Source organism: Protopterus annectens, chromosome 17.part0 (assembly GCF_019279795.1).
Source record: "Protopterus annectens isolate FY-2018-M chromosome 17.part0, PAN1.0, whole genome shotgun sequence".
NCBI lineage: Eukaryota > Metazoa > Chordata > Ceratodontiformes > Protopteridae > Protopterus > Protopterus annectens.
Genome location: NC_056751.1, coordinates 196,796,063 through 196,868,151, shown reverse-complemented (window position 1 = coordinate 196,868,151; position 72,089 = coordinate 196,796,063).

Here is a 72,089-nt window from a genome sequence, read left to right as displayed (position 1 = left end):
CTGGTGGATAGAATCACATTAGAGAACCACGACAGATTGCTGCTCGCTATATTTTTATCTGTGGCTGCATAACTGTCTGGGGTTTTGTTTTCTAATGTTCTTCCAATTGGCTCAGTATCTGCATATACTAAGTAGTGGTTCAGGACATTGTCCTGCATGTGGTAGCTATTTGCTCAGTGTGTTTTTTATAATCTTTATAATATATATTTACCATCTCAAAAGTGCTTACTCCTCTCTGTACTCTTCTTTTCTAGACCTAACACCACTCTTAAGTATTCAACTGTGGTACCACCTTTAACATTCTTATAAGAAAAGCAGTCCGGGTCTGAACTGTCTGCAAACAGCTACAGTTAACTTTGAGTATGTGTCTACCTGTTTGAGCCAATCTTCATTTTCCCCTGGAGTGCACTGTGCTTTGGCTGTAAGCAGCCCCCCCACCACCACACACATCTTCCACTTTCTCTTATTCCCTTCTGTTAGCAAATAGTATCCATAACTGTTCTATACTGTGTGTTTGTTAATTTAAACTATGACCACAGTAGCTTACTGATACAAGGTTATCCTGTTTTTCCACCTGAGAAATTAAAGACTTACAGTTTCAGAGCAGTCCTTGGTCAATTGTGATTGTTTCTTAACACATACTTGTCTTGCTTTGTGATTGTTTCCAGCCCCTCATACAAGAACCTAACAAGGTCTCTACCCGCTTCACTCCCCACCCTGCCCCCTATTCCCACCCGCCCCCAGTGGTCCCACCTTTATTGCACTCAAACCCCTCCCATCTTTCCAATAGCCAACCACAGCGCTAACCCAACACTACCTCCTCCATATTCCCTCTACTATCACACCTCCTCAACTGACATGTACAAGCATACCTTTCCTTTGCTCACTGCATGCACTCTCCTTGCATATCTTACATCCTACCAAAGCTCCATCATTCCCCCACTCAACCACTACCACTGTACTACTACTCACACCACCATCCATGTCTCACCCATACTCAGCTCCCCTCCCACCAGCTCAAGAACCATCACTATGCACCCCCCACATATTCTACCAACTATATTACTCAAACGGAAAGCATCCCTACAACTTAACATAGTAACCCTCCCACCATACCTATTACCCACAGAGCACAATCATAAAGTTTCCCTTATAAACAAACACATTCAAAAACTGAGAAAACTAATAATCTCATACTTATCAAAACTAGCCCTAAGTGGAGACATCCACCCCAACCCTGGCCCTACCATCTCCAACCCCAATCCTCATAATCAGACTAGAAACCACAACTTCTCCCATATTACAGCCAATAGATAGCCAAGTGACTTCCTTCTACTAAGCCTAAATATTAGAAGAATATTAGAAGTATATCCAACAAAGACCATGAACTCCATGCCACCATAGACTTATACTGCCCAGATATACTCATCCTGACAGAAACCTGGCTAAAACCTCACATTACCAGTGAGCAAATACTCCCTAGAGGTTATGGCATACTAAGAGTAGACCGGCTAAACAAAAAAGGAGGTGGTGTAGCTATAATATTTAAACAGCATCTAAACATCCAGATCTTAAAATCATCAGCTCCACAAATAGGCAATGAAGAAATAATATATACCAACCTCAAAATTAACCAAAACAAAACCATCAACATAATTGGATGCTACTTCCCACCTGGCCAAAACATCCCTCCACTAGAAAACCTTCTCAGCTGGTCTACCCACCATCTCCCCCAAGAAACTATCATCTTAGGTGATTTCAATATTGACTGGCAATCCTGTTCTGGCAACAATCCAACCCATCATGTACACCTTCATGGCTTCACCCAACTAGTCCAGTCACCAACAAGGATAAATAAAAACTCCAGCAAGCACACTACCCTGGATTGGATACTAGTCAGTAAGAGCCCCCAGACTTATATAACAGGCTGCTTATCAGATAGCCTCAGTGATCACTCCCCAACATTCCTACTCAAAAAATACCTGTACCAAGCTAAACCTGTCATCTATCGTCAAATACGTAAAAAAATAAACTTTAACCCACTCACATTCATCTCATCCCTCAAAGAATGTAACTGGCATGCTCTAAAGTACCTCAGTATAGATGACGCAGCTGAATTTTTTAATACTACCTTCCTGAACATCCTTAATTACCATGCCCCCATAAGATTTTCCAGAACCAAAGCACAACCCTCCCCATGGCTACAGAAAACCACTAAGTCAGAAATGAAAAACAGGGATAAAGCCTGGGAGCACTGGCGCAAAACCAAAACCCCCACAGCTAGACAGAAATTCCTAGAACTACGCAATAGAGTCAAAAAGCTAATAAAACGGGACAAATTCCAATACTACCAGTCTGCCCTAGACTCCTCACAACACAGCCCCAAACAATTCTGTTCCTCCATAAACTCCATCCTCCACCCAGGTAAAGTCAGTACCCCTCCTCCTAACATCCCTCACTCCTCAGAAAATATTGCTACCTCATTCAACATACACTTCACCCAAACCATACTATCACTAGCTAAACAACACAACCCCCCTCACCTCCAACCCACACCTTCAACTAGTAATCTCCCCACTGTCTTCTCTTTTTCTCCTGTACCTACCTCCAACATAAAAAAACTCTTAACTAAACTTAAACCCACCAAATTAGCAGCAGACAACCTCCCAAATGAATACCTACAAATCGCAGCTGATGCTCTGGCCTACCCAGTATCCATCTTGATTAACCAATCTCTGTCAGAAAGTTACGTTCCCACATTGTGGAAAGTCTCACATATAATTCCCCTCCACAATGGTGGAACCTCTGCAGAACTAACCAATTACCACCCCATAGCTATTCTCTCTCCACTCTCCAAAATACTAGAGAGATGCATACACTCTCAGGTCTCACACTACCTCCTTACTAACAACCTCCTTTCCAGTACTCAGCATGGTTTCCGACCAAACCATAGCACCACCACTGCCTTACTCTCCTTTATTAACACTATCCTTCAGCATAAAAACAATGGCCATCTCTCCTCTGCTACTTTCCTAGACCTATCTAAAGCATTTGACATGGTCCCACACAAACATCTTATCTCTGTCCTCAATAACCTATCCTTCTCACAATCAGTCACCAACTGGTTTCAGAGTTACCTGTCTGACCGCCAACAATCCGTTGTATGGCAGAACGACATATCTCCCCAACTACCTGTCTCCATAAGGGTTCCCCAAGGATCCATCCTTGGACCCCTACTTTTCTCTGTTTACACCAATAATCTAGCCTTTGCCACCAAACATGGCACACTCATCCAATATGCAGATGACTCGACCATCATCTGCTCAGCCCAGTCCCTACCCAAACTGCAAAAAGTCACACAGGAAGCCTTTTCCTCTGTTGAAACATGGTTATCCAATGCCCAATTAATACTCAACCCAAACAAAACTAAACTACTCATCTTCCAACCCACCAAACATACTCAAAACAACTCTCACTTTAACATCACAGCAAAAGACAACACCACTATATACCCAACTGAACACACCAAATTGCTAGGAGTGGAAATAGACAATAAACTAAAATTTGACATTCACATATCCATGATCATAAAAAAAGTCCACAAAAAACTAGGAGCATTATACAGAAATAAACAATTTCTCACCAAAGCAGCAAAGATTTCAATAGCAAATTCCCACCTTATCTCCACCCTACTTTATGCCTCTCCAGTATATACCAACCTAAGGCAATGTGATCTAATCAAGCTAGAGACCTGCTACAACAAAATCACCAAATTCGCCACAGGGGCATCCTACCATAGTCACCACTGTCTCTCACTTGCTGAACTGGGCTGGCTTGAACTCCCTCACCTCCTTCAGTGGTATCAACTCTCACTCGCCCACAAACTAGTAAACCATCCACTAAATGTCCCATCCCTCCAGAATCTACTCCAACCCTATCGCACCACCAGACCAGCAACAAAAATCACTTGCAGATCACTAAAGCCAGTAACTCTCCTGGTGAAGCACTATTCTCTTGCGCCATAGCCAAATTATGGAACTCACTCCCACCCACAATTACCTCCGTACCATCATGCACCAACTTCAAAACTTTATTAAAAGCGCTCCTAAAAACATGCTGGCTATGCCCTTGCAACTCCCACTCTAATATCATCCACCCCATCCAACTACTACCTTTCTTTCACCTCCACTAACTACCTTGATGATAGCAAGCTCAGATGCTCATAAGCCTAGTACTTATTATACAGCAGGAACTTCTCATTGTTACATTTGTTAATGCCTGTTATGTACTTCACAGATAAAGATTCTAGTTGTCTACTGATGTACTATGTTCTTCATCTGTAAATATGTTGTAAGTAATTTCTATGTTAAATTGTTAATCGCTATGTAATCCAATGTAACTACTGTCTGTTTATTTTACTGTGGAGCTTTTCTCCCCGGGCTTCTGCTGAAAATGAACCCACGTCCAGTCGGACACTCCTGGTCAACAAATTTAAATAAACAAATAAATAAATAAATAAGGTATAGATGGACAATGCCCTCTATTATGCATGTGTACTGGGAATGTCCATGAACATTGCTCTTTTGGGATTAGTGTATTTCATTTGCACAGAATTTTTACAGGAACTTTTCTGCCATTGAATGAATTCTTGCTTTTTTTTAGCTACCAAGATAAAGCTCCCTTGCATCTCTACTTTTCTCTGGAACTTTAGAACAGTGATATCCTCTGTGCCAATGTTTTTAGTCATGCATATCTGGAAAATTTCTTCCATCAAATGACGTAATGAAAATGAAAGTTTTCTGTGTCTTACTTAAATAAGTATGGAATGCAAAAGCCCTGAGACCCTGAGAAACTCTCTTCCTAGCCAGGACTGAGTGGATAAAGTCACAAATGGTGCTGACAATGATACCATTTCTGGGGAAGTCCCAAATGGAAGCCTCTGCTTTAAATTTCCTTGAATGGTACAGTTCCATGATTAAGTTCCCAAGATAGAAGTGATTGACACAGAGGTACAATCACAAAAATATGAGCTATCAAGCACATACGGATACTCAAAACGTATGCAAAAAAAAGTCTAAATCCATTTTTGTGGGGGTGGTGTATGTGGTGGGGCATCACCCATCTGTATTCCTGAGACAGAAAAGGACTGTACCCGAAAAAAAGGAAATTCTCTGAGATGACACAAGTTCAAATTTAGTCTGCATATTTTATTACTCATAGATTTGTTCAATAGTGAAGAAAGATAAAATTTGCATTTGTACTGATTTACAAAATCTGAAAAAAGTGACAAAAAGAAACCATTATTCATTGCTTTCTGTTGAAGAAGTGGTTTAATCAGTGCTACATTGTAAGTTCTTTTAAGGACCAGATATAAATTATGGACTCTTGTAAATAAAGCTAGATTAAAACTATAGATTATGTACATTTAATATGCTGCAAGGAGACACAGATTCCATAGACTTCATTTTACTAATCATCAGTCATAGAAATAGTTTAAAAAATGTTATACAGAAAGCTGAAGGTTTAAAAGGTGCCCTGTTTGTAATTTATTATGTATTAGTGTGGAGTCAGACATGTAAAGAGCATAAAAAGGAATTAATACAGCTACAGAACAAATTAAAGCAGTAAACCTTCAAGTTAAATTTTGGGAAATGTAAAGCAAGAGTGTCAATCTGGAATACATGATCATAAAGTAATATCGAAATACAACCTGATATAGTAAAAAGAGTTGATGTACAAATGAAAAGCCAGAACACAAGCATGCCTTTCAGACAGTTCTAGGAGAGCTGCAGTATTTTTTGTAAAGGTTGTTCCTAATATATCTGAAATAATTATGCTTCAAATAAAGTTGTTAGAGCAAAATGCAGCCAGGCATTAAATCTGTGAAAAAAAAAGAGTTTTGAAGGCTATCCTATGTTGGGATGAGTGCAACTGAATTGAACATGTTTTCATTGTATTTTTATCAAGGGTGTTTGAAACCACATTGACTTGCAGTGTTTAGAACTGTGATGGGTTGTAGTGATTTTCATTTTTTTCACTGCTGTGTGATTATGGAATTGGATTAAGTGCACACACACACATACACACACACACACACACACACACACACACACACACACACACACATTTATTCATTTTATTTAACATTTGTTTATCAAGAAACTCTGACTTGGAACAAAGCTAATTTTCAGCAGAGGCCTGTGGAGAAACACTCCAGATGCATGTCTTTGAAACATGGAAGGAAACTGGACCACCCAGAGGAAACACACACAAACACAGGGAGGATGTGCAGACTCTGCACAGAAGGCACTCCAGCTGAGAATTGAACTGGAGAACCTGTTGCTGTGAGGCAACAATGCTACTGCTGCACCACTGTGCCATGCTTAGCATATTAGATATTTAAATATAGACATAATTATTATTCAAATATCTAGTGCATATCTGACTGAAAAGTTTGTGTGTGCATAAAAAAAGACTAATTGCTCATTTATATAGCGTAAGAAAGAAGGAATGTACAGGAAGTGAATGTTTGATTGAAAGAGCTATAGCAGTTAGTGCATATCTGTCAGTGTTAGCGGCTTAGGATTAGAGCCAAAGTCAGGTAAGAGGACAGATTTACTGTTTTGCATGCCCAGTGTTGTGTGTGTGTCTGTTCTTGTATTCTTTTATCTTGGTCTTGTATAGCAATACTGTGAAGGAAAGGGAATTTAACAATCTAATGTTTAGGTTTAACCAACTCAAGTCAATTCTGATATTCACTTTGTATATAATACAAAGTATGCATGTATTGCATTTTGTCATTCAGTCTGTATATTGTGTCATGTATCTATTGTGTTTACTCCAGGCTGAGACTGAAATAGGTCCAGTGGGATCAATGATTTACCCTGGAAACAAATTCAAAATAAATAAAAAAACAGATTTTAGGTTAGGTTAGGCATAACACATGTGGAAGATGGTGCAGGGGACAAAGCCTTCCTGCTCACCTTCCTCATGTGTGCTAACCTTAACCACTCCCCTTCCCTAACCCCACACATTATGTCACTAAAACCCCTTTTCCTGACCAATACTTAATATTAATACTGAATATCTTAAGTACCAAGATACAGTTGCTCATGATTTTATAGCTGGAGTTTACTATATAGGGCATTTTTACTCAGAATTATTCTATGGTCTCTGATTGATATTAGCAATAGTCAGTGTTTTGTGTAGTCAGTCTTTTTTTATAATTTTTAGTGATTTTAGCATTAGGCAAGTCATGATTGTGTGTTTGTGCGTGTGTGTGTGTGTGTGTGTGTGTGTGTGTGTGTGTGTGTGTGTGTGTTTGTAAAGATTTGGGTTTGCTGCTGTAAGTCAACAGCTGTGCGAGATCAACAATTCCCCATGTTGAGGGTTGTGTCCTTTTCCCAGGAATTGTGTAATCTTGTAGTTGGAATAAGTTGGATGACTTAAGAAACTAGGTAGAGATGCATCTACGTTACAGAACTGTACAAATAAGCTGTTTTTATTAAGCAGACATTGGGCAGGGTACTATAGAATGTATTATCCTACAAGGGAAAAGACCAACTGCTGATGGGTTAAAAAGCCTTTACAAATATACAGAATAGAAATAATCACATACAAAAAAGAACTGTTATGATGAGTATTAATGTGACAAACACCATGAACATGTCTATGCAATTAACAATTTGCTAATGCACAAGTATCTTGTACAGTGTATTAAATGCTATGCATATTTAAAGGTTAACAGCTAACACTGGTGATCTGTGTTCCTCATGTCAAAAGTTGGATGATTTGTTTACCATTGTTAGAAGTAAATCTAGACTTAATTATAATGATTGCACTTGTGCAATTGGCATGGCTTGGAGAACTGTTGTTTCATATATCAATGACTGGGCTGATGAACTAAATAATGTTAGGCATAGAACAAACAGAACAGATTTAATAAATGATGAATCTATTTTCTACAAGGAACATTCAACCCCTATGAAATAAGATGATGCCCCTGAGAACTATGGAATTCTGGTTGCAAGTACTCAGCAACTTGAGGGTCCAGTTTGTTTAGAAGTAAACAAAAATGAAAGAAAAGAAGAAGGTCGCAACAAATAACAAGGAAGAAAAAGAAACTGATTAATGAATGTAAAGGAAAGACAATACGTAGTAAAAAGGATTCTGCTTTGTTATGTAACACACAACAGGAAATCGTGATATTTTTCTATCAGAAAACCTTCAGTCTACAGAAAAAGGCATCATCTTTCCAACGGAGAAGGTAGAAAAAAGAGGCAAGGGGCAGAAGAAAAGGAAGAAATAAGAATTGAACATGGAAGGATTGAAGAACATTACTGTAAGGAAAAAAAAGAGGAGGAAGACAGATGTTGACTTCATGACTCAAGCTGTGGATTTACAATACCAGCTGGATGAGAATTTAATACACAATCAAAACAGTGGGATTTACAAGACTAATAGTGATGAAGTTCTATCCTTCATAACAACTGATAGAGCAGATATTACTGTATAAGAAGCTAAAGATTCTTCAGAGCTGGCCAGCAAAGATATTCTTGTAATTGGAGATTCAATTATTAGAGGAAGTGATACGTATATTTGCAGAGATGATAATGAACATCAAATAGTGTTATGCTTGCCAGGATTGAAAATAGAAGATGGGAGAGAAGCCTTGGAATGCCTTAATGTAAGAGGAAGTGTGGCTCTGTTTTTATTCATGTTGGTACAAATGATGTCACCCGCAAGGATTCTCTGACTGTTAGTAGGGAACTGACAGCCCTCTTAGATAGTATTGCTTGTACTGGTGTTAGGATGTATTTTTCACAAATCACCTATAAAAAGGATAGTCAGGTCACTGTGAATGAAAATATTTTTTTGTGTTAATACCAACATGGAAAAATGTCCTGTTTTAAAAAATGGAAATGTGTAGAGCATCTAAGCCTTCTTTTGGGCACACATGTATTCAGACAGGATGGCGTGCATTTGTCTAGATCAGGGAAGAGAATATTTGCAGCAGATATTTTGCAATATTTAACAAATACTAGGCAGGACTTTTGCCATGTCGAAAATTTAACAGCCCACAGATAGCAACATGTGATGCTTCTCTGATGGTTGTTAATGCTAGGAGCATTAATAATGAAGTTTGTTTATTGGAAAATTTGCTATGTTCCCACAAGATTGATGTTGTTTTGTTTGTGAAACATGTTTAAAGAACAATGACTGGAAACCAGTTCTGTCAGGATATAAATGTTTTTACTGTAACAGATAACAGAGGTGTTATGATAGGTATTAAAGATAGCTATGAGACCTGTGATTATTACATGTTCAATAATAAGACCAGCACTATAGTCTGTGTAACTGTGACAATAAAGACAACCTTGGAACATATAAGAATTGTTGGAGTGTATAGACCACCAAAGTCAAGTGCAGACAACCTAGAAGAATTTGTACATTTCTTGCATGAAACACAAGAGAGAAGAATAATATTAGCTGGGGACTTAAATTTATCAGGAACAGACTGGAATAATATTGATTCTACAACATTAATAAGGAACTTATTCACAGCGTATATTCAGGAACAACAATTACTTCAGATTGTCAAAAAAAACTACCTGGGGATGGAACATACTAGACATTGTCTGTGTTCCCAATGAAATTACTGTAACTTCAAGTCAAGTTTTACTACCATTGATGTGCAGTGATCATGAAGTTATAAAGGTTAATTTGTTGCTAGATAATTCTGCCAAACTGAAATCTAAGCCAATGCACAGAAGGTTAATTACAGATTAGATGGAAGCAAAACAGTCACTATGTAAAACTAACTGGAGTTGGTGTTCTGTGGAAAAACTGCAGATAGAATGTGGAAAATTTTGAAAGAGAATTTGCTTGAGTGCAAAAAAAAAAAAAATGTTTAACATCAGGATCCAGGCATACAACATCAGGTGGATATAAGAACAAGATATTTGATTAAGGTAATATGGAAGAGAGGTTGAACTACAACTTTGAAAATTGAAATAAACAAGCTGAACAGATTAAGCATAGTATGAGACAAGAACAAGAACATTTTGAGGAAAGTTTATATAAAGATATTGAGCATAATAGGACACTTTTTTATAGGTACATAAGATGTGGAAGAAGTAAACACACACAAATTGATAAACTGTGTACAAATTCTAAAATGTATTCTCAGATACAACAGATTATAGATATGTTGAGAAAATTGTATGCAAAACAGCGTGGCTCCACAAAAGGGGTGACAACTTGTTCTAGTTACATCCAGGTAACCCTAGATACTGGAATCAAATTAGATTATATTGAGAAAGAACTGCATGCACTGGATCCAAGCAAAGCACAGGGAGGAGACGGAATTAGTAACAATGATCTGAAAACACTTCAGCAAGAACTTACAGTACCATTATATCTATTATTCACTAGGTCATATAAATATAGGGAGATTCCTCAAGATTGGAGACATGTGCTTATTAAACTTGTTTTTAAGGGGAAGGGGAATAGGGCAAACCCAGAATCGTATAGACCCTTAAGTCTACTTTCATGTTGTGGAAAAATAATGGAGAAGGTAATATTGGATAAGTTATTGCCAGAACTGGATAGGTTGGGACTTGTAACCATATATCAGCATGTATATGTTGAAAACAGGTCTATTACCACTTGCAACATGATGTTCTATAACAATATAATAACAGCTATGAATGACAAATTGTGCAGTGATAAAATTTATATAATTTAACTTCAGCATTTGACAGGGTCAAACACATAACACTGATCAGTAAATTAGTAAAACTAGGTATTGATGTACTCTTGATAAGATGGATAGCTGCATGGCTTACAAATAGGACATGGCAAGTATCATACAGCAAGTGGACAGGCAAACTCCTTGGTTGCAGTCAGTGTGTCCCACAGGGCTTTATCCTAGGCCCTTACTTGTTTAGATTGTATCTTTCAGACCTAACCTTTTCATCTGAGGTGTTCTACAGTCTATATGCAGACGACCAGAAATCGGGTTAACTGATTACTTGTGGTACACATAAGGCATGTCTGCAAAATAACTTGATTAAATTGACCATTTGGGCACAGGAGAATAATATGCTGATAAATACATCAAAAACTAATGAGATTTCGTAGTCATAAATTGAAAGGTGAATATTTAAGACAGCATACAGTGATTGAAACTGTAGACTCATTTAAGGACCTGGGTATATGGATAGATTCAGCTATGAGTTTTTCTAATCATATCAACCAATTGGTTAATGATAGTTATATAATTATAAGTTGTATAACAAGATTTGTAATGTCTAGGAAATCAAAAATAATGAAGTCATTGTTTGTTAGTTACATTAGACCCAGACTTGAGTATGTAATAACAATATGGAAACCCTACAAGAAAACAAGCATGAGTAAACTGGAAAGAGTGCAAAGGAAATATACCAAGGGTATCCATGGATGTGAAAATTTAATTTATTATGAAAGACTAAAATATCTGAACTTGTACAGTGTCTCTTACAGATATTTAAGAGGATATCTTATTCAGGTATATAGGGCATTTAGGGACAACTACCTCTGGGAATGTTTGGGGTTAACAAAAAGCACTAGAGAATCATCAGACATCCTATGTAGGAGATTCTATAGGAATGAGGAGTGTACTAATTGGTTCTCTGACAGAGTAGCTGATGCATGGAATAGATTACCAAATTACATTAAAGCAAGTACTAGTTTAGATATTTTTAAGAACTGCCTGGATACTTATTATGGGAACAAGTGTTTTGGTATATTGACAAGCTAGAAGGGCAATAATGCCCGTGCTTGAAATATTTTATGAATGTATGTATGTATGTACTTGGTAAAGAAGTTAAAGATGGAACAGACCACTTTCTGATTAACTTATTTTCTCCTTTATATTATAGTTAGGATGATGGAGGCTGTCTCTGCATCACATGGGTATAAGGAATTGATTATTGCTCTGAACAGGATTCTGGTGTGCTACACAATTATGTATTCATTTCTTTTCACCAGAAACAACACCAAACATCTCATATAAGCCTACACTCTATGGTCTCATAAGAGCAAAGATAATAAAGTAGGCATGTATTTTGCCTAATCTACTTTTCATTGGAGGGTCCATTGCGCGTCACACATATGCCTCTACTCACCAAGTTAGGCAAAGACAAGATAATGGTTAGTTGCCTATCTGAAGCCAGGATCTGCAATATCATGCACACACTCAAGTGGGTCTATATTATAACATCGAAGTATTTAAACTTTGAATGTTATAATATTGAACCCTATGCACCGAATGCTGAAAATAGCGAAGCTGCAGAATATCGAATACTTTCCTAGGAAAAGTATTCTGTGGGCCGTTTCTGCAACTTTGCTATTTCCTTGACTGTGGAGCGAAGGTTATGGACCGGGTTAAGGTAAGTGTGCTAACAGATCGGGTTAAAGTGAGTGTGCGATAGGGACCTTGGGATTAGGGAGCGGGTAAGGTGAGTGTGCGATAGGGAGTTTAGGGTTAGGAAGCAGGTAAGGTGAGTGTGCAATAGGGACTTTAGGGTTAAGCAGTGGGTAAGGTGAGTGTGCGGTAGTTACAGACCTTAGAGTTAGGGTTGGGTTAAGGTAAGTGGATAGCTAGTAGTGTATGTATGGTTTAGTGTAGGGTTTTGTGAAGTGTACTTGTGTGGATTATTTATTTTGGTGTGCTTGTGTTGTGTGTATGTTTGTCGGAACAGCAATTTTTTTCCCTGGAAAAAAATTGCTATTCTGAGTGTTCGATGTTATAGTCTTTTGATCGAAATGGTTCAATATTATAACATTCGGAGTTTTAAGACTTCGATTTTATAATACAGACCACACTCAAGTTAATGCACCCAGGTACTATGATTCTATCTTAGTCCATGTGGGTATAAATTACCTGAGACACACCTCAATGGACTATATGAAAAGAGACATAATGGATCTCATGGAATACATGTCAAAGACCAGTATGAGTCTTACATGGAGCAGCATTCTTCCTTCACCAAGAATGACAGCATATCAGGAACATAAAATGGTTGATTTTAATAATTGTGTTAGTTTCAGTAACCATGTGAATGCTGGGACCTGCTAGAGAGAGTCCTGAAATGAAGAGACTGGCCAAAAGAATGGATTTGCATATACCAAGTCCAAAATGTCATACCTCTGATTATTCCATTTTCTTTGAGGTATGGCAATCTTGGAGTTCATATATGTAAGTTTGTGGGATGTATGGGGCATGCCCCCACATAGGGGTTATAGGGGGCCCACTGCAAAATGAAGTTTTAAATAGAAGAGTGATTTTCAAGATTTGCTCTTCTGTGGGTTCTGTCTTTCTTTTTCAGATATTTGGCATTTTGTCTGCTGACATTTCAATAGAGAGATGATAGTTTCTCATGTTACTCTAGGGGCATCCAATATCTGTCAGCATGGGAGGACATGGTAAAAAGAATACATTGCTTTGCCAAGAATGGTCTCCACCTGTCTTCGCAGGCATTCAGCTATTGACTAAAGCTTTATCCACCCCCTTAGAGCCTATTTTAGGCAATGCTAAAAAGGCAAAATTGCCAATAGAGTGAGAAAGTCTACAAGCAGCCTAAAATTGATACTTCCCAATTCTTGGAGCCTAAACAAAAAAACTCCATGCCCTTCTAGCCCTCCTTACTGTGACTTCCACAATTTCCAACCAACAACAGCACAGACTGAGGTCAAAGGTGGAGGTGTCATGATCTACTTTAGCAGCAAATATACCTCCAGTTTGGTTACGCAGAATGATACCATGGTGCTCATCCATGTGCAACTCACCATAAATAACTTCCCTCAACGTATCATGGCTATATACAGGTCACCATCTATCCCTCTATAGTACAATGACTCTTAACTAAGCCCACAAGAGGTGCTCACCACCCAACAAAACATCACATTCATGGGTGACTTTAACTACCCCTCTGTAGACTGGAAAATAAGCACTGCCTCAAAACTCACAGGTACAACACTTCATGTACTTTATAGGTTCATAGGTTCATAGGTAGGTACTAGGCTATTGGCCCTAGGGTCTATACAAGCCTAGCCATAATGATTCCCTGGTTATTGCTTTCCACAAATATTTACTTTCCTGGCCCTGTCTAGCAGGGCTACTGATGTGATCCCTGGGGGTGAATTTCCTATCTTCCATCCAATCATCAAGTTTCCTGTTGAAGAGAGCCATTGTGGCGCTCTACCTGACATGTATTGGTAGCCTATTCCAGAGTATGGGGAGTCTCAGGGTCAGGAACCTATCCCCCCAGCATGTTCTATTCATCGTGATGACAAGGTTAAGATCCCTGGAGCATGTGGCTCAGAGGGATTGGGATTTTTTTAAGTGTAGAATGTCCAACAACTCTGAGTTTGACATGGCCTTGTATGTTAGGCAGAGATCACCTCTGAGTAGGCGATATGTGACAGAGTATAGCTGGAGTTTCTTTAGACGGTCAGCATAAGGCATCTGCTTTAGGCCTGTGATTCTTTTTGTGAGGTATTTCTGCTGCCTTTCTAGTTGTTGCAGATGTCTTGTGAGGTACATACCAAATGGGGCATTGTATTCTATAATGGGTCTAATGAGGGATGAGTACAGAGGGATAATGACCTCCTTTTTTCTGGATGAAAAGCCCTCTGTGATGAGGTGTGCCATGTAGAATGATTTTCTAACTGTTGTGGCTATGTGGTTATCAAAAGTGAGACCACTGTCCACCTGTGTCCCTAGGTCTCTTATCACACTTTTGGGGTTTAGTGTACTGCCACCTATATGGTAGTTCACAGGAATGATGTTTTTCCCAAAGGGGACAACTATACATTTTTTGGCATTTAGCTTGAGCCCATGGCTCTGGCACCAGGCATCTGTTTCGTTAAGGCCCTTTTGTACTATATCCACATCATTTGGGGATTCAATAATGGCTCCCAGCTTGCAGTCATCTGCAAACTTTGTAAGCCAGAGTCCCTCAGTGTTGGCCTGTACTTCAGAGAAGTAGATGCCAAACAAGAGTGGTCCCAGGACAGAACCCTGCAGTACACCACTTTTCACTTGTCTTGAGCTGGATTTGGAGTCAGCTACTTTTACAGTGTGTGTTCTATCAGTAAGCCAGTTTGCAACCCATCGAGTGACATAGGGATTAATGCCCAGCTTAATAAGTTTATCTATGATTCCAGAGTGGGAGATAATGTCGAAAGCCTTGGCAAGGTCCAAATAGGCTGTGTGAACCACCTTACCCTTGTCCACGGCTCTAAAGACAGATTCAAAGAAGTCGATCAGGTTCAGGAGGCAAGATCGACCCTTCACAAACCCAAACTAGGTGGAGTCCAGTGTTTGAAGGCTGCCAATGTCTTTGTTTATAAGTTCCATGATAACACGTTCCATGGCCTTGCAGATCAGGCTCGTCAGACTGATGGGACAGTAGTTCCCGGGATCCAAAGTGGATGCCCCCCTTTGTGTAGTGGGATGACTGTTGCTGTGCCTCACTCTGTGGGCACAAAGCCCAAGGTAAGGCTATGATTAAACATGACACATAGGTGAGGTGCCAGTTCATTTTGTAGTTCATGCAGTACACAGCCCGGGATGTCGTCTGGTCCCTTGGATGCTGTTTTCTTGGCTTTAGAGAGTGAGGTTTTTACCTGAGTGGTCGTGATTACCAGAATTTGGCATTCTGTTGGTATTGAGATGGGCCTTTAGGTGGTGAGAGGGGGGAGAAGTTGGCACTGAATCTATCTGCCAGGATATTGGCAATATCCTTGGGATCAGTATATCTAGTGCCATTCTGCTGTAGCTCAGAGCAGATCTGAGTATTGCTATTTAGATTCTTGACATAGCTATAGAATGCCTTGTGGTTGTCTTTGGAATCTTTGGCAATTTTGTTTTCATAACTAGGGATCTCAGCTTTCTACTGAGGCTGGTGAGGGAGTTTTTTGAATCCTGGGTTCTTCCTCTTTTCTGCAGCAGTTTCTTCCTTCTGTTGTACAGCTTGTTTATGGTAGGGGACCACCAGATTGGCTTCCTTTTTTTAGAGGACAGTTACTTGGTGCTATTTGGGATGGCTCGGTCCAAGCACAAGTGAATGTGCTTGTACAACACCTTAGTGTAGGATTCAGCAGTTCAACGTCCAGTTCCCATCTGCATGGGTGTCATGAAGTTTGTTACTTCTGACTTGAGAAGCATGAAGTTGGCCTTGGAAAAGTTTTTTATGTAGATTTCCTTAAAGGTGGGTGGGGGTGGTATGTGTATGTCAAGAATGATTAGCTTATGGTCTGATCTGATCAATGAGGGGGTGACCACTGATGTGGAGCATTGATCTCCCATGTTGGTAATGATCAGGTCTAGAATATTGGTACCCCTGCTGGGACTAGGAATTAGTTGCTCTAGGGTGTTGGAATTTCTAAATTCTAAGAACCATATAGCAACGATTTTGGCACAGAAGTAGCTTTCCCAGTTAATGGCAGGGTAGTTTAAATCACCCAGTATTAGGGTGTTTGGTTGTATCATAATATTTTCCAGTATGTTTAGAAAGGTGTAGTGAGAATCTTGGAGCATGGCGGAGGACCTGTAGCAAGCTACAATTTGTATTGCTGTCTTACCTAGTGTTAGTTGCACCAGGAGAATTTCAGATGCATTGTGTTGGGCAACCAGCCTGGAGGTCTGAATATCCTTGGTGAATATGGACACTCCTCCACCTTTACTGTTTCGGTCCTGGTTTGATTACCAAAAAGTGTGGTATGAGTTGTAGCCTGGTATTGCAGGGGTGCTCTCTGGAGCTTTGAACCAGGTCTCAATTACTGCACAGATATTGATGTTCTCCATTTTTAAGAGAGCCTCGAGAGAGTCCATCTTGCGGTTTAGACTTCTAGCATTGAGTAGCATTACCTTCAGATTTTGCTTGCTTGTACCCTTACGGTGGTAGTTTTGTCCTTTGAACCTTGCCTAAAAAAGGCACTATAGGGGTGGCAAGAGCCTTAGCCAGTAACCTGAATCCCAGGGGCAAAAGGTGCAAATCATCTCTTGCAAAGCATCGTGGTTTGTTGATCATGTCATCCCAGACAGACAGATACTGGATCCCTTTTGAATGACACCAGAAGCTTAGCCAATTATTGAAGTCAATCATTTTGTCCTTATACTGTGGTATCATTCTGGCAATGGCAGGATGCTACTCAGGGCTAGGGTCATACCTGCCTAGGCTACATGATCCGAGAGCTCTTCCATGTCTCTTTTCATGTAGTGCAGGGAGGCACGTCCCAAGTCATTCCCTCTAACATGGACAATGACAGAGTCATATTTGTACCTGTTGTGGAGTGACTTGAGTGCATGCATTATGTAGCAGATCCTGGCACCCGACAGGCAACTAACTGTAATTTTGTCTTTGTTTAGCCTGATGAGTGGGAAATCAGTGTGCCTGACTATAGAGTCACCTATGACTAAATTGTTGGGTATGTTGTCTTGCCTTAGGGGCTGCTGTTGGGTTGCACACTGGTGTTGTGAGCTATGTGATGCGTTGGTTGAATTTGGGGGTGGTGTTTGTTTGCATTTCAACTTTGGAGGTCCTTGTTGCTTGGGCAGGTCAGTATTAATAGCCTCTACATATGTGGGTTTTATTACTACAAAGACCCTTGAACAGATAGTGCATGAGGATCATGCAGTATACTGCTCATGGGCTATACTGCTCAGACAAGCTCCACGTGGGTTTACAGAGTGGTCCTAGCAGCAAGGAACTCGAAAAAGCGACTACTTTCTGGATTTAAGTATCTTTGCTTTTTTTTCACTGAAAATAGCTTCTGCTGCTTACTTTAAACTAGCCTGAGCTGTTTTTTTACTGATTACTGCATTTATTTTAAAAATTGCACTTAAAGTTACATTTAGTCGAATTTAGTCGAAAGTTTGCTTGTTTGTTTGTTTAATTGAACTGTGGAGGCTGCCCACTAAAGTGTGCTAGCCTGTGTAACTAATTTATCACTGTCTCTGCATTTTCTGTGTATTTCTGCAAAAAAAACAAAAAAAATCCTTGTTTTCCCGCCTTTTTTGACTAGTTTAGACCAGTATACAGGCATTGCTGTATTCTGGGCTGTGGTGTAGTTCCTGTGTTGTCCATTACCTTACTTGGATAAAAGGAAGTTTGTTTGCTCACCAGTGGGAGTGGGGAGCCTTGAGCAGCCTACCTATCCTTGGGGGAAGTGACCTCAGCACAAGAAGCTGTTAGTAATTGGTTGTTTGGGACCATTCCTAGCTCTTTTGTAGTTCACTGCTTAAAATCCACCTCTGGGTGTTTTTTTCTGGCTATACTGCTCAGACAAGCTCCACATGGGTTTACAGAGTGGTCCTAGCAGCAAGGAACTCGAAAAAGAGACTACTTTCTGGATTTAAGTATCTTTGCTTTTTTTCACTGAAAATAGCTTCTGCTGCTTACTTTAAACTAGCCTGAACTGTTTTTTACTGATTACTGCATTTATTTTAAAAATTGCACTTAAAGTTACATTTAGTCGAATTTAGTCGAAAGTTTGCTTGTTTGTTTGTTTAATTGAACTGTGGAGGCTGCCCACTAAAGTGTGCTAGCCTGTGTAACTAATTTATCCCTGTCTCCACATTTTCTGTGTATTTCTGCAAAAAAACAAAAAAACAAAAAAATAATCCTTGTTTTCCCGCCTTTTTCGACTAGTTTAGACCAGTATACAGGCATTGCTGTATTCTGGGCTGTGGTGTAGTTCCTGTGTTGTCCATTACCTCACTTGGATAAAAGGAAGTTTCTTTGCTCACCAGTGGGAGTGGGGAGCCTTGAGCAGCCTACCTATCCTTGGGGGAAGTGACCTCAGCACAAGAAGCTGTTAGTAATTGGTTGTTTGGGACCATTCCTAGCTCTTTTGTAGTTCACTGCTTAAAATCTGCCTCTGGGCATTTTTTTCTGGCTATACTGCTCAGACAAGCTCCACGTGGGTTTACAGAGTGGTCCTAGTAGCAAGGAACTCGAAAAAGCGACTACTTTCTGGATTTAAGTATCTTTGCTTTTTTCACTGAAAATAGCTTCTGCTGCTTACTTTAAACTAGTCTGAACTGTTTTTTACTGATTACTGCATTTATTTTAAAAATTGCACTTAAAGTTACATTTAGTCGAATTTAGTCGAAAGTTTGCTTGTTTGTTTGTTTAATTGAACTGTGGAGGCTGCCCACTAAAGTGTGCTAGCCTGTGTAACTAATTTATCACTGTGTCTGCATTTTCTGTGTATTTCTGCAAAAAAAACAAAAAAACAAAAAAAATCCTTGTTTTCCCGCCTTTTTCGACTAGTTTAGACCAGTATACAGGCATTGCTGTATTCTGGGCTGTGGTGTAGTTCCTGTGTTGTCCATTACCTTACTTGGATAAAAGGAAGTTTGTTTGCTCACCAGTGAGAGTGGGGAGCCTTGAGCAGCCTACCTATCCTTGGGGGAAGTGACCTCAGCACAAGAAGCTGTTAGTAATTGGTTGTTTGGGACCATTCCTAGCTCTTTTGTATTTCACTGCTTAAAATCCGCCTCTGGGCATTTTTTTCTGGCTATACCGATCAGACAAGCTCCACGTGGGTTTACAGAGTGGTCCTAGCAGCAAGGAACTCGAAAAAGAGACTACTTTCTGGATTTAAGTACCTTTGCTTTTTTTCCACTGAAAATAGCTTCTGCTGCTTACTTTAAACTAGCCTGAACTGTTTTTTACTGATTACTACATTTATTTTAAAAATTGCACTTAAAGTTACATTTAGTCGAATTTAGTCGAAAGTTTGCTTGTTTGTTTGTTTAATTGAACTGTGGAGGCTGCCCACTAAAGTGTGCTAGCCTGTGTAACTAATTTATCACTGTCTCCGTATTTTCTGTGTATTTATGCAAAAAAAACAAAAAAACAATAAAATAATCCTTGTTTTCCCGCCTTTTTCGACTAGTTTAGACCAGTATACAGACATTGCTGTATTCTGGGCTGCGGTGTAGTTCCTGTGTTGTCCATTACCTTACTTGGATAAAAGGAAGTTTCTTTGCTCACCAGTGGGAGTGAGGAGCCTTGAGCAGCCTACCTATCCTTGGGGGAAGTGACCTCAGCACAAGAAGCTGTTAGTAATTGGTTGTTTGGGACCATTCCTAGCTCTTTTGTAGTTCACTGCTTAAAATCTGCCTCTGGGCGTTTTTTTCTGGCTATACTGCTCAGACAAGCTCCACGTGGGTTTACAGAGTGGTCCTAGCAGCAAGGAACTCGAAAAAGCGACTACTTTCTGGATTTAAGTATCTTTGCTTTTTTTTTCACTGAAAATAGCTTCTGCTGCTTACTTTAAACTAGCCTGAACTGTTTTTTTACTGATTACTGCATTTATTTTAAAAATTGCACTTAAAGTTACATTTAGTCGAATTTAGTCGAAAGTTTGCTTGTTTGTTTGTTTAATTGAACTGTGGAGGCTGCCCACTAAAGTGTGCTAGCCTGTGTAACTAATTTATCACTGTCTCTGCATTTTCTGTGTATTTCTGCAAAAAAAACAAAAAAACAGAAAAATAATCCTTGTTTTCCCGCCTTTTTCGACTAGTTTAGACCACTATACAGGCATTGCTGTATTCTGGGCTGTGGTGTAGTTCCTGTGTTGTCTATTACCTTACTTGGATAAAAGGAAGTTTCTTTGCTCACCAGTGGGAGTGGGGAGCCTTGAGCAGCCTACCTATCCTTGGGGGAAGTGACCTCAGCACAAGAAGCTGTTAGTAATTGGTTGTTTGGGACCATTCCTAGCTCTTTTGTAGTTCACTGCTTAAAATCCGCCTTTGCACGGCTTTGCGCGGTCGTGCGCATAGCTCAGCACCGGTTAAACAAGGTTAAACTTGGTTAAACAAGGTTAAACTTTTTCTGGCTCCGCCAAGTCTGCTCTTCAATTTTTCCCTTAGAACTGTTCTACTTGCAATCTAAACAGCCTATACTCTATCTGAAAAGCTCAGCACTTGCTCCTAAAGCATTTTGTATACAGGTAAAGCACTCTTAAACAAACGAAAAGTACTTCATTCACCTAAATTCTGTTGAGTACCCATTTCCCTATAGGTCCTTTCTGACTCAGTTGCACAGCAATCTTTTTCACTATTTCTAGCATGTCGAAGGGTCAGTTGCTAGCATCCTCTCCTGTTCAGCTGGTGAATCTGGGAATCTTGAGGCAATGTTACAATTGCCTCATGTACACAGACAACCCTCTCCTCCTCCCAACAAATACAAATATATGCGAGAGATGCAACTATATAGCCAAACTGGAGGCTGAGCTCTCTCAATTCAGTACTGGCAAGACCAGTCAGGAGGGGAAGGTAACCACACACACCACAAACCCAGTCTCACATAGAACTATCACAACTGCAAACCAAACACATAAACACACAAAAACATACTCGGCGGCGCTGATTAAAAATCTACTAAAACAACAGAGGCCTCCAAAGCAGACACCCAAGCAACCACCACCTCAAGACATAGCAAATGCAACACATAGTTCACAAAGTCAGTGTGCTAAACAGTCACAGCCCTTAAGGCCAAACAACATGCCAGACACACTTGTAATAGTTGACTCCATAGTCAGGCACACTGACGTCCCGCTCACCAGACTGAACAAGGAGAGGGTCACAGTAAGCTGCCTGTTGGGAGCTAGAATCCGCCACATAACACAAGCACTCAGGTCACTCCACAGCAAGTACAAATATGACTCAGTCATTGTACATGCAGGTGTAAACGACCTGAGATGTACCTCACTGGACTACATGAAAAGAGACATAGAGGAGCTCTCTGATTATGTAGCCCAGGCCAGTATGACCCTGACCCTGAGCAGCATCTTACCCTCACCAAGAATGATGCCACGGTACAAAGACAAAATGATCAGTTTTAACAATTGGCTTAATTACTGGTGTCATTCTAAGGGGATCCAGTGTCTGTCTGCTTGGGATAACATGCTTGACAAGCCACGCTGCTTCGCAGGGGATGGTTTGCACCTGTCACCCCTGGGCGTCCGGATATTGGCCAAGGCTCTTGCCACCCCCATAGTGCCTTTTTTAGGCAAGGCTCAAATGACAAACCTACCTCCCTAGAAAACACAAGTGGAAAAAAACTAAGGGTAATGCTGCTCAATGCCAGAAGTCTAAACCTCAAGATGCATGCCCTCGAAGCCCTTCTCAGTATGGAGAACATCGATGTCTGTGCAGTGACTGAAACCTGGTTCAAGGCTCCTGAGAGCACCCCAGCACTATCAGGTTTTACCTCATATCATGCTTTCCGGCCCCAAAACTTGGACAGAACCACAAAATGAGGGGGAGTATCCATTTTCATCAAGGATACCCACACCTCCAGGTTAGTGGCAACGCAAGAAGCATCGGAGACTATCCAGGTGCAACTAACCATAGGCAAAACTACCTTACAGTTTGTAGCATGCTACAGACCACCCTCTCAAACTCAGGAACTCCACACAGCCTTCCTGAAGACACTGGAGAGTATGAATGTCTCTCCAAATACCATCATTTTGGGAGACTTCAACTACCCAAACATAGACTGGGAACATTACTCAAGCCCCAACACTCTAGCCCAAAGGTTCTTAGAATTCATAAACTCAAATGCAATGGAACAACTAGTCACCATTCCCACAAGAGGAGACAATATACTAGACCTGATCATCACAAACATGGGGACAAAATGCTCCACACCGAAGTACATCCCTCTTTGGTAAGATCAGACCATAAATTAATCTCACTGGAAATCCACATCCGCCCCCACCCCTGCACAAAAGACCACAGTGAAGAACTTCTCAAAAGCAAACTTCACACTTCTTAAGACTGAAGTGGTATCTTTCAAGGCCCCTGGGCCAGTGGAAACCACAACCCACACTGCTGAATCCCTTGCAAATGCCTTCTATGGGCACCTTCAAGAATGCATGGATCATGCAATCCCAAATAAAACCAAGACCCATTCCCCCAAAGGCAGGCGACCGGTCTGGTGGACCCCAGCCATAAACAAACTTTACAACAGAAGGAGGAAGCTACTACATGACAGAGCAAAATCCCTAAAAGGAAAGGCATCTCTGATCAGTACTAGCAAAAAACTACGATCACTCATAAAATCATCCAAGGCCAACTTTGAGAGAAAAATCGCAAATGACACAAAGGACAATCACAAGACCTTCTTTAGCTATGTTAGAAACCTGGGTGGAAACTCCCAGATATGCTCAGAGTTAGTCCAAAATGACACAAAATACACTGAACCCACTGACATTGCCAACATTCTGGCAGACAGGTTCAGTGCAAATTTCTCCTCCCCCTCCCCCCAAAAGGAGAAATAACTATCCCAGCAGAGTGTAGCCTCCCTAACATCTCAGATGCCCAGGTGAGAGCCGCCCTCTCTAAAGCTAAAAACACAGCATCAATGGGACCGGATGGTGTCCCGGGCTGTGTGCTACATGAACTCCAAGAGGAACTAAACCCACACATAAGGCTGCTGTTTAATCTTAGCCTTACCACAGGACACGTACCCAAAGAGTGGCGTATGGCAACAGTGGTCCCACTTCACAAAGGCGGTGCTTCTACGGACCCTGGAAATTACCGCCCTATAAGCCTGACGAGCCTGGTCTGCAAAGCTATGGAGAGGATCATTATGGAACTCATAAACAAAGACATTGGGGACCTACAGACATTGGATCCTACCCAATTTGGCTTTGTCAAGGGCAGATCCTGCCTTCTGAACTTGGTCGACTTTTTTGAAACAGTCACTAAGGCCATTGATGAGGGTAAGGCAGTTCACACAGCCTACCTTGACCTTGCAAAAGCCTTTGACACAATACCCCACTCGGGCATCATAGACGAACTCACCAGCTTAAATGTAAACCCATATGTCACAAGATGGGTTGCAAACTGGCTCAAGGACAGAACCCACAGGGTCAGAGTTGCTGGAGCTATGTCAGACTCTAAGCCAGTCACAAGTGGTGTCCCACAGGGCTCAGTGCTGGGACCCCTCTTGTTCGGCATTTATTTTTCCGAGGTACAGGCAAACATAGGAGGATTGTGGCTGACAAAGTTCGCAGATGACTTCAAACTGGGCGCCATAATTGATACTCCAGCGGACACAAACATCCTTCAGAGAGGCCTCATAGAAATGGATAATTGGTGCCAGAGCCATGGCCTTAAGCTAAACGCCAAAAAATGTATAGTCATACCCTTTGGGAAAAACAAGGTACCGACAAATTACCGCATAGGCGGTAATCCATTAAGTCGGAAGAGGTAATCAGGGACCTAGGGACCCAGGTTGACAGTAACCTCTCATTTGACACTCACATTGCCAAAGTGGTTAGGAAGACCTTCTATATTGCCCACCTTATCATGAAGGGTTTCACATCTAGATCAAGAGAGGTCATTGTGCCCCTGTACTCTTCTCTTATCAGGCCAATGATTGAGTACAATGCCCCATTTGGGATGTATCTCACCCGACACCTGCAGCAGTTGGAAAGACCCCAAAAGTTCCTCACCAAGAGGATAAAGGGTCTTAAACATATGTCATATGCTGCCCGACTGAAAAAACTCCAGCTCTATTCAGTCGCATACCGGCTACTCAGAGGTGATCTGTGCCTGATGTACAAGGCCATGTCCAATCCTGAATTAATGGACATGCTCCACCTCAAAAAATCCAAATCCATCAGAGCCACAAGAACAAGTGACTTAAACCTCAACACAGAAATATATAGAACGTGCTGGAGGGACAGATTCATAACCCAGAGGCTCCCTACACTCTGGAACAGAATCCCAGTCCATGTTAGGCAGAGCCCCTCACTGACTCTATTCAAGAGAAATCTCGACGAGTGGATGGGAGATCGTAGGTTTACCCCGGGGGTCATCTCTTTGTCACTACTAGACAGAGGCATAGTAAACTAAACCCTAAAAGGGTGTAGTATTCTCATCCTAAGGGGTGGTGTAAGCCACATACACTCTGGCTAGGCTTATAAATGCCCTAGGGCAGATAGCCTAGTACGAACCTATGAACCTATGAACATATTTGATCCGGTGCTCACCAATGTGGGAAATTGTTGCCCCCCCCACCCCATGTCACATCCTCATTAGTGAGGTCAGATCACATAGCTACCTCATTTGAAATAAAAATCAACCCAGGAAATCCAGCTAAACTAGTAACAATTAGGAACTCTTCAAAGGGAAACTACATCCTGTTAAGTGAGAGCATGTCAAAATCCAAGGCCTCTCCAACCTCAGTATCACAGCTATGTATGCAGAATTATTCCCAGAGTCCTTATACAAATATGTGATTCGTTACATAGAGGCTGCCATATCAACCATGAAATAAACCCAAAACAAACACTAAAAACAAACCCCACTGGTGGAATTCTCACCTAAACAGGGTATATAATAATAAAAGAAAACTTGCAACCAAAATCAGGGAGAGTAACTCCCTTAAAAACAAGTGGACTCTTATACAATTAAATAAGACTCTAAGAGGTCTAATTAACTCCAACAAGGCAAACTAAGAGGTCAAAATAGTCTCACAGGCTAAGGGCAATCATAAGGTCTTCTTCAGCTTTGTACAGAACTGTGACAAGCACTCTTCTTCATCACAGAGCAGTAACTAAGGAGTTTCTATCCTCACCACTGTATCTAGTAAGGGAGTGCCACTAAAAACAGGGATAGAAATACACTATTTCCCCTACGAGTATACTGGGAACAGGTTCCATACCTGAAACTGAACTGTATGCTTCTCTCCAGGTCTGCAGATGAGTCTCCACACTAACCACTGCAGAGCACTGTATCCCATTTCTCTGTATCTGACACACTCACTCTTAAATGTCTGATATTCACACATACACACACTCTTGGGAAAGGGTGACACAGATTTACCTGCTATGTTTCTTTGCCCAAATTACAAGGTAATGGCTGTCACCAGTCAAATACCACAATGCCCTTCAAGTGTGGGTTTCAATTATATTGGGTAAAATAGATATTGAAACAAATGGTAGCATGTGTCCCAAGCAGTAAGGCTTTTCGGAGTGGCCCTGCTGTTATCACAATAAGCATAAACACTCTCAAGTTATTAAAAATATTCACTAAATAACTAGCCACAATGAGAGGTACTAAAAAATTTTAATAATAAAAAAAAAATCATTTAAAACATGTAAATATTGAATAACCGATTCCAATAAACATTAGAGTTTCACACAAAGGGATTATGAAAATAATACTGTAGGACAGATCTCACATTGATTTTAAAAACCACTAAGTAAATAGCTTTATTTCCCTGACTATCTGAAGATTAACTGTTCCTGTCTAATCTAAATAACTCAGCAAGGCAAGATTGTACTCTTACTTCTGCAAAGCAAGATGAGGAATTATGTCCACACTCCATGCTGTTTTATGTCCTCAGAAACTAGAATAACTGCTCTGGAAATAATTGAATTACTACTACTGAGCAGCTCTGGAAAACAACTGAACAACTGACTCAGAACCTGCTTTCATAGCAGATTTTTTATAAAGTAACAGGAAGCTTCTATGTGCATTCTAGTCTCTTATATCAGACTTTGAAAAGTAAATAAATAACTGCAGTGAAGATTATATTCTCCCAGCCCTGACTAACAACAGCATCACCTCTAGGTCAGCTGACTCTGGCATAACATGCATTCAGAATTCACTTTAAAAAACATGTACATTTGGTCAGCCAGAAGAACACTGTTTGACATTCAAATATCTTGCATAAATCAGAGTGATAATCAAAAGACATAAACTTATATACAAAATTATAGCTAGTCATGCTGGCATATGTAATGCAGGGTAATTTACAATTATTTACAATTATTTATAAAACTTAAGCCAGTCATGCTAGCACAGATAACAATATCTGCTATCCTCACCCAAACCTTAGAGGTAAATCACAGCAGTGTGCTGAACTGGTGATGAACAGTACCACCTTTACCAATCTGGGTGACATAATAAATCTACTGGCTGTTAAATTCAGCTCAAACTTCAACCCACTGCCCCCCAGCTCCACTGGATGAAATACCCTATACCATATTTCCCCCAGCTATCACCAAGGGCCAGGTGCTGGCAGCAATCACTAAAGCCCAGAACACTACCTCCATGGGTCTGACAACATCACCAGTTGTCTACTGGGAAGTCTAAAACATGACCTGTCAGGACCACTTGAGGCACTCTTCAACTAGAGTCTTGAAACAGGCCACATTCCAAGTGAATGGAGAACTGCAACAGTCATTCTCCTCCATAAGGGATAACTATCAACTGACCGAGGGAACTACAGACCCAATTGGTCTAACAAGCCTATTATGCAAAGGCATGGAATGAGTTATCATGGAAATGATAACCAAGGGTACTGGTAACTTACAGATACTGGGCCCATCCCATTTTGGCTTTATTAAGGGAAGGTCATGTCTACTTTACCTGATTCAATTCTTTGAGAGGGTTAGCAAGGCAATGGATGCAGGTAAAACAGCACGTATCCATGCTGGTACAGCGGTAGCATTATTACCTCACAGCAAGAGTTTCTCCCATTCGATTCTCGGCTTGGCTTGGGAGTGCCTTCTGTGTGGAGTCTGCATGGCCTCCCCACGGTTGGGTAGCGTTTGAAAGACATGCGTGTGTAAATGGGCGTTCCTTTGTTGAAGGTTGGGTGTTGAGCTGGCACCTCGGTGTTTCATAAAAATCTACTGCCAATCATTAGCAGACTGGAGTTCCACTGTGGTGACCCCTTACCGGGAAAAAGCTGAAAGACAAACAACAACTTGGCTAAGGAATTTGATACAATACCCCACTTAGACATTGTTAACAAGATCTCTGAGCTAGGTATAAATCCTTACATAAATTGCTGGATTTCCAACTGGCTCACAGACAGGGCCCGAGATGTCAGGATCAGTGAGACCACCTCCACCAAGAGACTGGTGATCAGCAGAGTACCCCAGGGCTTCATGCTTGGCCCACTCATGTTTGCTATCTACTTCTTGGATGTCAAGGCTAATGTTCAAGACCTCTGGCTTACCAAGTTCACAGATGACTAAATTGGGAGCTATTACAGATTCTCCCAAGACACCAACATCTTGCGAGTAGGTTTAATACAGACAAATTACTCATGCCAAGCCATGGCCTAAAACTCAATGCCAAAAAATGCAGAATAATGCCCTTTGTAAAACTGCCAAACAAAGTAAATTACTCTATTGATAAAACTCCCTTAAGAGTCGACCAAGAAGTAAGGGATCTGGGAAATTTTGACAGCAATTTGACCTTTGACAAGCATGTAGCTTAGATAATAAGAAAAGCATTCTATGTCACCCAACTTATAGGTAAGGGTATGTCATCATTATCCAAGGAAGTTACAGTGCCACTCTATCCAGCACTTATCAGACCTATCATTGAATACAATGTCCCCTTTGGCATGTATCTAATCAGACATTTGCAACAGTTGGAAATCCCACATAGGTTTCTCACAGGAGAATTTGGGGAATGAATACCCTGTTTTACACTGATAATGTAAAAGCTCTGTTACTGTATTCAGTCTCCTACAGGCTGCTGAGAGGAGATCTTTGACTGGATCATAGAGCTTCCTCAGACCCTGACAACATGGATCTGTTATACATGTGCAAAACAAACACCACCAGAAGCATTACATCCAGGGAACTGAACGTCATTTGTGACATAAACAGAATGTGCTGGAGAGACAGATAGGTGTCCCAAAGGATCCCCACACTATAAAATGGGCTCCACATCCATGTAAAACAGAATTCCTCTCTGACCCTATTCAAATATAATCTTGGCAATTGTATGGGCTGTCAATAATAAAAGTATTATCCTAACTAACGCTGCCCCCTAAAAATCCTTAGTTACCTCCCTACTAGCATTCTCATAGAAGCCCAGTCATACATGATATTTGGGATCCAAATGGTCTGGGGTGCTCAGCTAGGCTGAAAAGTGTCCTAGCAGCTATTAGCCTATTAACAACTTATGAACAAATGTACCTGTCTGTTTACTGGTAAAGTCTGATGGACAGTTGCACATTTCAGTAAAGGCCCAGGGAGATAAGATCCATTAACAATCATCTTTTCATCATCATCTTTCGGCTTTTCCCATTAGGGGTTGCCACAGCAGATCATCTCTTTCCATTTCTTCCTTTCCTCTGCATCTTGCTCTGTCACACCAACCGCCTGCATGTCCTCTCTCACCACATCCATAAACCTTATCTTAGGCCCTCCTCTTTTCCTCTTACCTGGCAGCAACGTCCTTAGCATCTTTTTCCCAATATACCCATCATCCCTCCTCAGCACATGTCCAAACCAACGCAATCTCGTCTCTCTTGCTTTGTCTCCAAACTGTCCAACATGAGCTGACCCTCTAATATACTGATTCCTAATCCTATCCATCCTAGTCACACCGAGTGCAAAGCATAACATCTTTAACTCTGCCACATCCAGCTCTGACTCCTGCCTCTTTGTCAATGCCACTGTCTCCAACCCATATAACATAGCTGGTCTCACTACCCTCTTGCAGACCTTCCCTTTCACTCTTACTGGTACCCGTCTGTCACAAATCACTCCTGACACTCTTCTCCACCCATTCCACCCTGCCTGTACTCTCTTCTTCACCTCTCTTCCACATTCACCATTACTCTGAACTGTTGATCCCAAGTACTTAAACTCGTCCACCTTTACCAACTCTACTCCCTGCATCCTCACCATTCCTCTACCCTCCCTCTCATTTACACGCATATATTCTGTCTTAGCCCTGCTGACCTTCATTCCTCTGCTCTCTAGAGCATATCTCTACCTCTCCAGAGTCTCCTCAACATGATTCCTACTCTCACTACAGATCACAATGTCATCGGCAAACATCATAGTCCACGGGGCCTCCTGTCTGATCTCATCTGTCAACCTGTCTATCACCACTGCAAATAAGAAAGGACTCAGAGCTGATCCTTGATGTAATCCCACCTCCACCTTAAATGGATCTGTCACTCCCACTGCAGTCCTCATCACTGTCACACTACCCTCCTACATATCCTGTACCACTCTTACATACTTCTCTGCCACTCCTGACTTCCTCATACAATACCACAACTCTTCTCTAGGCACCCTGTCATATGCTTTCTCTAAGTCTACAAAGACACAATGCAACTCCTTCTGACCTTCTCTGTATTTCTCCAATAACACTCTCAGAGCAAACATTGCATCTGTAGTGCTCTTTCCTGGCATGAAACCATACTGCTGATCACTAATCATCACCTCCCTTCTTAACCTAGCTTCTACTACTCTTTCCCATAACTTCAAGCTGTGACTGATCAATTGTATCCCTCTGTAGTTACTGCAGCTCTGTACATCACCCTTATTCTTAAAGATAGGTACCACAACACTTTTTCTCCACTCCTCAGGCATCCTCTGACGTTCCAAAATGTCATTAAACAATCTAGTTAAAAATTCAACTGCCATTTCTCCTAAGCACCTCCATGCTTCCATTGGTATGTCATCTGGGCCAATAGCCTTTCCATTCTTCATTATCTTCATAGCTGTCCTTACTTCCTCCTTGCTAATCTGTTTCACTTCCTGATTCACTATCCCCACATCATCCAACCTTCTCTCTCTCTCATTCTCTTCATTCATCAGCCTCTCAAAATACTCTTTCCATCTACTCAACACACTCTCCTCTCTTGTGAGTACCTTTCCCTCACTATCCTTTATCACCTTTACTTGCTGCACATCTTTCCCAGCTCTGTCCCTCTGTCTAGCCAATTGGTACAGGTCCTTTTCTCCCTCTTTAGTGTCCAATCTCTCATACAACTCTCCATACACCTTTTCCCTATCTTTCGCCACCTCTCTCTTTGCCATGCGCCTCATCTCCTTGTACTCATGTCTACTTTCTTCATCTCTTTGACAATCCCACTTCTTCTTCGCCAGCCTCTTCCTCTGTATACTCTCCTTTACTTCCTCATTCCACCACCAGGTCTCGTTGTCCTCCTTCCTCTGTCCAGATGTCACACCAAGCACCTTTCTAGCAGTCTCCCTTACTAGTTCTGCTGTAGTTACCCAGCTATTTGGTAACTCTCCACTGCCTCCCAGTGCCTGTTTTAACTCTTCCCTAAACTCCACTTCACAATCACCCTTTTTTAACTTCCACCATTTAATCCTTGGTACTGCTTTCACACTCCTCCTCCTCTTCTTGATCACCAACGTCATCCTACAGACCACCATTCTATGCTGCTTAACTACACTTTCCCCTGCCACCACTTTACAGTCTCCAATCTCCTCCAGACTGGCCCTACTACATAGGATATAATCCACCTGTGTGCATCTTCCTCCACTCTTGTACGTCACCCTATGCTCCTCCCTCTTCTTAAAATACATATTCACCACAGCCATGTCCATCCTTTTCGCAAAATCCACAATCATCTGACCTTCTGCATTCCTCTCCTTAACACCATACCTACCCATCACTTTCTCATCCCCTCTGTTCACTTCACCAACATGCCCATTAAAGTCCGCTCCAATCACTAGTCTCTCACCCTTGGGTACACTCACCACAACTTCATCCAACTCAGTCCAAAATTTCTCTTTCTCATCCATCGCACACCCAACTTGTGGAGCATATGCGCTAACAACATTCATCATTACACCATCAATTTCGAGCTTCATAAACATCATTCTGTCAGACACTCTCTTCACGTCTAAAACACCCTTGGCATATTATTCCTTTAGTATAACCCCTACCCCATTTCTCCTGCCATCCACACCATGATAGAACAATTTGAACCCATTTCCTAAACACCTGACCTTACTTCCCTTACATCTGGTCTCTTGCACGCACAATATATCAACCTTCCTTCTCTCCATCATATCAGCTAGCTCTCTTCCTATACCAGTCATACTGCCAACATTCAAAGTTTCTACCCTCACTGCTACACTCCTAACCTTCCTCCTCTCTTCCTGCCTTCGGGCATGCCTTCACCCTCCTCTTCTCCTTCGGCCAACAGTAGCCCAATTTCCGCCAGCACCCTGTTGGCTAACAGTACTGGTGGCGGTCGTTGTTAACCTGGGCCTCGACCGATCCGGTATGGAAATATGAAATTTTTGCGCCATAAATGTTGTGGCAGAATTTTTACGCCGGATGCCCTTCCTGATGCAACCCTCCCCATTTATCCGGGCTTGGGACTGGCACAAAGAAATGCACTGGCTTGTGCATCCCCAGTGGCTGGGTTAAGATCCATCAACAATACATTTTACAATTAGGAACACATGTGCATGAAAACAGAAACATCAATGTGGCCAAATGTATTGCATTTGAAATATGCACAAAAAAATGAGTGACACATTTGCGTAGATAGACAGATAGATAGAAAGAGAGATGCAGAAAGGTAATTGGTGCATTCTGTAGAACAAGAGTAAATCTCAAGATTAATGTGCAATATTTGCAAATAATATGATGCATGTCTCGGTAGAAAAGATTCAGATTAATCTCGTCTTTTTGTAGAGAAAATGTAACCAGATCAATTCAAGGGATACAGTAAATAGTAGTATGTATAACATCAATGCAATAATAAGGATGGAGTGACCGCAGAAGTAATGTACATAGTGCTAAACACTGTAAGACTGAAGAATTGATGAGGAGATTCAATTTATAATTAGGTATAGGTTTCAGTTGTATAGTTTACAGATAAGTAATAGATAAGATCAAATTATACTTTGAATGCAAGAAGGATGCACACGCAGACACAGTAACATACCGCATACATACTTATGGGCAATTTACAATTGCATCTTTTTGGGAAATGCATGGAAACTGAAGCATCTGAAGAAAATCCTAATGAACACAAGGCAGTCATGCAGACTGTGTACGGAAGGTACACAACTGAACTCAAAATTGGAGTAGCTTACTTTGAGGTAGCAGAATGCTGCTCTTTGTGCCATTGTGTTACTTATCCATATTTCCTCATAAAACATATTGAAAATGTCTTTACTCAAGGCTCATCCTAGATTGCAATGTCTATTTACTTGTTGGACAGAAGTGTAAGCTGAAAGTAAAATGCAGAACAGGCAAGGAAATATAAACAGTAGATATGCTGAGCAAAAAATACTTAACGCATATACATGGAAAACAATTAGAGATTTTTTTGGATAATACTGCAGTTACCAGTTGCAAAAGAAATGCAATGTTAAATAATACATTTTGATTATAGTGAAATGTCCATATTTGCATAATATCCTAGTTTATCTCATAATGCAACTTTTCTTCCCTTTATGTTAAGGAAAACAAAATGACAATATTTATTTTTGTCAGTTGTCTTTTAGCTATTGTCACTTTCTAGTCTTCCCTTAAACATTAGTTGAGGTCCATTATTTATTGAACAAAGCTTCCTCACATTTTGCTTTCAATATATCCCAAATATTGCCAAATTTATTAACATCAGTGTTTTGGACTTCACTTTTACTTTTGTTAACGTATTACCCATGTAATATCATACTGATGTCTGCTTTGTTTATGTGATATGAAATCTCATTTCTAAATATTTCATTCCAGATTTTTGAACTCTTGTGCATTGGAAAATACATATTCTGTCATTAACTCCTCTTTATTTGCATACTGCATTCTTTCAGACATCATTTTTGTCATCATTTGTCCTTTAAGAGGAATTTTATTTAGAAGTAATATCCCTAAAAACATGGCACACCATTAAGTTCTTACATATCTTCTATCTTTCCTGTATTGCATACTTAATAATAGCCCCCAACTTACCCTCCCCATGGCTTCAAAAAATAAAATGTAACCATTATTTTTCATACCATTTCCTTATTTCTTTTCCAAAAGTTTCCAAATTAATTTTCTATAGTAAATATTTTTCTAGTATTCCTGCATATCTTCATTATTTATATTCCTCATTCTTTTCAGTATTTGTATTTTTACCCCAAATCATTTATATTTTGTTGCAAAAAATATCCAGTATTACACTTTACTTATTACTTTTCACGGTTTTTCATAAACCAGAACAAAAGAATAGATGACAAGTGAACATTTGGATTCATTAATCCTAATCACCCTTCTTCCTCTTTAACATAAATTACTCCTTTCTTACCTGAATTTAACTTTGAACCCCCTATAATAGAAAATATTATTTTTGGTATTCAAAGAGATTTTCTACAAACTTGCTAATTGGCCAATGTGGATTGAGCAATTAAATGACAGAGAAAATCTGAAATTCAGAGACATGGTAAAGCTGCACAATGAAACATTTTGTTAGTGTCTCATTACCATGTCTCTAAATGGAATACTGTGTTGTCAAAACTAAGCACACAACTGTTCTCTCTACAAGCATATGCATTGTGGTAGGATAGGCACCCTCAACATGCATAAACACTCACATACACACACACACACACACACACACACACACACACACACACACACACACACACACACACACACACACACACACACACTGCCAGACATTCTTCTCTCTCCCCTCCACACGCATACAAGATTTACTATAGAAAATTAATTTGGAAACTTTTGAAAAAGAAAGTTATGCAGCAATAACAAGACCTGTAATAATACAGTTAAGGGAACACACAAACACACACACACACACACACACACACACACACACACACACACACACACACACACACACACACACACATATAAAGTTTACTTCCCATACTTTCCTCTTGCAGCATAACCACTAAGATAAATACACACACACACACACACACACACACACACACACACACACACACACACACACACACACACACACACACACACACACAGCTATGTCTTTGCAGTACTTACTTGTAGTCTTGGTATGAAATGTGACTACTCCCATAAGATGGAATGGATGAATTCCATCAAAATACAGTAATCACTTTTTGCTCCAGGATAAAGCATGAAATACTCTGAATCTCTCTGCTAAGAAAATAAGGAGCCGCACCTATTTCCAGAGGAGAGGAAAAGGCTATTTACCATTAACTAAGCCTCTGAACTGCAACATCTGCATGCAGATTCCACTGCAAGACTGTCCTCTATGTTACAGCCACAGGTAGAAGAAAACTATAGCAGGAGAGCGGTGTCTGAATTTGAAAGAGTTTCAACAATGAGGAATCCATTTTGACTTAAGGCTTCTGCATCATGGCAAGCCTTTTTGAATCCTGTCATAAATGTAACAGTGCTTTTTCATAGTTGAAGACATATAAACACTACATAGGTAACCTAATTTACTCAAAACAACTGAAGTAATCCAGTACACGTTCTGTTTAATGTAAATCTTCTTCTTTTCCTGGTTAGGGGTCACCACAGCAGTTCATCTGTCTGCTCATGATTGGCAGTGGAGTTTTACAGTGTTGAGTTGCTAGCCCAGCACCCAACCTTCCACAGAAGGCACACACACACATGCACTCACACCTAGGGCCAATTTAGAGTGTCCAAACCACCTACTGCATGTCTTTGGGATATGGGAGGAAACCAGAGCACCCAGAGAAAACCCACGCAACCACATGCAAACTCCGCACAGAAGGCACCCCAGCCAAGGATCAAACTGGAGAACCTCTTGCTGTGAAACGACAATGTTAACCACTGCACCACCTTGGCCACCCTTAATGGTTAATGTAAATGTTCTGTGCAAATCAGTTATCTCCTGAGTTTCTCCTACAGTGCTATCCCATCATTCTTCTTCCATCTTCCTTTTTTTTCCAAATCAAATGTATAATTTTGAAATTTCAGCTGCAGGAAAACAGATTTTCCCAATCTTTATAACATCTCTCAATGCTTTACATTTTCTTTATTTAAAGCCAGTCTGGGGTAAATAGCTAGGCTTAAAATGGCCCACAAGGGCAGTTAGCCTACTACTAATCTATAAACCTATGACCAAACTTACTTATTTATCTCCTTAATTAACTCTTTCAGAATTTGTTTTTATCACTAACAAAAATCATAGACTCATGAAATAGGTTCATAGTTAAGTGCTAGGCTAACTGTCCTGAAGGGCCATTTTAAGCCTACGGTACTATCCCATTAGGTGTTCAAATTGCCCTTACCACTTATTTGTGAAAGAATGTTTCTGAGGTCATACCATTGGCTATTGAAAGGAGACCCTGCTACAGGATAGGGCATTTAGGCAATGCTTTTATCCAGGAGGAAATCCTGGGGAAATATCTTATTCCCATTCATGGATCTAAGATAGTTTTGAATAGGGACTGAGATGAGGTTTGTTTTACATGGATGTGAGGTCTGTTCCAGAGTAACAGTATCCTCTGAGATATGAACCTATCCCCCCAAACCATTCTTTTTATGTTGCAGAAGAGGTTATGGAGTCTGGCTTGGCTTTCTCAGATACCATTTGACTTGCAGATGGACAGAAGGTGCATTAGTACTGGGTCAGAGGATGACTAAGCCAGGTACAGATCACCTGTTAATAATATATTAGAGACCAAGTATAGTGATAGGGATTTGAAGTGGTCTGTATGTTTCATGTGGTTTAATCCTGTTTTTGTTTGTGCAGAACCTCTGTAGATGGTCCAGTTGTTGCATATATCCTGCCAGATATGTACCAAAGGGGAACTGTACTCAGTAATGGGACTGATGACAGCTAAGAACAGTGGGACAATGACATCTCTAGATTGAGATGCAATCCCTTTGCTTACAAGTTGTGCAGTATAGAAGGACTTCCTCTCAACATTAGACACATGTTGGTTGAATGATAGGTCACTGACTATGTTTGTTTCCAAATTTCTAAATGCTGGATTGACTCTTTGACATGTATGCAAATCTTAAACCTTCTCTCTCCTCCCATACTTATCTTCCTTATATTTCATTTCCACCTATATTCGTACCACATTCATTATTAATGTAAATAATATGCTACTTATAGTGTACCCATGCCTGACATCCATTTTTGCAGAAATCCTTTCACTATGTTTTTCCAATTGGCTCAGTATCTGCATATACTAGTAGTTGGTTCAAGACATATTTTCTTGCATGCAGTAGCTTTTTTGCTCAGTTTGTTTTTTGTAATCTTTATAATCTATCTTTACCATCTCAAAAGTGCTTACTCCTCTCTATACTCTTCTTTTCTAGACCTAACACCACTCTTAAGTATTCAACTGCGGTACCACCTTTATCATTCTTATAAGAAAAGTGCAGTCTGGGTCTGAACTGTCTGCAAACAGCTAAAGTTAACTTTGAGTATGTGTCTGCCTGTTTGAGCCAATATTCATTTTCCCCTGGAGAGCACTCTGCTTTGGCTTGTAAGCAGCCCCCCCCCCACACACACACACACACTCATCTTCCACTTTCTCTCTTATTCCCTTCTGTTAGCAAGTAGTATCCATAACTGATCAATACTGTGTGTTTGTTAATTTAAACTGAGACCACAGTAGCCTACTGATACAAGGTTATCCTGTTTTTCCACCTGAGAAATGGTTAAGAAATGACTTACAGTTTCAGAGCAGTCCTTGGTCAATTCCGATTGTTTCTTAAACACAAACTTGTCTTTGCTTTGGCTCATTAGCGGCAGTACAAAAGAACTGCCTGCTCACACCCTTGTTCTCCCCCTCCCCTTCCCTGTTTATTATATTAAGACAATCCCAAAGTTAATAAATATTACCTGTGGCTGGCACCATTTTTAAAACTACAACCACCCTTGTCACTATCATATGTTCATTTATCAGTTATCTCTGTTACCTGAATGTTTCCAGCCCCTTCATAAGAGCAACTAACAAGGTCTCTACCCACTTCACTCCCCACCCTGCCCCCTATTTCCTCCCACCCCCAGTGGTCCCACCTTTATTACACTCACAAACCCCTCCCATCTTTCCAATAGCCAACCACAGCACTAAACCAACACTACCTCCTCCATCTTCCCACTACTATCACACCTCGTCAACTAACATGTACAAGCATACCTTACCTATGTTCACTGCATGCACTCTCCTTGCATATCTTACATCCTACCAAAGCTCCATCATTCCCCCACTCAACCACTACCACTGTACTACTACTCACACCACCACTCATGTCTCACCCTCACTCAGCTCCCCTCCCACCAACTCAAGAACCATCCCTATGCACCCCCCACATATTCTACCAACTATATTACTCAAACATAAAGCATCCCTACATCTTAACATATTAACCCTCCCACCATACCTATTACCCACAGAGCACAATCATAAAGTTTCCCTTATAAACAAACACATTCAAAAACTGAGAAAACTAATAACCTCATGCATATCAAAACTAGCCCTAAGTGGAGACATCCATCCCAACCCTGGCCCTACTATCTCCAACCCCAATCCTCATAATCAGATTAGAAACCACAACTTCTCCCATATTACAGCCAATAGAAAGCCAAGTGACTTCCTTCTACTAAGCCTAAATATTAGAAGCATATCCAACAAAGTCCATGAACTCCATGCCACCATAGACTTGTACTCCCCAGATATAGTCATCCTGACAAAAACCTGGCTAAAACCTCACATTACCAGTGAGCAAATACTCCCTACCTGTTACGGCATACTAAGAGTAGACCGGCTAAACAAGAAAGGAGGCGGTTTAGCTATAATATTTAAACAGCATCTAAACATCCAGATGTTAAAATCATCAGCTCCACAAATAGGCAATGAAGAAATAATATATACCAACCTCAAAATAAACCAAAACCATCAACATAATTGGATGCTACTTCCCACCTGGCCAAAACATCCCTCCACTAGAAAACCTCCTCAGCTGGTCTACCCACCATCTCCCCCAAGAAACTATAATTTTAGGTGATTTCAATATTGACTGGCAATCCTGTTCTGGCAACCATCTAACCCATCATATAAACCTTCATGGCTTCACCCAACTAGTCCAGTCGCCAACCAGGATAGTCAGTAAGAGCCCCCAGACTTATATAACAGGCTGCTTATCAGATAGCCTCAGTGATCACTCCCCAACATTCCTACTCAAAAAATACCTATACCAAGCTAAACCTGTCATCTACTGTCAAATACGTAAAACAATAAACTTTAACCCACTCACATTCATCTCATCCCTCAAAGAATGTAACTTGCATCCTCTAAAGTACCTCAGTCTTGATGACGCAGTTGAATTTTGTAATACTACCTTCCTGAGCATCCTTAATTACCATGCCCCCGTAAGACTTTCCAGAACCAAAGCACAGCCCTCTCCATGGCTACAGAAAACCACTAAGTCAGATATGAAAAACAGGGATAAAGCCTGGGAGCACTGACGCAAAATCAAAACCCCCTCAACTAGACAGAAATTCCTAGAACTACGCAGCAGAGTCAAAAAGCTAATAAAACAGGACAAATTCCAATACTACCAGTCTGCAGTAGACTCCTCCCAACGCATCCCCAAACAATTCTGGTTCTCCATAAACTCCATCTTCCACTCAGGTAAAGTCAGTACCCCTCCTCCTAACATCCCTCACTCCTCAGAAAATATTGTTACCTCATTCAACACACACTTCATACAAACCATACTATCTCTAGCTAAACAACACAACCCCCCTCCCCTCCAACCCACACCTTCAACTAGTAATCTCCCCACTGCCTTCTCTTTTTCTCCTGTACCTACCTCCAACATAAAAAAAACTCTTAACTAAACTTATGCCCACCAAATTAGCAGCAGACAACCTCCCAAGTGAATACCTACAAATCACAGCTGATGCTCTGGCCTACCCAGTATCCATCTTGATTAACCGATCTCTGTCAGAAAGTTGCGCTCCAACACTGTGGAAAGTATCACATGTAATTCCCCTCCACAAAGGCTGACCCTCCACAGAACTAACCAGTTACTGCCCTATAGCTATTCTCTCTCCACTCTCCAAAATACTAGAGTGATGCATACACTCTCAGGTCTCAGACTACTTCCTTACTAACAACCTCCTTTCCAATACTCAGCATGGTGTCTGACCAAACCATAGCACCACCACTGCCTTACTCTCCTTTACTAACACTATCCTTCAGCATAAAAACAATGGCTATCTCTCCTCTGCTACTTTCCTAGACCTTTCTAAAGTATTTGACATGGTCCCACACAAACAACTGTCCTCAATAACCTATCCTTCTCTCAATCAGTCACCAACTGGTTTTAGAGTTACCTTTCTGACCGCCAGCAATCTGTTGTATGGCAGAATGACATATCTCCCCAACTACCTGTCTCCATAGGGGTTCCCCAAGGATCCATCCTTGGACCCCTACTCTTCACTGTTTTCACCAATAATCTAGCCTCTGCCACCAAACATGGCACACTCATACAATACACAGATGACTCAACCATCCTCTGCTCAGCCCAGTCCCTACCCAAACTGCAAACAGTCACACAGGAAGCATTTTCCTCTGTTGAAACTTGGTTATCTGATGCCCAATTAATACTCAGCCCAAACAAAACTAAACTACTCATCTTCCAACCCACCAAACATACTCAAAACAACTCTCACTTTAACATCACAGCAAAAGACAACATCACTATATACCCAACTGAACACACCAAATTGCTAGGAGTGGAAATAGACAATAAACTAAAATGTGACATTCACATATCCATGACCATAAAAAAAGTCTCTCACTTGCTGAACTGGGCTGGCTTGAACTCCCTCACCTCCTTCAGGGGTATCAACTCTCACTCACCCACAAACTAGTAAGCCATCCACTAAATGTCACATCTCTCCAGAATCTACTCCAACCCTATCGCACCACCAGACCACTAAGATCCAGCAACAAAAATCACTTGCAGATCACTAAAGCCAATAACTCTGCTGGTGAAGCACTATTCTCTTGCACCATAGCCAAATTATGGAACTCCCTCCCACCCACAATTACCTCTGTACCATCATTCACCCACTTCAAAACTTTACTAAAAGCGCACCTAAAAAAATGCTGGCTATGCCCTTGCAACTCCCACTGTAATATCACCCACCCCATCCAACCACTACCTTTCATTCCACTCCACTAACTACCTTGATTATAGCAAGCTCAGATGCTCATAAGCCTAGTACTTCTTATACAGCAGGAACTTCTTATTGTAACATCTGTTAATGTCTGTTATGTACTTCACAGATAAAGATTCTAGTTGTCTACTGATGTACTATGTTCTTCATCTGTAAATATGTTGTAAGTAATTGCTATGTTAAATTGTTAATCGCTATGTAATCCAATGTAACTACTGTCTGTTTATTTTAACTGTGGAGTTTTTCTCCCCGGGCCTCCACTGAAAATGGACCTACGTCCAGTCGGACACTCCCAGTCAACAAATATAAATAAATAAATAAATAAATAAATAAATAAATAAATAAATAAATAAATAATGGTGTGCCTTTAATTAGTATCATACCTTAATTTCTTTCATATGCCATTTGAATCAACTTCAGAAAATTACCTTCCACTCCTTATAACTCCAAAATTTTCCATAACTTATGTTCCAAGTTATAAAAATATGATATATCTCCTGTCACCATCTGAGAGTCTAGTTTTCCATTATTATATCATCTCTAGTTTCTATCATGATAATTAACATCTCATGACACTACTTTCCTCTTAGTCAATATACCCATTGCACTAGAACTTCTTCCAAAATGTTTTCAAACCATTTTATTTCTTCATCATAACGCCGTAATTTGCACTATTCTTACTTTCCTTTAATTTCTTATGCATTCATATATCTCATTATTATGAAAACGTTCATCTATCCTTTAAGTATTTTAACAAATAATTATGTTTCTTCCTCCTTCATTTTCTTATGCATTTTACAACTTAACCTGTCTGCTTTAGGAAGGCACTGTTGACTAAATTGTTTCAAGACTTCAGTTACTTCTTTTTGTACTGTGCTTAAACTCCTACTCAAATTTTATTAATAATCCCAACTTAAATTTCTTTAAATTCCAGGCAAGTTTTCCTATACAGTCCTTCTCTATATATTTTCTTTAATATTCTATTATTTCTATAAATCTCCTTTGGTTTAGCTTTTCCTGCACTTATTTATGCTATATTCCTTTTATCAGTCTTTCTTTCTTCTTTCCTAACTAACACACATACAGTGACACTTCTTTTCTCTCTTCCAGATAATATTTTTGTTTCTGTAGTAAAGTCCTTAATATATTCTTATTTCTTTCATTTGTACTTAAATATTCACAGTCATTTGCTTCTGATACACCTGCTAAACCAACACTACAGCCCAATTTGTGTTTTTCTTTGCTTTAACTTTCTTTATATGCCTTCAAATATATCACCCTATACTTTTTCTTGGGTCTATATTAGATCATCGAAATGGCAGAATTTTGAATGATCTAATATTGAACCCAATAGCACAAATGCTGAAAACAGCAAAGCTGCACAAAACCGAATTCTGTTCTAGGAAAAGAATTTGGTTGCCCGTTGTTGTGGCTTCACTGTTTGCAGCGATGCAGTGCAAAGTTACAGGTTGGGTTAAGGTAAGTGTGTGGTTCTATGGACATTCGGGTTAGGGCGCGGGTTGGGTGAGTAAGGGTTAGGGCGCGGGTCAGGTAAGTGTGCGATTGTGACAGAATTTGGGATTAGTGGCGGGTTAAGTGAGTTAGGGTTAGAGTGCGGGTGTGGTGAGTGTGCGATAGTGACGGACCTTAGGATTAGGGTCTGGGTTAAGGTAAGTGGATAGATAGTAGTGTATGTGCAGTGTAGTGTAGGGTTAGATGTAACTTTTAAATGTATGTGTGTGGATTGCTGCTTTTTAGTGTGCTTGTGATGTGTGTGTGTTTCTCGGAACAGTGAATTTCTTCCCTCGGAAAAAATTCACTGTTTTGAGTTTTCGTTATTCTTAGGGTTCGGGTTTTGCAGTTCGACATTACAGCATTCGATAATGAGCCATTTCGATGATCTGATATAGACCTCTTTTTCGTAATACTAATCCAAAAGTCATTCTATGATTCATAAAACACTCTCAGTGAAAAAGGATCTTGCCATAATCATTACATTTCTTCTCCAAAAATCTCTCTAGTAAACATTTAAATTGTTGTATTTTTCCTTTCACTTAAATCCTCTTCATTTCCACATACAGAAACCTACATGGCTTTTGTGTGATATATAACACAGTATGTTTCTGTTTTACTTGCTGTTTTTCTTATATATGTATGCCCACCTTTTATCAGCTCTTGAACCTTCTTATCATCACATGTTGTCTTTTTTCTTTTGTCTTCTTTGCATCACAACTAAAGTCCAGTTAGATTACAGTTGGCATATTTACTGAAACTTATCATTTAATAGGATCATAGGATCATAGGAAGTTAATAGGCTATTGACCCTGAGGCTCTTATAAGCTTAGCCAAGAGTTTAGCCCCTGTTTAGACAAGTTGGCACCCAATGCCCCTGTCCAGCAATGTATTTTCTGTTTCCCATCCAGTTATCCAGATTGTCTTAAAAGGTGTAAAGAGGCACTCTTCCTGATGTGGAGAGGGAGTCTATTCCACAGATGGGGGAGTCTTTGGCACACAAATCTGTCCTGCCAACAAGTCCTATTAATGTCACAGACCTGGTTGAGGCCACACATGTGGATTACTCGAGTGGAGCTTGACTTGCAGATATGCACCAGTCCCATCAAGGCGGGGTTCAAGATTACCTTGTATGCCAGACAGAGGTCACCTCTGAGGACTCTGTATGAAACTGAGCAGAGAGATAGGTTTTTTAGCCTATCTATGTATGGTAGATTTTTGAGGCCCTGGATTGTCCTGGTGAGGAACCACTGTGGTCTTCAGCTGCTGCATGTGCTTTGCGAGGTACATTCCGAATGGAGCATTGTACTCAATAATGGGCCTTATAAGGTAAGAATATAGGGATGTTATGACCTCCTTGTCCCTGGATGAGATACCCTTACTTATGTGGTAGGCCATGTAGAAAGCTTTCCATACAATGGAAACAACATGTTGGTAAAAAGTCAGGTTGCTATCAACCTGGGTGCCCAGCTCCCTCTCGACTGATTGCGTGCTTAGGACATTGTTATTAATGTGATAATTTGTGGGGACATCACTCTCCCCAAAGGGGATGACGATGCATTTTTTGGTATTCAGCTTGAGGCCATGTTTCTGGCACCAGTCATTTGTTTAGGTGAGTCACTCTTGGAGGATGCCCACATCAATAGGGGAATTGATGACAGTGCCCAGCTTGCAGTCATCTGTAAACTTGGTCAGACATAGCCCACTGGTTTAGGCCTGCACCTCAGAAAAGTATATCCCAAATAACAGAGGCCTCAAGACCAAAGCCTTGGATACGCCGCTCATTATAGGTCTACTGCTTGAGGTGGCTTCCTCAAGCAGAAGGTGGGTTCTATCAGTGAGACAGTTTACTACCCATCTGGTAACATATGGATTAATTCCTAGTTGAGAGAATTTATCTATTATGCCCGAGTGGGGAATAATGTCAAAGGCTTTGGCCAGATCATGGTAGGTGGTGTGCACCGGCTTTCCCTCGTCCATGGCTTTGGTGACTGTCGCAAAGAAGTCAATCAAATTTAACAGACATGACCTCCCCTTGATGAAGCCATACTGTGTGGGATTGAGTGTTTGGAGGTTGCCAATGTCCTTGTTAATGAGGTCCATGACAATCCATTCCATGGCCTTGCAGTTCAGGCTAGTTATGCTGATGGTTCTATAATTTCCCAGATTGGTGGACGCTCTACATTTGTGCAAAGGGTTGACAGTGGCTGTCCTCCACTCAGCTGGGATGAAGCTGGTACTCAGGCTTTGGTTAAATAGGGTGCTAAATGATGCTGACCGTTCCTGCCTGAGTTCATGTTGGATGGAGCCTGGGATGTTATGGGGTCCCATGGAGACTGTAGTTTTTGCCTTTTAGAGAGCAGTGATGACCTGTTCTCTAGATATAAGGGGAAGGGGCAGATACTGGGGATGTCCTGATTTACTTACGGGGGGGCAGAGGGGTGAATTTTTCACTGAATCTGTCAGCCAGCAAGTGTGCTATATCTACAGCATTTGTATATGTGGTGTCCTTGACCATCAGTTCTGAACAGCTCTGGGTGCTTCCTTTGAGATTGTGGACATATATGAAGAAAGCCTTATGATTGTCACTAGTAGAAGTGGCCAATTTGGACTCAAAGTTTGCTTTGGAGGATTTCACTAGTGCTCTTATTTGCTTGTTCAGGCTAAGGAGAGATTGCTTCCAAATGGGCACCTGCTTCTTCTTGGTCCTGGACAGCATTTTGTTTCCTTTTGTTATGTTTTTATCTTTTATTGTTTATTTATTGCAGATGTCCACCAGAGAGGTTTACTCTTCCTTGCAGAGGATGATTTAGTCCTGTCAGGTATTCCTGATTCCATGCGTCTGTATAAATGCTTGTATACTGCTTTGGTGTAGTCTTGGATATTGGTGCCAGTTCCTAGAGAGGGGAAGGGGGCTGTGAAGCTCTTTATACCATCCCTCAGGAGGCTGTAATCAGCTTTGGAAAAGTTTTTTTATTTGACCCTAGCGGGGTCGGGGTAGATGGTGACTTTGAAAGTGACCGCTTTATGGTCGGATTTTACCTGGGAGGTTGATACTGCAGGGATGCTTCAGTGATTACTTGTGTTAATTAATACCAAGTGTAAGATATTATCACCTCTTGTGAGGGTATTGACTAGCTGTTCCAAGATGTTTGCATTGACAAACTCAAGGAATCTTTGGTCATTTGTGTTTTGTCATGAGTAGTTCTTCCAATCTATGTTTGGGTAGTTAAAGTCTTTGAATAACTGTTTCCTATTTTTTCTTGTCATATTAGCATACGGTACAGTTGTTCTTCATCATCTATTCTTACATCGACCATTGGTGCTCTTACATCATTTATTATTACATAAAATAACACCTTTTTGTTGGCACCTTTTTAATTAGAAATACTAAAAAACATTACACCTGAATCTGTTTCTGGTTCCAGATTTCATAAAACTTTATTTTCCAAAACTTCTCTATATGCACTCGAACATTTATTTTTTTCAAGAAAAACAATTCTAAGATATATATTTGTCTAGCCTCTTTTCATTCTAGTCACAATAACTCAAAGTGATCGGATACTTTTCCTTTATTTTTAAAGTTTTATAAATTTGTATTTTTTTTCTTTTTCTCACCTTTTTCCTATCATCAACTGGATTTGTCTTACCCTTTCTTCTTTCTTCCTCACCATCCACATTTGCAGACAGATGCCTCTATTTTCTGATTTAACTTCAGTTTCTCACATCCTTATTTGAACATTATCATTGTCATTTACTCCTAATTCCTTCTGAATACATTTATCATGTTCTGCATCACTCATCACTCCTTTTCATTCTGTATCTCATCTTCAAGTAACAGTTTTATCATTTTCAGAGTACTCTGCAATAAATAATTTTCAACTTCTTTTCCACTTCTTTAAAATGCTGTCTTACCCTTTCTTCTTTATTCTTACCTTCTTTACTATCAAACCAAATATGACAGTTTTTGCATTTCTTAAATTACAAGCTGCAATTAATATTATACTCCCTTCACCACACTGTTGATATCTTCTTTTCATAAACATTAATTAAATGTGAATTTTCCCCTCAAAAATAATATGCCTTAGGTTGACCCATGTAATGAGCACCCCTCTTGCGCCTGCAGTATGCACAGCACTAGGCAAATGTAAAACAATATCTTGTTCCATTGTTAAAGTCCTTTCAGCTCCCTGTCCTCCATTACATACACTCCAATCACCTTTAGTCTTTTTAACACATTTACCATCCTTTGAAAGATTCATAGATTCCTTATAGGCTGTTGATCCAGTGTAACCACAGGCCCCACCAGTTTACCAAGCCACAAATCTTATACCATATATCCAGTTAGTGTAGGGCCCTTTCCATAAAGTTTCCAGAATGTGAGTGAACTTACAATTGTGCATCGTGTCATCCAGGTTATGCTTAGAAAGAGTCATGGAGCTACTCTGATTTATCTCTAAGGTATTCTCTTTGAAAGTATCTACCCCTTCAAAAGGTCATATTTATGCTTCAGTTGTGCTAAGGTCTCTTGAAATGGTGTTTAGGGATGTATTCATTTTGTGAATGTGCAGGAGATTACATTGGACAAGATCATTTTGGGCTTTATAGGCATGCAAAGATTTCCATTTTATATTTAGAAGGAAAAAGTTAAGAGTGAGAGCACTTTAAATTAGTCAGTGTAACTCACAGAAGACATGCCAGTGATCCTTTTACTAATGAACTACTGCAGTCTCTCATGCTGCTTCATCTGCTTAATCAAGTACCAAAGGGTCCATGGCGTTCTGTTACTGGTCTCTTCTGAGTGCAGTAGACAGGGACAATTACTTACTTGAATCTGGAGGATATGCACTAGTGATTACTGTGTATATATGACCACATGGTAGTCAAAGGATAATTTATTGTCAATACTTGTGTCTTAATCCCTAACTAGTGAATCAGTGCTTAAGGGAGTCACCTATGTGATAGGAACATGGGAACACATTTTTGTCAAAGGACACAGTACTGCATTTTTTGACAATTAATTTGAGGCCATGGTCAATGTCCCACTTATTACCATGAGCTAGATCCTTCTGGAGAATAGATAGGCCATGTGGATTATGTATGGAAGCTCTGACTTTGCAGTCATCTTCCAACATTTTCAACCAGAAGCCTTGACTGTCTACTTTAATGTCAGAGAAGCAGGTAAGCCTATATGATTAGCTAATGTAGAAGTAATGGATTGATGCTTTCTGTCTGAGGATGAAACTCAGTTATTCTATCATTTCTGAATTTTATATTCCCTATTTTATCAGTCTGCAACCTCTGACCTGTAATAATGTACTTGTTCCATAGAATATTATCTTTCCTGTCTCATATGCTGAAAATAAATCTTTCTAGTAAAGGAACACTTTCAAGTGTTAAGTCACAGCATAATTATTTGGCTAAATGAATAGAGGATCTGACATCTCAGGCATTAAACCCCAGAGAATATACAATACTGTCCCATATAAAATACACATCACTCATAATGTCCTTTTTATTTCTAATTCTTATCATATATCTCATCTTTTTTCTTTGGATCTAGATGGTCTAAATCTTGTTCTTTATCCTGCCTTAGTTCTATGAATATGCTCCATTTTGGTTTTGATCTTTTAATCTCTGAAAAGAAATTATTTGACAGACTGTCCTCTGCCTGAGGTTCTCCCCACTAATCTTCCAGCTAGTTCTCAGGAAACTGATTATTATTCGGGTCCTCTTTCTGATTAAGTTCAACAAATATTTATTTGTCAAGCCTACATATTGAAGTACTGCTATGTGTACTTCTGAGGCACTGCAAGGAAATCCTTTCCATCACTCACATAACTAATCTCTATTCCTTTTACAATTCTTAGTACAATTTTTAATTGACCGGTGTATTTGCCAATGATCTCAGCAATATTTTCAAAGTCTATAACAACAGGAAAATTTTTCTCCAATTATACAACCTACTCTTCATTGCATTTGGCACCTTTACTGCTTCTACCCAGTGACACCCCCTGTTAGACACTCTTGTGCTAGAAATGGGAGCCCAATGCACACAAGTAGGGCAACTTTCCCTGATGCCCTGGACAAGAGTCCTGTAGTGAGTATGAGTACACCACCTTATGTCTTCCTGAAGAGAGGAGTCTTACCTAGAGGTGCAAACGTGGTCAACAGAATATAAATAAACAAAGAAAACAAATTAATTCAGTCTTATTTTCATGCAAAATGTTCAAATATGATAAAATAACAGTTAACATCAATTGAGTAAACACATGATTAACCAAACACATGAATTACATTTGTTTAAAGTGCAAATAAAGATCAAAAGATTTAATGTGCTGTTAGAAAATGTTAAGTCACATATAACAAGTAGGTCAAAGATGTGCCACAGTCAAGGTATATCACTACAACAATCCATTGTAACACATGCTGGTATAGTAAGTTTGAAGTCAAAAGGGCACAAATTTGTCTCATTTCAAAGAAGCCATCTTGCTAACATGAGCAGATTTTTAGTAAAAAATACAGGTATCGGAGTGAAACACAGCTGTTACAGTCCAAGCACATCCAAGAATGGCAACTCAATCCAACATCAATCTTTTATTAAACCAGCAGAACAAGTTCGGTAAGCGCTTTCACCCAACAGAGCTTCATCAGACCATAAATCATCCCTCACAAATGCTTATTATATACAAAAAAGGCGCCAAACTGAAACTAAAAAAAAATTAAAGTGACAGCCCCGTTTGTATAGAAACATTAAATAAATTCTGTGGTGTTTTACGGTTTCCAGGAGCCTTCGTTACACTACCTTGTTGGTGTTTGTGATTTTGGAGAAGCTACATTACTGTATTAAAGTCTACATTCTTAACTAATGTCTTTTGGCTTTTCCCAGTTAGGGGTCTCCACAGCAGAACTCCAGTCTGCTAATGATTGGCAGTGGATTTTTATAGTACTGAGGTGCCAGCCCAATGCCCAACCTTCAAAGAAGGCACATTCACACACAGACCTACCTGCATGTCTTTACACATTACTTGACAATGGGGAGGACATGCAGACTCCACATAGAAGGCACTCCAGCTGAGAATCGAACCGGAAAACCTTTTGCTATGAGGCGACAATGCTAACCGCTGCACCATGGTGGCCTATCAAAGTCTACATTCTTAAGAAATTAAATTTCTGATGCTGTTACTGCTGAGAATGGTCTGCAATGCAAATGTCAGGAATTCAGAAGAGCCGCACATTAGTGGAAATTCAAATGTATAGCTTCCAGCCTATTCACTTTTGATGAATGTGGGCAACAGGGGAATAACTGAAATAGTAAACTTTTGAGAAAAAGCTATACCAAAAGCTGTGAGGATTTTCATTTTATACTACTTCACAAGTACTTATTCCCCTTCCCAATTAAATATTACTGAGCAGGAGGCTGAAAAGCAGATTACTCAGTCAGTTTGCATTTCTGATGTTTAGAAAAACATTACAAACTAAATGATATGCTATAAAGAATTCAGAAGAAAAATTAATACTGTTATGATAGAAATAGCATGAGACTAGAACATTTGCATGCTGGAGATAAAGTAAAAATATAAAAGGCATAGAAATCTTTACATCTTGAAGATGAAATAGTTGGTTAAATAGATGAACCACTAATGGAATGTTTTTTTAAGAGGAATCAGAGACATTTGTATGACAACTGTCCTTGGAGGAAGAACAAAACTGCAATATCACAACCAGTATTATTACTACAAGAAAACAGAGGCTGAGTTAACTGGACTAGCTGAGAGTTACTGGGCCATAATGAATCATAATTATTTCTGGGCACAAAAGAAGCAATAAATTGAATCAGATCTTGAAATGAACAGGTGATGATCAAAGTTAAGGCATTGGTTTCTGTTATGATTAATGAAGGACTTTCAGATATACCAGAAAGTAGAAATTATTTGTAGTTGAATATGTGATGCAAACATAGTTGATTTTTTATGCTTAAGGTGAAACCTGAGGTAATTTGGAATAATCTGATATTTTGGTGAGACTTCTTTATAACTCACTTTTAATGGTCATCTCAAATGCTGAAGCTCATTCCGAATGCATTTAGAAGAAGGTCAATTTGATGTTTTATGTTTCTATATAGGGAGAAGATTAAATGGTTCTAATATTGTTCCTAATGAAACAACTTGAAATAATGGGACAACAAGATAAAAATCAGATTGAAAATGAGAATAACCTAATGTGAAGGGATTTAGTGATCCATTAAGTGACACTGTTGCCAAAGCCAGAATTAATTTCTAAGCAGGCCTAGAAAACATGCAGTCAAATGTCCAACTAATGTGCACAAAGGCTGCTCAGTTAATTAGCCTTTGTCTTTGATAAGACATTGCAAGTCAGTTCTGATCATTTAAGGGAAAATGCTGAGCTCTAAGTAGAGTTCTTCATTTTCTTCACTCTTCTATGACTACCCCCAAGATTTACTAATCTTCCGTGTAAGACTAGATTAGTCTTACACAGAAACGCCAGTCTAAGAGTATGGTGGCAGTGCGCCATGCATATTAATGAGGGCGCGTTGCCTCAACTCCAAAGCTTACACAAAGCGTGGACGAGTGTAGGAGGCGTGTTGGACTGCCGAGCAGTCCAAAAATCCACGCCCCTGCACTGACAAAACCCAAGAAATGTTGAGTTACATGAGCGAGTCCGCTCACATGTGAACATTGTAACACTACACTCCCCCATATGTTAAACCTCGTACAAAGTTAAAAATGAAAATAATTTTTTTTTGTTTTATTTCCGATATAGCTGCCCGTATTTGCGCATGTTTGCATGGGAGTGCCCATTGCTTAGCTACAGTTAGCAGCTTAGACACCGAAGAGGATAATAAGAAAAAATATGCAAATTAAGCAACATAGCAATAGTGTAGTCGATAGAGCCTTCGCACAAAGTGGAGGCATTCCCGGTTCGAGTCCCACTACTACATGTTCCATTTTGTGTTGGAAATCTGTATACAAAAATATTTCCTGACATTTATCATGTATAAGTTTTGTAAAAAGCATTCAAATGTTATACGTAGTAGTGAACGAATTGTATATATATGAAGGTGAAATGGTTATGCATTCAGAGGCATGAGTAACTTATTTTAAGCAATATAAAGCACTGCTAAGCACATTTTAGCAGTATTTAGCATATTTAAAACCAATTGCTCGTAACTGAGCACCTCGTTAACAAGCGCAATGTGTTTGCGCATAGCTGCGCATCGTGCCAGCCAGCACAACTACAACATATTTGCACGTAGCTGCGCAACACGCTAATCAGTGCAACATCTGGCAACATCGAGCAACGTCTAGCAATGTTGGGCAACGTCGGGCAAAGTTGAGCAAAGTCGACTAAACACGGCCACACTTCCTTTACTGTACCTTAACCATTCAGGTCTGGCTAGTAGGAAAATAAAAAGCAGTGACAGGGCTCAAACTCAGGATACTGTGCACTATAGTCACAGTACATAACCACTAAGCCATGATAGCATTTCATAACCATGCACTTTCAACAGACACATATCTATCAAAGAAATATTAAACATTGCTAACATCAGCTAAGCAGGTGTGCCTACAGCTGAGTTTTTTCAAAACTGGCCAGTCACAAATAAATGCGGGAAATGAAGCATATTTAAGCTCCACAGGCGGGAATACTTGCCATAACTGGTTGTAGCTCCCTTCTGCAGTCAGCATGGCCGGTGTTGGAGAAAGCACTCGATTTCGAGTGCAACGCTGGGACATAGAGGAGACCAAAGTAATGGTTTGGCTCCTTGTCCACAATCATGAGGAAAGACTCCTGCGGGGCCAGTACCAGGGCACCCAATATAAAATGGAGGCCTGGAACAGTCTGGCTCATGATCTCACCAGTGCCACTGGTGTTCCTCGGACTGGTGAGCAGGTCAGGCACCATTATTCTGACCGGAAGCGACGTAAGGAGGATCAACTGGACCAGTGGATCCAGGAGTCCCGTGCGATGCCTAATGCCCCAGTACTGAGTAAGTAGCCATTGTATTAAGTAGTTAAGAACTGCTATGCTTGTCTATACTATGGATTGGTATGTCTCAATATCACTGCATTTACTTCACAGCTGCAGGTGTCCAGGCTATGAATCATTAAGCCCATGAAGATAGGTTGCAAAGGCCGCATCATCAGGCTGGTTAGTAATTATTCTGCATGTACTGTTATACAAAATAAATGAAAGAGCCTTCAAAAAGTGTTTTAACACAATAAATAAGGTGTAATAATCCTTTAATAAGTGTATAATTCCTGAAGTGCATCTGTGTCATTTTCTTTGATATGTTGTTGTACTGTTGCATTTTACAAATAGTACTATTGTATTAAGCAGTGTTAACCCATACTTGGGTAGGCCCATATAACATGGATGAAGGGAGTGCCAGTAGCCTTAATGCATATTTACAGCCCTCAACTGTTGGTTCATGCCCAGCATGTACAGGTTAATCTGGCACATGAGTAGCTTGGTATTTTGTTCCCCAGAAATGTCAGTGTGCTGCCAGAAATGTAGGGAGCTGTTAACATATAACTGATACTTTCACCTGAACATATTTAGATAATTATATGAAAGTAGAGCTGTCAGTGTACCATCTTAGCAGTAGTGTGTGTGAGCAACTCTCAAAATATGTAGCAGTAACATCTGCATCTTGGACAGTTTGTATGTAGGACACAGCTCATGTATATAATGATCTAGCAAAATCCAATTGCACAATATAAGGACAGTGGGTAGTGTAATAATACATGTAAGGGACATATAATTGCAGTTAATAGGAATGTAGTGAAAACTAGAAGGATATATAAGTTGTTAATTGAGCTATCCTTTTCCACCCTACTGTATGTGCATAAAAAATGCAATTCTACACCTCAATCGGTATGTCTAATCTCAAAACATTTGTTGGGACATATGTCCTATTGGTTTATAAATATTTGCATTTATTTCTATGCATGTGCCCTGTTAAAATACCACAATATTGGTGGCCTGTTACCATCAATTCAACCTGCATGCTGTTGTAATGTCGACTATTGTTCTATATATGCATGTGTTATGCTTGCTTTTCAACTGTTGAAAATCTGGTGTGTTGGGTTAATGGGAATACTTCTGCATGTTGTTATAACTAATTGAGAATGCTGTTGACTGTTACTAACCCATTTCTTTATTAAACCCTCCAAAACATAGTTCGTATTCGAAGGCAGGTCCCAGAGGACCCACCTGTCCCACCTCAGCTGGCCGTGGCACCTGGCACCAGCAGGTCTGGTGCCCAGCCTGGGACCTCCTCCTCCATTGGCCCTTTGCCACCTTTGGGGGAAGAGCTGCAGGGGATGGGGCTCAGCCCCCCCATTCAAGCATGGGTTGAGGAGGGACACCTATCACCCTTCAAATGGTCTGGGCTGTGGTACATAGAGAGATTCTGTTGCACAACCTCTACGCCAGCTTGAGCCACAAGTGGTGCAACTCCCAGGTCAGCCTGCCCCTCCTACACAGCCACCCTCTGGGCTGTGAAGGTGCAGTGCTGACTGCCCATGGGTGGGGATCTCAGTCCCACTGTTTCCATCTGTGGGCTCATGGGCTTGCGATTTCCAAACATCCTTCCTTGTCAAAGGTGTTCACCCACCACATGTGTCATATACCACCCCTGTATGCATCTTGTTTATCTTGTCTGTTTACCTCCCCAACCTACCTCCCCAAATATACCTACTTCCCCTACCCCACATTCCACTCTCACCTGAAAAAAAAAGGGCAATCTGCTCCCAAAAAAAAAAATTACGCCCCATACATAGCTGCCCATTTTGCACACTTGTCCACTGGACACATAAAATGTAATTTAATTGGCATTACAACATACTTTGTTGTCCTCACCCCTCTCTCAGGGGTTGAAGGTTTCATATCTACCTCCAAATTTATTTCATATGCACAGCTCTTTCTGTTAAAGAAATGGGCAGCTATGGACCTTCCCTACACCAGTCCTGCACATACCGATCTGCTTTCCATGCTGTCTTTCTCTCTTTTTGCCCCTTTTTCACCACTTTCTTATCTCCCCATTTATCTTTTTTTTCAAAGAAATGAGCGCGGGCGTTAGCGTAAGTAAGCACTATTAAGCAGTAGTTAGCCGGTTTGTGCGAGTTTACGCTTGTTTGTGCATAGCTAAGCATTGATAAGCATCGCGCAAACCAGTGCAAACCCACTTACAACTGCTTAAAAGTGCCTTAGTCACTCTGTATGTGAGAGCCCTTGTTCTGCTCAGGAGCAGAATAAAACACCTCTGTCAGTCTCGAACCCCGGACCTTGTACACACTACACACCATGAAGTACCACTAAGCCACAGTAGATATGCAACAAGTTGGTGCTGAAATAAATATATCATGCATCAGAATGAGTGAATGTAAATAAAAAATAGGAATGCCATACCACACAACTTGTGCTGTGGATCTTTACCAACAGTTGTTGTGGGATTACATTACATGACTGTAATAAGAGAAGCAGCCATTCTAGGAGGAAATAATGTTACACCATCACTTTACAACCCCACACAGTATCACAGCAGGACAAACACTGGCATATCTGTTTAGGGCAGAGGCGATACCTCCCAACTGTCCCTAATTTCCAGGGATGTCCCTGATTTTGACACAAATTTTAGCTCCATCCCTCTGAGTCCCTCCTAAAACTACTGACTTTGGCCAGAAAGGTGGTGGATTACACTTAATGAATAATGACAATAATTAAGAGTTAGACACTTCTTTTACTTCAGAAAATGTGTATTAATTCATATGCTCTGATTCTCTCAATGTTTCAACTTAGTGGCACTAACATTTTAAAGGTGTCCCTGACTTTTTCCTTACTTTGCCCTGAGTCTGTTCAAATATGTACCTGAGTATTTGAGAGGTCTGGCAGAGACAGAAACCGAGAGGCATATCAGCCTTTCTGCTGTTACACACTGTGCAAATAGCTTTGGAAGGAGTTTTTGAAGCATACCCTTATGTAGGAATACACCACTGAAATACAAATGGATGTAGCCATGTACTGGTAGCAACCAACTGTAAAAATGCCATTGCTCTGTTGCTGAAATGACCTGTGTGGTGCACAGACAAAAAAATAACAGGCTATTCTCTGGTTACCATGTGGATAGGTCCACAGTTGGGAGTTACGCAGACAGACTACTTGGCTTGATAAAATAACATGTACACAGCAACCCTGTAAGTCCAGCAAGATAAAATCCACACAGTAATACTTACGCTCGCTGTACTTCTGCACCCCTACCCAAATGTAGAATATACCTGTGTGTGCAGGGTCTCCCAAGGATGTAGGTAAGCATACTCACAGTACTGACATGTGTCCAGTTTTTCTGAGCAGCTTGTGCTAATGTCAACACTAAAAAAGCACAAACTGTTTAGAACTGAGTAAATGAATATTCACAGTGTAGCAGTTCACAAACAATTATTGTGCCAAAGGAATACATCTCAATAACTAGCTTTGTATGGCAGTTAATTGTAAAAGTTGAAAATAAAGTACATCTTTCTATGTATCTTGGGGTAGCGTTTTGAGGGGTGAGTACATTTCTACACTGACAAGTGGGTACTGGAAGCAGCAACATTAGGTCTGAGTACAAAATGTAAATCTCTGGCTACACCCCTGGCTTCTGATATAAGAACTATACCAACCTTCTGGCTTAAACAATGATGTACACAGCAAACAAGGATGATCTCCATCTTGGAAAGCTGAAAGGGCCACACCTACCTGAGTTAGCAGTTTATAGTACTGAGTTGCTATGACAGTGATTACTGCAATTAATACACAGCAGGCTGCATGCAATTAGCAAGTGGTGGCCACTAATTGGTGCAGAGGCCATCACATGCTTATGTGCAAATACTTACAAAAGCAGGCTGCAATCTCTACCAACAAACTCAATCACTCTATTGCAGAGACTGACAGAGAGAGAGAGAGAGACAGACAGAAAAGGAAAAAGAAAAAATAAATATTACCAAATAATACAAAGGAAAGGTATGTGACACATATGTATTTACTGGCATGTAGTAGATGTTATTGAAGAATAGTCTACATAATGTGAATCATTCATATGTGGCAGCAGTACTTATTTATGCATAGATGTTCTGGTTAACTACTGCTATGGACAATACAGTGTGTAGCTGTGGGCAGTGGGACATACCTGTAAAATGTGTAGCTCAGCATTAAATGTCAAAGATCTGATCCATGTTATCTGTGTTCTGTACAGTAGTGTGGCCAATGGCTGTTGGGGAGATTAGCGCTGACATTATATAAACATGGGTGTGACAGAACATCACATGCATGATAGTCATATTAAAGTGTAGCTTAGCATTGGCAACTGCTGTAGCAGTCTAGTATGCTTATCTAGCATTTGTAGCCATATATACCCCCTAATGTTAGTGTGTGTTCATATGTGACACCTGTTTGTGTTGCAGCAAGGCCCAACAGTTCAGCTGTGAGGTCCAGGGACTTACAACAGTGTGGACCTTGTGTGTGTGTGTGTGTGCCACACACATACGGAGAAATATATATGTGTCATATATATTCACATCTGTATATGTGCATAGAGCAGGTGACATATTGCAACTGTTTGTGAAGGGTGGAGATATACATGTTGGTGAAGATTAGTATGCACATATTTGTATGTAGGTTTTAGTGTGTGACAAACAAGACAGCATACAGTGCTGGTATATGACATCTGGTGGTTAAGCACTGTGGGTGGTTTGTTCAGTTTGCAATGTTGAAGACAGTGATGCCTGCTAAAGCTTCCTGGGCTGTGAACACCTTCAATGCATTTTTCCCAAGACTGTGCGATTTTATTACATTACTGTACACCTCACATCCTTTGTATAATTGATATTTGCACTATGAAAGGTGAAATGTATATGTGCCTACATACATATGTATATGTACACCAATGGATGTGTATATGTGTATATATATATATATATATATATATATATATATATATATATATATATATATATATATACAGTTATATATACTCATACACACCTACATCTACTTGTTGCAATAGATTCTCTGTACTGTTAACTGACTGTGATGGTCAATGTGTTTGTGAATACATCAAAGATATGCATCTGTGGGATAGCTTAGTGGGAAACTGTTTATGTCATGGTGTTATGGGTCCTTGCTTTGATCCTAGCAAAAGCTGTGTATTCTGTTGCTAGGCAGAAAAAGTGCTATTGCATACAGTGTGATTAAGTCCCTTGGTTTTAACTAGGGTGTGTCATTGGAGGCTAAAGCACTACATCTATGATTATTGATTGGTACTGATGTTGAATCCAAATCCTATGTATACTGTAGTACTACTTGAAGCTCTGGGCCTGTACAGCAATGTATGGTTTATGCCCACATTGCTTGCATCCACTGTTTTGTGTGGTCCCTGTATTCATCACAGATTACGGTTCTCAAGATTAAGGTTGTGTAAGTACTGACACACAATACTGTATAGTACACACTGAAAGCTTAACTGGGTTGCCATACCTTTGTGTCCTGTAATTATGTCTGATGTGTGTGTGTGGGTATGTCTGTAACATGTCCTTTGACATATGTGTGGTAAAACATATAACTGCGTATCTAGCAACATTCATAGTGTACTACAGCAGTATGCGACCTATATTCCCAGTTGTGCACATATTTTGGACACGGGTTTGCCATTAACAAGTTGTGTGGTATAATAGTAATACATTTACTGGAACTTACACTCATTGTGATGGATATTTATTTACACATCAGCTTGATGTATATCTGCTGTGGCTAGGTGGTGCATCGTGTTGCATACAGTGTGCCAGGTACTCTTGTATAGTCTTATATAGTGATTTTATTTTGTTGCTGTGCAGAACATTGTTCATTAGATTGAGAGTGAGCCAGGCACTTCCAAGCAGTTGTGGGGTGAGCAGTAATAAGTGGCAGTTAAGGTGTTTCACTCTCGATTAGCTAATAGGTTGCTTTATATGGCAGTTCAGTGATATTTGTACTGTATAATATTAAATGTGCCATATGACTTGCTCAGACATATTTTCGTATTTATGTCTTCCAGGGATCATGGCACATCGCAGGAACCCCACTTACAGTACTGCTGAAGATGACATAATTACTACCAGTATGATTCAGCACTACAGTCTCATGTTCTCACGAACCAGCCAGGACCAGCAGGAGCATACTGCAATGTGGCAAGATATTGTCCGCAGGGTAAATGAAGTAGGCCTGCATAACCGGACATATGAACAGGTATGCCACCACTGCAGTGATCATCTCAGACATGTCCGTCAGCATGCTGCTGATGTGCGGAGACAACAGCTTGCAACAGGAGGTAGTGTTAATATCCATCCCCCCTCACCAGAGTGGAGGAGCTGCTCCTGAGCCTGGTGGCACCTGCCCAACAACAACAGCAGCAGACATACACTATGATGGAGGTTGGAGCCACCCAGCAAGCACACATGGAGCATGCAGGTAACATGGAATATCTGTAGACTACTGTTATCTGTATTGGTAGATCATGCATATGTGAGATGTGGAGTGTGTCGTTAAAAGATGTGGAGCCTGTTGTGCAATACTAATCATTTGGAACATAATCTGTAGCCCTGTGAATGTAAACTGTTGTTGTACTGTAAGATTGCAAACACACAGTAACAATGCCACAGTTGTGGCCACTGACAAACTGTCTCATCTCTATGTAGGTCCCTCTGGGGTGACATCAAGGCAGTGGACAGATGCTGGTGAGTGTGTTCTACATTTATTATTGTAAATAAAAAGTGCATGTCATAGTTAAGGTTTAGGCCATGTACACATGTAACACACCTACCCATAATGCATGCTGTGCATGTTTGGTGTAAGACCACGCACATCTCACTAATGTGATTAGCTGCCTCAGACACATGCAATACCCAGGCCATCTCAAACAAATGTGGCTAGACTGTAGTGACGATTGGATAGGCACAGCTGATACTCACCATGCACATAACATACACATCTATGTCATACACAGAACATTTTAACATGCTACACATAAAGGATTCCCAAACCCTCTGTAAAGACACACTCCAGTATCCAAAATCTCATCCACACATTACACACAATATACCTGAGGGGTAGAGCCCTATTATGGGGCATTTAAACACTCTGCAACACACTACACATTCATGCATGGGAATGCTCCTTATTGGCCTCCTTACAAACTCATGTAACAACTGGTTGTGAAATGGTGAATGTAGCCAAGGTAGTACAGTTCCAGTACAGCATGAGTAGTGCTGGTTTGGAAACATTTGTAGCCTTGAGTGACCACCTGATGCTTCATGATAATGGCCTATGGTACTATACCCCATCCAGTTATTGTAACCACAGTATAACACATAGCTTTCATTGCTATACACCTTGTTATACACCTTAATGTTGCATGTGTGCACGCAGATGCACCTCTAAATGATATGCATACCAATCACCATTTGCACAACTGACACATATATGTCTTGTGGCTAGGTCATATGACACACATTGGGTATGCGTAGTGTTTAAATATGCAGTTGTGTTTTAGCATGCCATGTCATGGATGACACTGGCATGTCCACGATATGATCTGCACTCACCATAAATACCATACATTGGGTATGTGGCCGAATGGTTTTCCATCAATTATCCATGCACCACTGATGATGTTGTGTGAATACTCATCATGCATGTGCTAAAATGTGTTTAGAATTATTTTCTAAAGACACAGAGGCTGTAATCAGCATTGGATACCTATCTGACACACAGATACACATTCAGCCATGGTATGTACACCTGTTTATTATGGTGCACAGTACATTGCAGAGTTTTGAATACCTGCACAGCAATGTTGTGTCCACGTATGCACTGTGTTTCAGGGAGAGGCCCATCACCTAATAACAAAACACATGCATCAAAGCCATGTATACTGTTAGTAACAAGGACTGTCTACACTTGCACTGCATGCTGTTGAGCAACACATGTACTGCATGCTGACATGTGTGATATGACTGTTTTGCTTGTGATACAGTACCCCACCATCAACTGCTGTTGTGTATGTTCCGAGATTGCTGGTGTGTGTTTCTGCTTTAGGGAGGAGTGTATTTTTGTGCATGTGTATTTGTGTGCATGTGCGCATGTGCACATGTGTGCATGTGCACATGTGCGCATGTGTGCATGTGTGCATGTGGTCTGACATCATCTTCAGGTCTTAAAGTGTGAGTCCTGTTTTCCTCTCACAGGTGCCGGGGTGGGGCTGGTTCAGTACAGCAGGGAACCTGATGTCACTGAGGCAGACAGTGATCATGAGGATAGGTATGTTAAGGCACAGGTAGGTTTGTCAGGGTCTGTTGTTAGGCCACCAATTGACAGTACACAAGTCTCCACCTATCCATGCACACAGTCATACTGCCTGTACATCCATCATCACCATTGCCCTTAACTGAGGGACAGCGCATGGTTTGCACTTGCCAGGACAGTGTGGTATCTATGGCACATGTATCAGGACACAGCTGCCATAGCCAGATGTCTGGAATGGTACCACATAGGCAGATGCCCAGGGGTTCTCGTCAGAGCACTGCTGGTCATCATGCCCCTGGCAGACGTGCCACACTTCTTTCTACCACATGCATGTTCCAGGCTGTCATGGAGGCACAGACACAAATGGAGTGGTACACCAGACAGGGAGTAAGGGCACAGAAGGCTCATAACACCTCTGTAAATGACAGTATCTGTGACCTAGCAGGTGCCATACATAATTAAACTGATGTCATTGATAGACGTTTGGGTGAGACATTGGATGTCCTCCACAATGTCATGTCCATGTGTCAGGACAGTGTGGGGTGGTTAACACGTCAACGTGGACGTATGCCAGCAACATCAGCAGCTGGAGGTCACCGTGGACATCCAGCAAGTCACAGCTGCTCCTGTAGTGCCAGTACCAGCCCCAGCAATGTTGGGGGGGCTGTCCATAGACCGTCCTAGAAGACCACATGCATGTGGCTCTGGCCAGTCCCAGCAGGGACCTGGATCCAGTGGACATATGTCAACCTCTTCGGATAGTACCCAGTCTGGATTAGTACCTGATACTGTCTGTAGCACCCCTGCCAGGCTCAGGTTCCGTATCCATGGCCAGAGAAAATGATCTGTAAAGCCTGCCAGGTACAGTCTGTAGCTGTCTCACAAATCCCCGTATATGGCAGCCATGTGGTGGAACTGTGTGCATGCAGACACACAAACATAAACCAGAAACTTAGGGCAAACACATACCTGCACACATTACATCAACATTGGCCCATAACAGTACTCATGGCCCTCACACACACACTCAAACACACATGTCGATTGTATGGCTCAGTGTAGGCCTCTGGCAAACCAACAACACACCCTGTGCATATAATGAAACCTGTGCCACCTCCTGTCATCTGTAAAATTGATGCAGGAACAGGCTAACATGGTGCTGATGCACAGGCTGACTTTAATAAAGTATAGCAATGGTTGAATGTGTAGCATGTTGTCAGCAGTAAAGTGTAATGATATCCTTGAAGGTGTAGCTGAGCAGGCATGATGCATTAAAGCTGTAATTAGCAATGTTGTATTGTTTCCACCAGTGTTTATTCCGATTGTGTTTTATTTGCCCATGTGCCACTTGGCTGATGTGTATAGTTGTGTCAGCATGTGTTATACAGTGGAGAGTAAGTGTGAGGTGTGTGCAGCGCAGATCTGCAGGTGTACATTTGTGAACATGGTGGAGGTGCACTGTCTGCATGTACGTGCATATTGGACACATGGGCAGGGTGACATGCCCTGTATTGGCCAGTGTTAACACTCCATACTTTCTATTGGTGGCCAGTATGGATTGTACTACACACATTTTGGAACTTGAGTACACATGTGTGTATGACACGGGTTGACACTGTGCTGTAGGTGATGCTGTTGTTTCTATCTGTCATTGGTTTGCATTACTAAGGTTAACACTATCCCAGCTGCATAATCCTTTATTAATGCACACTGTTCACCTACATGGTTGCATGGGCCATGCTATCACAAACACAAGAAATTCTCACTTATGCAGTAAAGGTGCATTAGTCTCATGGACCCCTGCCATAAACTAAATATATAATAGAAGGTGTGAAGTTGTACCAAAAGAGTTACATACCAAGAAGGGATAACCTCTCTGGTCAGTATCATTGGGAAAATACAATCCCTCAATAAACATACAAGGCAAGCTTCAAAATACAAAATGGCAAGGATTCCAAAGACAACACACACATAAACTCTGTGTTGTTCATAATCTACAGGGGAAATCTCAGATCGGGTCACAGTTAATGTAAATGGTCACAAAGTACACTTATCTGAGTGACATTACCAATTCCTTGTCAGACAGTTTGAATTTGGATTTCACCACCCTGTCATTACACAAGGGCCACATTTCCAAACCTAAGAATGTAAAACCTGATGATTCACAGACACTCTAGTTAAAACATCTCTTTAACAAAGTACACACCACAGTGGCAGTGGTAGTGGACAGTGTCCCTGGCTGTGTCATACACAACCTGACATATGAAATCACCACTCACCTAAATGCTCTGTCCACATGCAGCCTCTATACAGGTTACATACTTGTGGAGTGACACACGGTAATGGTGTTCACAGTCCACAAGGGTTGAGCTACAAAGTCTTCTTCTTCTTCTTCTTCTCCTTTCGGATGTTCCCATTAGGGGTCGCCACAGTACATCATTTCTTCCTGGCCTCTGCATCTTGCGCTATCACACCATCCACCTGCATGTCCTCTTTCACCACAGCCATAAACCTCATCTTAGACATTCCTCTTTTCCTGTTACCTGGCGGCTTCATCCTTAGCATCTATTTCATAATATACTCTGCATCCCTCCTCAGCACATGTACAAACCAACTTAATCCTGCCTATCTGGCATGGTCTACTAACCTTCAAACCTGGCCTGACCCTCTAATATACTTATTCTTAAACTTGTCCACCCTCGTCACACCCAGTGCAAATGTTAACATAAATTGATTAAGGGTAGAACTACAACAGGTCCTGGACACTCACCCTATAAGCCTGACCAATGTTATCTGGAAGGCTATGGAGCACAGCATTATGGAACTCATTAACAGAGACATTATGAACCTGCAAATACTGCACCATACCCACTTAGGTTCTCTAAAGGCCAGATCATGGCTCCTACACCTAGTAGACTTCAAGCCAGTCAACAAGGCTATAGGTGAGGGAGGGGAGGTCAACACAGCCAAGCTATAGCTCACCAGCAATCCATACCCATCCCACATACTGGTATTATACATAACCTCAACAGACTGACCATAAACGATTGTTAGATGATGGCTTGACAACTGATGCACAGATGTAGGACACACAGTAACATTTGCAGCCTCCATGTACTACTCTATGCCAGTAACAGGTGGTATTCACCTGCACTCAGTCCTGGGACCACTCCTGTTTGGAATATAGCTTTCTTAGGTACAAGCAAACACAGTAGGGATATGTCTGCCCACATTTGATGACAATGCATACTGTGGGCTATACTTTTTTCTCCAGATGACACACACAGCCTCCAAAAGGGTATCATGCAGACAGATACCTGGTGTCAAACTCATGCTGTAAGGCTATAAGCCTAAGAAAGCATAGTTATCCACTTTTAGAAAACAAAGTATCCCCAGAGTACCACATAGGTAGTAGCCCCCAAAATGTGGAACAGGTACTAATGAATATATAGAGCCATGTGTTAAGTCATCTCTCCTTTGTTGATCACATTACCAAAGGGTTTTGGAAATCCCTCTGTGGAGCACATAAGCAATAAAGGGTTTGCATGCAGATCCACAGAGGTTGTTGCACACCTATAATGATTAGTCATCTTTGCCAGACTTTGCTTACTTTGGAACAGGTTTCAAATATACCTCAAACATAAACCCTCACTCACACTCTTCAATAGAAATTGTGATGAGTGGATGTGAAACAGAAGATGTAGCCCAGGGATCACTGCAGTGGCTAAGCTTGTCACAAGCATACAGAAGTAACCTAAGGTCTGGAAAGCGCCAGCATGCTCTGGCAAAGATAGCACATGTGTTCATGGAGAAAGCAGAGTACCCCCTTATGAAATACTTGAGGTAACATGTATGTATATGGATTTGCCCCACAGGTACCTTACATGTGTAATGCACATAGAGATGTCATTGTGATATGTCATACACTAGAAAATTCAAAATCCACTCCACATTGGCCAACAGTGTCATACACCTAGAGCACAGACACACACAGTCAGCAAGTGCAAGATTCAAACTCTTTCCTAACTACGTTATGATACTATAGAAGTACGCATTTACACGATGTGCTATATACATTACTGGGATTTTGCCTTTCCACAGGTATAGTTGTAGGATGGTGACATCATCAGACTTGACAAAGATGAGTATACCACTTTTAAGGGGTGTGAGTAGTCTCCAAAAAGGTTGCTCTTCCCCAAGGGAGACACACACACTCACAATTGGCAAGTGCAGGATTTAAACCCCTACCTAACTACATTATGATACTACAGCAATATGCATTTACATGACACGCTATACACATTAATGGGATTTAATTTTTCCACAGGTATATTTGTAGGATGGTGACATCATCAGACTTGACAAAGATGAGTATACCACTTTTAAGGTGTGTGAGTAGTCTCCAAAAAGGCTGCTTTTCCTCAGGGAGAGGCACACAGTTGACAAGTGCAGGATTCAAACTTTTATAGAACTACATTGTAATACTACAGTAGTATGCATTTACACAACGTGCTATACACATTATTTGGATTTCATTTTTCCACAGGTATATTTGTAGAATGGTGACATCATCAGACTTGACAAAGATGAGTATACCACTTTTAAGGGGTGTGAGTAGTCTCCAAAAAGGTTGCTCTTCCCCAGGGAGACACACACACACTCACAGTTGGCAAGTGCAGGATTCAAACCCCTACCTAACTACATTATGATACTACAGCAGTAAGTATTTACATGACACACTCTACACATTACTGGGATTTTACTTTTCCACAGGTATATTTGTAGGATGGTGACATCATCAGACTTGACAATGATGAGTATACCACTTTTAAGGTGTGTGAGACGTCTCCAGAAAGGTTGCTCCTCCCCATGGAGACACACACACAGACACACAAACACACACAGACACACACGCACACACACACACTCTCACACACACACACACACACACACACACACACACACACACACACACACACACACACACACACACACACACACACACACATTTGGCAAGTGCGGTGTTCTTAATCCAAACTAAGTACTTCTTTACACTTCAGCAAGCAATATGGAGTTACAGGGTGCAATACAGACATTACTTGCTGACAGTCTGCACAGAGTTTTTTTTCACATTTGCTAACCTCAGCAGGCTTATCATACTAGGTGTATTGTGAGTGTATTGTATGCATAGGCCATGACCATATCATATATGGGTTGATGCACCACATGCTGGCACACACAGGGTCAAACCTTGAGTAGCATCTTACCTTCACCTACATGATACTGCAATATAACAGAAAGATGATAAACTTCAACAATTGGCTGAGCTTCTGGTGGCATTCAAAGGGGATCCAGTCTCTGTCTGCCTGTGACGACATGATAGACAAACCTTGTTGTTTCGTTACAGATGGTTTGCACCTGTCGCCCCTATGCTTCTGAATACTGGCCAAGGCTCTTGCTGTTCCCATATTACCTTTTTTAGGCAAGACTCAAAGGTTCATAGGTAGGTACTAGACTATCGGCCCTGGGGCCTATACATGCCCAGCCAAAAAGGAACCCTGGCTTTTGCCACCCAAGCAATTTATTTTCCTGTGCCACTGTTGAGCAGAGACACAGAAGTGATCCCCAGGGTAAATTTCCTATTTCCCATCCAATCATCAAGATTTTTCTTGAAGAGTGCTAATGAGGAGCTTTGTTTGATATAGATAGGTAGTTTATTCTGGAGTATGTGAAGTCTCTGGGACCGGAATCTATCCCTCCGGCATGTTCTGTTTATTGTGATGACAAGTTTAGGTCCCTAGAGCTTGTACGTTCATAGGTAGGTACTACGCTGTCTGCCCAAGGGCATTTATAAGCCTAGCCAGAATGTGTTGGCTTTCACCTCCCTTTTAAATTAGTTTCCTGGGCCTCTGTCTAGCAGGGCCATCAAAGTGATCCCAGAGGTAAATTTACAATTTCCCATCCACTCGTCAAGATTCCTCTTGAAGAGAATCTGCAAGGGGGTCTGCCTAACATCAACTGGGATTCTATTCCAGAGCGAGGGAAGTCTCTGGGACAGGAATCTATCCTTCAGCACATCCTGTTTATTGCTCTGCTGAGGTTTAATTCACTGGAGTGTGTGGCTCTAAGAGATTTGTTTTTCTTGAGGTGGAGCATGTCCATTAATTCTGGGTTGGACATGGCCTTATACATCAGCCATAGATCACCTCTGAGCAGGCAGTAAACAACCAAGTAGAGCTGGGGTTTCTTTAGTCGAGCTGCATAGGGCATCTCTTTGAGGCCCATGATTCTCTTGGTGAGGTACTTCTGTGGTCTTACCAGCTGTTGCATGTGCCAATTAAGGTACATACCAAATGGGGTATTGTACTCTATTATGGGCCTAATGAGTGATGAGTAGAGGGGCAAAATTACCTCTCTTGATCTAGAGGTGAACCCTTTCATGATTAGGTGGGCTACATAGAAGGAATATCTAACCACTTTGGCAATGTGATTATCAAAGGAGAGGTTACTATCTACCTGGGTCCCCAGGTCCCTAATTACATTTTCCATACCTAGTGGATTGCCACCTATGTGGTAATTCGTGGGCACTTTGTTTTTTCCAAAGGGGATGACTATACATTTTTTGGCATTCAGCTTGAGGCCATGGTTTTGACACCAAGTATCTGCCTCTGTAAGACTTTTCTGGAGGATGTCTGTATCAGCCAGGGAGTCGATTATGGCCCCTAGTTTGCAGTCATCTGCGAAATTGCTCAGCCATAGTCCTCCCGTGCTTGCCTGTACCTCAGAGAAGTATATACTGAACAGGAGGGGTCCCAGGACCAAGACCTGTGTGATGCCACTTGTGACTGGTTTAGAGTTGGACATGGCACCCGCAACTCTGACCATGTGTGTTCTATCCGTGATCCAGTTGGCCACCCATCTCATGACATAGGGGTTAATGTTCAAGCTGGTAAGCTTGTCTATGATGCCAGAGTGGGGAATAGTGTCGAAGGCCTTAGTGAGGTCCAGGTAGGCTGTGTGGACTACCTTCCCTTCATCTATGGCCTTGGTAACTGTTTCAAAGAAGTCAACTAGGTTTAGGAGGCAGGATCTGCCTTTAACAAAGCCGAATTAGGTAGGGTCCAGTATCTGGAGCTTCCCAATGTCTCTGTTTATGAGTTCCATGATAATTCACTCCATAGCTTTGTAGACCAGGCTGGTCAGGCTTATGGGGTGATAGTTCCCAGGTTCTGTTGTGGCACCACCTTTGTGGAGTGGGATGACTGTTGCTGTATGCCATTCTTTGGGTACATTGCCTGTGGTAAGGCTGAGTCTGAACAGTGAATTTAGGTGTGGGTTTAGTTCCTTTTGGAGCTCGTGTAAGATGCAGCCTGGGACACCATCCGGTCCCATTGATGCTGTGTTCTTAGCTTTGGAGAGGGCTGTTTTTACCTGCATGTCCGTGATGTCTGGGGCTCTGCATTCTTCTGGGATGGACACAGGCCCTTTTGGGGGTGGGGGGGTGAAGTTTGCACTAAACTTGTCCTCCAGGATGTTGGCAATGTCAGTTAGTTCAGTGTATTTTTTGCCATTTTGCAGTAGCTCAAAGCATATCTGAGGGTTGCCACCTAAATGTTTGATATAGCTAAAGAAGGCGTTGTGGTTATCTTTAGATTCCTTGGCAATTTTTCTTTAGAAACTGGCCTTGAATGATTTTATGAGCGATCGTAGTTTCTTGCTAATAATGATCAGTGATGCCTTTTTGGAATTTTGCTCTATCATGTAGTAGTTCCCTCCTTCTGTTGTATAGCTTATTTATGGCCAAGGACCACCAGACTGGTTTCCTCTTTTTGGAGAAGTGAGTCTTGGTTTTACTCGGGATGGCTCGATCCATGCATCCCTGTAGATGCTCATATAATGCACTCGTAAAGGATTCTGCGGATTGGATAGCATTATCCTGTAGCAAGGGGGCTTTGAAACTTTCCACTTCGGTCTTGAGAAGTGTGAAGTTTGCTTTTGAAAAGTTTTTCACAGTGGTTTCCTTGAGTGGGGGTGGGGTCGGGATGTGGATGTCCAGTGTGATTACTTTATGATCTGATCTTACCCACGAGGGGTTTACCTCTGGTGTGGAACACTGATCCCCCATGTTGGTGATGATCAGGTCCAGTATGTTGTCACCTCTAGTAGGCGTGGTGACCAGTTGTTCCAGGGTGTTTGAGTTTATAAACAAAACAACATGAGACAAGGTAGGTGATCTGTAACAGGCTATGATCTGATAAGCAGCTTTGCCCACTGTTAATTGCACTTGGATGCTCTCTGAGGCCTCTTGCTAAGCTACTAACCTGGAGTTGTGGGCATCCTTTATGAAAATGGATACACCCCTTCCTATTGTATTTCAGTCCAGGTTTTGGGGCCAAAGCTCGGAGAGATTGGGATTTCTTTATGTGGAGCATGTCCAACAGCTAGTGTTTGACATAGCTTTGTATGTTAGTCAAAGATCACCTCTGAGTAGGCGATATGCGACAGAGTAAAGCTGGAGTGTTTTGAGATGGTCTGTGTAGGGCATGTATTTGAGGCCACTAATCCTCTTTGTGAGGTATTTCTGCGGGCTTTCCAGTTGTTGTAGATATCTTGTGAGGTACATACCAAAAGGGGCATTGTACTCTATAATGGATCTAATGAGTGATGAGTAGAGGGGAATAATGACCTCTTTTTTTCTGTGAGAAACCTTTTGTGATGAGGTGTGCCACGTAGAAGGATTTCCTGACTACTGTGGTGATGTGATTATCAAAGGAGAGTCTACTGACCACCTGTGTCCCAAGGTCTCTTATCACACTTTCAGTGTTAAGTATACTACCGCCTATGTTGTAGTTCATGGATACAGAGTTTTTACCAAAGGGGATGACAATGCACTTTTTGGCATTGAGCTTGAGGCCATGGCTTTGACACCAGGCATTTGTCTCAGTGAGGCCCATTTGTAGGATGTCCACATCATTAGTAGTTTCGATTATGGCTCCTAGTTTGCAGTTATCTGGGAACTTCATTAGCCAAAGACCTTCTGTGTTAGCCTGTACTTCGGGGAAGTAGATACCAAACAGGACAGGACACAGGACTGAACCCTGTGGTACTCCACTTGTCACTGGTCTGAAGTCGGACTTGGAGTCTGCTACTTTCACAGTGTGGGTTCTGTCAGTGAGCCAGTTGGCAACCCATCTTATGACATAGGGATTTATACCTAGTTTAGTGAGTTTATCTATAATTCCAGAGTGGGGGGATGGTGTTGAAAGCCTTGGCAAGATCTAGATAGTCTGTATGAACCACCTTACCCTTGTCTATGGCTTTGTGACAGCTTTGAAGAAGTCTATCAGGTTTAGGAGACATGATCTGCCTTTTACAAACCCGAAATGGCTGTGGTCCAGAGTTTGGATATTGCCAATGTCTTTGTTTATAAGTTCCACGATGATATGTTCCATGGCCTTGCAGACCAGGCTCATCAGGTTAATGGGGCACTAGTTCCCGAGGTCCGTGGTAGCTCCCCCCTTGTGTAGTGGGATAACCATCGCTGTGCACCATTCAGAAGGCACAAAGCCTGAGGTGAGGCTATGATTGAACATGGTACTTAGGTGTGGTGCCAGTTTGTTCTATAGTTCATGTAGAATGCAGCCTGGGATGGTATCTGGTCCCATGGATTCTGTGTTCCTGGCTTTGGAGAGTGGTTGTTACCTGTGCAGCCGTGATGACAGCAACTTTGCATTCTTCCGGTATAGAGATGGGCTATTTCATGGGTGAAAGGGGGGTAAAGGTAGCACTGATCCTATCTGCCAGGATGTTGGCAATATCAGTTGGGTCTGTATATTTAGTGCCATTGTGCTGTAACTCAGAGCAGATCTGAGTGTTGCCATTGTGATTCTTGACATAGCTATAGAATGCTTTGTGGTTGTCTTTAGAATCAGTGCCAATTTTTTTTTCACAACTAGCTTTGGAGGACTTTATCAGGAATCACAGCTACTTACTGAGGCTGACCAGGGAGCTGCTCCACTCATGGGTTTTACCCTCTTTTGCAACAGTTTCTTCCTTCTGTTGTGCAGTTTGTTTATGGCAGGGGACCACCAGATTGGCTTCCTTTTCTTGGAGGATAGCGTCTTGGTTCTGTTTGGGATAGCACGATCCATGCACTCATGTAAGTGCTTATAAAGTGCAAGTGTGTAGGATTCAGTAGTCTTAACTGTATTGTCCATCTACATGGGTGTCCTGAAGTTTACCACTTCTGTCTTAAGAATCATAAAGTTGCCTTTGGAGATATTTTTTAATATGGTTTCTTTAATGGGGGGTGGGGGCAGAATGTGGATATGTAGGGTAATTAGCTTATGGTCAGATCGGACCAATGAGGCGTTGACTTCAGGTGTGGAACTCAGGACAAACCAAACCCCGTAACCAACACAAATAACCACAAAGTGATCTAAATGCTACTCATTACCAGAAGTCTCAGCCTCCCGATGCACACACTCGAGGCACTTCTCAGTATGAATAATATTGATATCTGTGCAGTAGCAGAAACCTAGTTCAAGGCTCCAGAGAGCACACCAGCACTACCAGGATACTACTCATTCCATACCTTCCAGCATCAGAACCTGGATCATAGCACATAGGGTGGGGATGTATCCATATTCATCACGGATACCTACACCTCTCTCTACATGCTCTCTGCAGGATATGTACCCATAGAATGTTGCACAGCAACGTTCTTCCCACTCCACAGGTGTGTGGCCACAAAACACCTTTGGCATTCATGCTCTATGAACCTGACAAGTCTGATCTGCAAGGCAATGGAGACAATCATGATGGAGGTCAACAATAAAGACATTGGGAACCTTCACATAGTTGAGCACACCCAGTTTGGCTTCATCAAATGCAGATCACGCCTCCTGGACTGGGTGGATTTCTTTGAGACAGTTATCCAGGCTACAGATGATGGAAATGAGCTCCACACAGCCTACCTATACCTCACTAAGGCCTTTGACACCATTCCCCAGTCAGGTATCATAGATGAACTCACTAACCTGGGCATGAATCCATACATCACAAGATGGATTGCAAACTGGCTCACAGATAAATCCCACAAATTCAGAGTTGCTGGCTACATGTCAGACTCTACACTGGTAACAACTGGTGTCCCCCAGGGTTCAGTCCTGGGGTCTTTCCTGTTTGGTATAGACTTCTCAAAAGTACATGCCAACACAGGAGGGTTGTGGTTGACTAAGTTTGCTGGGA